Source organism: Condylostylus longicornis, unplaced genomic scaffold (genome assembly GCF_029603195.1).
Source record: "Condylostylus longicornis isolate FDR11 unplaced genomic scaffold, ASM2960319v2 ptg000051l, whole genome shotgun sequence".
Lineage (NCBI taxonomy): Eukaryota > Metazoa > Arthropoda > Insecta > Diptera > Dolichopodidae > Condylostylus > Condylostylus longicornis.
The window spans coordinates 72236-141070 of NW_026578020.1; the positions used below are offsets into that span (position 1 = coordinate 72236).

The 68835-nt window shown below is 30.4% G+C and overlaps 1 protein-coding gene across 1 annotated transcript; it reads right to left on the reverse strand.

The window, feature by feature from the left end:
* Positions 1-15563: 15563 nt before the first annotated feature.
* On the reverse strand, positions 15564-27446 carry LOC129611517 (acyl-protein thioesterase 1). Its single transcript, XM_055524700.1, has 5 exons — positions 27233-27446; positions 27110-27141; positions 26558-26945; positions 22689-22844; positions 15564-15818 (listed from the first exon to the last, which is right to left on the reverse strand). The coding sequence occupies exons 1-5, from the start codon at positions 27275-27277 to the stop codon at positions 15786-15788; spliced, it is 654 nt and encodes a 217-aa protein (XP_055380675.1). The 5' UTR covers positions 27278-27446; the 3' UTR covers positions 15564-15785.
* Positions 27447-68835: the final 41389 nt, after the last annotated feature.

Genomic DNA, 68835 nt, shown 5'->3' on the forward strand with positions numbered 1-68835 from the left:
AAATGGAATGGTTCGACGAAGAATGTGAATGTTTTATAAAAGACAAGATCAGAGACAAACTACGCCTACCAAATATTGTCGAATATTTTATATTAGAAAATTAAGCCAATATATGAAGAACAAATTGGAGAATATCAGGCCGGTTTTAGAAGCCAAATTAGTTACATTCCATAAAATGTAATCCATAAAAACTTATGTATATACATACATACTTAGTCAATTTTAGCCTGTAATTTTCAAAATGAACATAAGCTATTATTGACATAGATATGTATGTTTATTACTAAATTCACTGACAAAAACGCCAGCTGATATTTTACCCTTAGAAATATTTTTATCCATAATCAAGTTTTTATTTTCATAGTGAATAAAGCTGACCCAAACTACTTTATTGTTATTTTTGTGTACATTTTTTATGATGCTAAAGTCTGCTAACCTTTAGAGAAACTTTTTCTTCAACCAGGCATTTTATTTGAAATTCAAAGAATATAATTCTTGAATGAGAGCTAACAGATGAGAGAGCAATAAATTAGTATTGTTATTGGTAATACTACAGTATTTAATACTAATAGTATTTTAGAGGAATTAATAGAAAAAACCCAGTCAACAGAGAGAGCTTCCTTATGCAAATTGATACACATGATGAATCCAAATGGAGTCACCGCATTGAATTAATAGCTGCTTTCTCTCAACTTTTTTTTTTGCTTTCACAAGATGGCGATTTATGCAATTAAACATTACGCCTGCGTATATTTATACCAAAAACTTTTATTTTTGACTATGATCAAAAAAAATAATTGACGAGTTCGTGTCAATCAATATTTTTAATTTCAGATTTGTGTATTCTTTTGACACTATTTGTAGTTATGTTCTCTTTTCCTTCCTTTACTCTCTATTGCTAAGAGCAAAAAAAAGTGGCTGGTGATCCGTTAATATTTTTATTTTTTGGCGACGTAGATTAGCTGATTAGCCAAAGTTACAAAAGTTCATAGGGACCTTAAGCTCTTGACAAACAAGTTCATTAATACGCTAATAACGTCTTCTTTATGTTCATTAATACGCTAAGTTCATGAATACGCTAATAACGTCTTGAACATTTAGTCAACCCCTCGCCGACAGCCGTGGTCTCTGCAGACAATATTTTAATATTCCTGCTGTACTTTTCATATTGGACTTTTCGTATTTATTTATAAGACAATTGATACCAGCCACATTTTTTTACTGCAGTCCGTCTGAAATCAGACGCAGATCACGAAGCCGCCCATTTTGGATCAAAGGCGTACCCAAAGCATGCCTGCTGTGGGCATTTTTACTCCCCAAACCCACTTAGGGGATATTCTTCATGACATAAAAGGAGTGATAATCATCATAAAGAATATTCATCATGACATAAAAATAGTAACGGAAATACGTCTGGAGTTTCAAATAATCAAACTAAATTAAATATCTTGTCCAGTATTTCTACTGTCAAAATATCTCTGTTTTCGTCCAACAGACCTAATTTTTGGTTTAGCCAAGTTGAGGTACAGTTCTTTTGTCTTTTGATCCACGACCGAATCACCAGCATCATCAGAAGCATCAACATAGGTACCTATGATTAGATTCTTTCAATAGATCGTACAATAGAATTGAGAGCCTGCTGAGTTAGAGTATAAACGTATGATAAAAATTAACCATTCCAAAAGTCTTGAAGTTTCTTTTAAGAATTGGGAAAATAAAATCACAGATGGTTTGAATTCTTTATTTTGTTACAGAAATACCGCGAGAAAATACTTTGTCTCGGAAGTTCCAAAAATGTATTTTGTGGAGTTCACATTCATCCCGTACTCATCTAACTTCGCGAAAACTAATCGCAGATGTTCCTTACATTCCTTGGCAATTAATATATCATATAGTTACAGCGGTTTCGTAAATGTAGGACTCTAATACTGGAATTTGAGGATAAGCGTACTAAATCGATTTCGGAAATATAATGCAACCATTAAGATCCTTGTTGCAAAATCTTGCAAATTTGGCAAAGGATATCTGTCAAAAATCGCAAGTGCGTTGAGCCGTCTGTAATCTCCGTATGGTCGCCATTCCCCAGGAGCCTTTTTCGGGACCATATAGAGAGAAAGCTACGCATGAGGACGAAGGACGACCAATTCCAAACCGAATCGCCAAATCGAAATTATATTTCGCGATTTTGAAGTTTTGAGGATCTAGACGACGTGGGTGAGCAAAAGAATATTGGTTACGGTGCGATGAACAACATCATGTCTAACTTCTTCATTAATATCTGCAGGTGAGAAATTCGTTGTCATAAACAATTGGAGAAATTCTAGATGTGTTTCATACACGTTACGAATAAAGACATTTAACATCTATTAATGTCTTTTGGTCAATTAAGCGTTTTTGTGGTATATCTACTAGTACAACTTAAATTTGAACAAAAAATCCGCACCTAAAATAGCGTGATCGACCGCAGCGATAAAAAAATTTGATCGAATTTAAATCTACCTAAATTTAAATATACTTTTGATTTGAATCCAAAAGTAGGAATGCCCATTAGCAGCAAATTCATATTACAATCACTATTACACTATTGTTGAAGAATTTTCTAAGTACAAGGGAAATTTCTGCTCCAATATCAATCAATAACCAAGATCAGAAACAAATAGTCAACAAAAATTTGTGTGTTACTTTACCACTCAATATGAAGTGAGCCTTTTCGTTTTTTGGCGAAGAATGTGCAGCAGAAAAATCTCTAACATACGGTTTGATACATTTTTCGCGTTGTTACGAAGCCTCTTATGGTACCAACACATTTTCTGTTTCAGACGAAAACATTATTTCGAAAATTGAAAGATCTTGATCGACTGTTGGATCTATAACAAGAACGTGAAGTTGTTTGATTCTACTTTCTAATCTTTTAATCAGACTACGCAAATTATTTGTGGTTTTGCTCAAATTGTTTTCATCATAACACAGTTGAAACACATCCATATTGATTTGGTGAGTCTTTTCCCATTCAGTGGTTTCACTCACTTATTAACCATTCGCAATTGTTTCACTCGCTGGCCGGAAACTATTCCATTACGTAACATAACCGCTAGAGCAGAAGCGAATAATTTCATTAACGTTTGGATATTTAGGTTTAGAGTTTCACGAACCATAACGACAAACCAAGGAACACAATTCTTTTTTTTTTTTCGGAATTGTGGGTTCCAATAAATTACATACGTCTATCTATCATCAGTAGTCCAACGGTTTTGTAAAGCGGTTTCATCTACCTTTGTGAATTAAGGATATTCCACAAAGGAAGAGTGCCCATTGCCTTGGATCCTTTTAAACATAAAACCGGTCGTTATTGGAGATTTGAGAAACACTATCTCTGAAATCAGTTGCTTTAACATTTTTAATCGTGAGGAACTGGGCAGTTATAAATTAAGCTTGCCATACACAGGTCTCTTTCAAGTAATGCCTCGCGCTGAATAATTTTTCAAAATTTTGGTAGGAAAAGAAAAACTACATCCATAGATAGGTTAAAGTCTGCTCATGTCCGTAACAATTTCGATGAAAGTGTTGAAAGCATTAGAAATACCAGAAGCATGAATAAAAAAACCAGATTCATTTTAAAATTTCTGATATTGAACTAATTTTTAATAACTTAATTAATTTTTAATAATTTGACTAATTTTTCTTTAAAATACAAAAACAAAGTGTTTTTATAAATATACGTATACGGGTGCGAGAATGAAATTATGTACAAATTTGAGTTTCTTTAACTTTAAAGTAATTTTCAGAGTTTTTATATTGTAATTTAAATTTTTGCATTATTTAAAAAATACAACTTAATTTTAAAATTAATTTAAAAAATTAATTTATAATAATTATTAATTTAATTAAATTTAAAATCATATTATTTGTACTTTGCTATGTAAAGGAGTAAAGATAACATTGTTATAAATTATAACTGCAAACAATTTTTTCTACAGAGGAGTCTGTAAACACCGTGTATCATAATTTTATTAATTTACGATGTTAGATTTACTCACTTAATTTATTATACAAAAGTAATGTACTGTTATTACTCTCTCACTGTCGTCACCTGAAATCACTTGGATGCAAATCTGCCAAAATGCCGCAATTTTCCACATTTGCAAAATTTGAAATTTTTTTTGAAAAATAAGTATATTTCTTTTTTAAACACTAAATAAATATTACAAAACTGTCAAAGTGCTGCTAATATTAAATTACGAAATTACTCTATTTTCAAAAAAACGTTATTTGCTGTCATATTTCCAAACATATTTCTAAATTTCTTAAAAGAAAGTAAGAAAGATACTATATTAAATTGTTACCACCTTCTTTGTGTTCAAATCTTGAACTTTCAGACAAGAACATATAAGAAGCATATTGGTGTAAACTAGGTGTAATAGAAAATGCATTGACAGCACATATTTTTTAAAAACTTTCATGGCAAATCGTCTTTAACTCAGCTACAGGACGTATATTTTCTGACCTTTCTGAAATTTTATGTAGTTTCCTATTATCTATTTTATAAATCATATTTATTACTATAAATAATAAAACTCACTATGCAGAATAAAGCAAATTAATATTATTAATAGGCTGGATACATTTTTTTCTGGAAATTGGATACATTTTCTTTGGACCGAGTAGGAGCACTGTCTCTAACTCTACTTAATACAGTTGCAATAATACTTAATATGTAAAGGTAAATGTTATAAGGGTTAAATTCTCTATATATAATTATATATAAGTTTAGATTTAAGCACACACTTCTTGTTCGACTAGTATTAAATAAAGTTCATAATAAAAAAGTAACATAAAGGTCTTCTTAATTAATTATTATAAAAGTATTAAATTATCTTATAATAAAGTTATTAAGAGTAATGTCTTTATATCTAACAAGATCCAATGCTAAGAGGGAAAATACGACCTTATATGGGCTTTTAAATTGAAATCGCTATGGGTATAATCGGAAAGTAATCAAAAACGCGCATCGATACAGCATCAATGCAAAAAAAAATTGCTGATACTATACCGATGTGATGCGTTTACCTTACTGATGCACTAATTTTTTGACATTTTTGGACATTTTCTAAATCATATGTGTTTTGACATTTATTTTCAAAAAATTTTCTTTAAAAGTGCTAAAATATTATCAACCATGGAAAATCAATTAAAACAAAAAATTTTAAAGATAGTTTTGGGAATTTTAATATATGAGACATCTGAAAACATTAATATGAATTTTCTATGTAACGCTTCCACGTTGAAAGGAAAATCTGGGTCATTCTTTTTAATTTCTTTTAAAATTCTTCTCCATAAAATTCCTTTTTTCTTTTTGCCAGCTACGAAATCTGTTTCATATTTTAATCGCGTTGTTAATAATAATTTTGTTTGGGCTTCCGTCCAATTTTCGTTTTTTTTTTGTTAATTCATTACTAAAAGTTAATATTATCAAAAATAAATTAACTTTGTTAGTTATTAATTTATAATAGTAAATTACTTACTTCTCAGCATCCATTTTTAAAACTCTGCATCAACACAAAATCACAAAAAAAATTGATGCACAGCTGATTTAATAAATGACGCATACGATGCTTATTTTTGACATTTTTGGACGCTAAACTTTGAAAGTGCTACCGTATTGATGCATTTTCGCACATGATTTTTAAATGATTACGCATCGATGCTGCATCGACTACTTTCCGATTATACCCTATTTTTTGAGAAGAAATACAAAATAAATTCATGCTTACTCTAAAGCAGGTAAAATTCCGAATTTATATTTCGAATATTAATTAAACATAATAATATTCTGATTCATAATTATTTAAATTCTTAAAATGCACAAAAAGCGGAAAAACTACAAGCACCACCTTCGCCTTCAGCATTTTATGTGATATTGAATGCATTTCATTATTTTTAAGTGAAGAGCTTTCTTTTCATTATTTTTAAGTGAAGAGCTCATAGGGTAAGTTAATTCAAAATATGATAATTAATTATAGTATCAAGTTTGAAAAATAATTAATGAAAGAATAATTATTATAATATTGATATAAATAATGAAAAAAATATATACATAAATGCAATATTATTTTACCAATACAAATTCTATATACATTTCAAAATTTTACCTCAATTTTTATTTGAGAAAAATTTTAAAAACTTATTCGTATCATATATTTTTATGGCCGTTATGAGTATTTTCCGCTTTTTGAAATAAAATACTCTTAGCAAATGACTCAAAAATCCCGACTGTAAAATAACAGATGCTTTTGTAAATTTTTGTTCTCTATATAACATTCTCTGCGTTTAGAATAAAGACAGAACATAAATACACGGGCAGGAACATTTTATAAATAGTTTACTCTTGTTTACCTGCTAATAAAATATGAAAAAAACAAAATAAATTTTGCAACTAAATATAGTAAGTTTGAGTAAAATAATTATGTACAAGAACACATTGTTTGGTAGAAGCTACATTCATATTTATTTTTAATAACTTGCAAACTAATTACAATTATTTGAAACAAATCTATAAGCATATTTTAAAAAACTGAAATCAAATAATAACTCAAACTGTTGAAACACACCACATTATAATACTCTCATTACCCTTTTTGTTAGCCCACAACTAATGTCTTTATATCTAACAAGTCCCAATACTCAATTTTTTTTACGAAATATTACGAATTTTTGGCTTCATTGCTGGTTTTTTCTTTAAATGCCACTGATCGTGTCATATTTTTTACTAGTTTTCTTTTTTTTTACGTAAAAGAGTTTAATATTTTAAAAAATCTCAGGATATTATACACATTTTTTAAAAAGCTTCCCATTTAAATTCTATTGCATGAAAAAGAAAGAAAGGTAGGAGGAAAAAAAAAAGACAAAAAATTTGAAATTCATATTTTAGTATGGTTTCAAATGTTAATGAGGAAGGATGTATGATTTTTCATGCACATTTTGAATTTCCCAATTAGGTAAGTTGAGTAGTGTCGGCTAACAAAAATGTTAGTAAAAGTAATATAGGTTGACACATTTCAACATTTTGAATTATCATATTTCGGTTATTTATATGTTACTTATAGAATTGTTTCAAATAATTTCAGTTAGTTTTTGAGTTATTAAAAATAAATATGTATGTACCTACTTCCAATCAATTTTTTTTTAAATAATTATTTTAAAACTATTTCAAACATGTTCTATTGAGTGCTTCAAAAATTTTGTTGTGCTCTTCTTTCATATTTTATTAGCAGGTAAACAAGAGCAATCTATTTATAAAATGAATGTGTATGAATCGTAATGGTAAACGCAAATGGACAAAAATTTACATCAGTACCTACTATCTGTTACAATCGGAATTTTTGAGTCATTTGCTAAGATAATATATAATTGTCTTTCCCAAAACCTTTTAAATATTTTACTTAGGTAGTTTTAAAAATTTTTCTCAAATAAAAATAGAGGTAAAATTTAGAAGTGTATATAAAATTTGTATTTAAAAAATATGTGGTTGTATTTTAGATATTATTTTCTAATGCCCTCTTCAAATTTTTTCTTTACTATGTTTTCATATCAATATTTAATAATTATCTTTCACTAATTATATTATATTGACACCTCAGTTACTTCGCATATCTTGAGTTAACTTACCCTATGAGAAAAAAAAACTGTTCACTTAAAAATAATAAAATACTTTCAGTAACATATAAAATGTTGAAGATAATATAAAATCTTGAAGAAATGTTGAAGTTTCAGTAACATATAAAATGATAAAAAAAATAGGAAAATTTAGATTCGTATATTGCATATATACATACAAACACTACTTTTGTTTTGCCATAAAAGAAAAAGTATATTACATGCTAAAGATACTACATAAATATTATTTATAGAGAAGTATTTTTAATTACATTTACCTTGTTATAGATATTTAGAAATTATAAATTGTTTTATCACAAATGATTTACCTTTTTCTCACAATAGTTTTTTAAAGTTCTTAAAAACTGTCTTCCACCAAACAGACCTAAAATAAACTTCATATTGTATGAACTCACATATCAACAAAGTCTTCAAAATTGCTTCCAGTTTTGACATTTCCAACGAAAAAATTTTATTCGCTACCCGAATCATAATATCACTAAGGCGAATTCAAGAACAAAGGTTTCGCGAACCATAATAACCCCATAAATTTGTAAGTCCTCCCATACAAGACTTTGAGCCTTATTCTAGTTGTCGCGTCACTTACGTGACATTTGTCGTTGTCGTTGTCACATCATTTGAAATGTGGTATTCTAGTTGTCGAGTGACGTGACTGCGAGAAATAAACGAAAATGAAACGTTTCAAGTAAAATTGATACATTTTAAAAAGAAATTTTGGCGAGTAAAGTTCAAACTAAAAAAAAAATCGGTGTATATATTTATTTTTTTAAATACGAGGGAAATAAAAATTGTCGTCATTTGCATTATGATTTATGGATTCATCAGACTCCGAAATTGAAAAAAAGCAACAATTAAGGATCAAAAGATTTAAGATTAGGGACAGCTCTAATCCATTGGATTTGCCAAATGTAGTGTAAGATAATAATTTTTTCAAATACATTAGTTACAAACATTTTATTTTATTCACAGATTTATAAGCTATTACAGACTTTTAAACCATATATTATATGGTTTAATTTATCTATTAAATTACAAAATTTATTGTTTTTTATATTTTTATTAAATTGTTTTGTTTAAACTTACATTTTTGGTGTATCCATCTCGCTTGTCACTTGTTAAATACTTTTCGACAAAAAACGTCGTTTCATTACGACATGTGTCGCTCTACAACGACAACTGGAATATACCTGAAACACATTTTCCCGCTATTCCACGACACGTGTCACTTTAATCGCCATTTAGAATATCAAATTCAAGTCGTGACGACAATTGTCGCTCTACTTCGACAACTAGAATAAGGCTCTTTATCTATAGTTAATTTGTTGGAACTATACAGGGTATTTCACATAAAGTGACAAATAATTTCAGGCATGATTATTTGATCAATATCTAGTAAAAATTGTATAAATACTCGTTTTCGAGCTGCAGCCTGAAAAAAAAGGTAACGGACTTTTACTGCATATAAATACTTACAGCTTCGGAATCATACAACACAGAATTACCATTAGGAGCTTGTTTTACAGGCGATTGAATCTTTCTATATTTCTACTCTTACAACTAATTTAATTTGGGCCATAGCTCTCGAGATACAACTTTTATCAAAGTCAGAATTTTTGTTTTTTTTTTTTTAATTTTTTTGCAAACTCGAAATTTCCCAAAAATTTTTATTTTTTTTCGTTTTTCGATGCTCTACGATGTGACCTAAAGTTAACCTATATAACATTTTCCTCTGTCCCTCATAGTTTTCCCAGTAAAACGTGTTAAATTTGTTAAAAAAAACATGCGAAAAATGCATATTTCATACATTTCATATAAATTTCAAATTATAAATATCAAATATTGTTTGTACGAAAAATGTATGAAAAATGCATTGTAGGAAATAAAATTGCCTTTTATAAAAAAGTTGCGTTAGTACCTTTTTTTATATTGTAATTCAATATTGTTCTTTCTTGTTTTACTTAAAAATAGTGTAAAAGTATATACAATATAGAATATACACCCAGCGTAGAAAAAACTCTCACACTGTATTTTTCATTTCCACTAAAGATTGTGGCCGTCTCTCCCGGATTTTCCTACCCATTATACTCTAGCGATTCTCAATGGAATTGAGGTCTGGGCTGTTTCCAGGCCAAAGAAGGGATGAAATACCCAAATCTCTTGTATTTTTGAACCTAAAAAAAAGTAATATAAAAAATATTAAAACTTGAAACCATATCAGAAATACTTACCGTTTTAGCCCTATGGCATGACGCAGAGTCATCTTGAAAAATTACTTTTTCTGTATAATCCGAAAGCTGCTCAATTGTTGAAACTACTAATTCATGAATAGTTTTTATGTACTCCTGGGCATTTATTGTACTCTCCAAAAGAATTAAGCTTCCAACAGAATATCTTGTAATAGCCAAAATGCAATTTTCATTATATCGTTCACCAATTCTGCGACGAACTGTGAGCGATCCATCAGGTTCAATCAAATTGAATTTGGACTCATCTGAAAATATTAAGTACTTGCCTCCCAGTTCTCCTCTATCCTTTTTTTGTTATTTGCCCATTCCAACCACTGCGATTTCATTTTTTTGTTCAAAAGCGGTTTCTTAGCTGGCTTCCGGGCTACCATTCTCATATTATTCAATTGAATTTGTACTGTCCGTCTTGAAATTTTGATCCTAGTCTGATCTTCTAATATCTTCCTTACTTGCCCTACATTTAAAAAGCGATTTCTAAAGGATATTCGTTTTAAAAGTCTTTCATTCTTCTCATTTAGAAGCTTCAGCCTGCCACTACTAATTTTTCGGTACAAAGAGCCAGAAATGATAAAAGTTTTCAAAAAAATTCTCACGCTCCATTGGTTTGTTCCCAATTGTAACGCAATTTGTCTATTTGACACGTTATTGTAATATAATGCCAAGATGTTCACTTTTTGTTCCGGGGATAGCACCAATTTTTCACTAATTTTTTGTACATAACTTGAACTTGTTCTAACAATCACATAAATTTAAATAACTAATAACAAAATAACTGTTTTTTTATGTTAGGGGAAGAGAGAAAAACAAAAAACAATTTTCACTATTTGATTCGATGCGGCCACTTCAACGGCAAACTTAATTTAATACAAAATTTCGAGAAAAAAAATTAAGTGCGACGGTTTTTTTGCTGTTACATATACATATGTACATATTATATTTAAATACTTTTCCCGTATGAATACCTACTACATAGTTCAACATATTTCTGAGAAGAATGTATTCCAGAGAAATGTAATGGTAAGACCTTATTTTATATGGGTTTTTTTAAATCGAAGTGGCTATTTTTTGAGAAGACATATTAAAATAAATTCTCATTTTGTATAAAACAGGTAAAATTTCGAAAATATATTTGAAAAATCAAAAAAATATATTAATATTTTCATTCATAATCACTTTAAAATTTTTGAAATACATATAAAACAGCGGAAAAGCAACAAGCACAATCTTCGCCTTCAACGTTTTATATGCTACTGAAAGCATTTCATTGTTTTTAAGTGAACAGCTTTTTTTTCTGATAGGGTAAGTTAACTCAAGATATGGGAAGTACCTGTAGTGTCAAGTTGAAAATATAATTAATGAAAGATAATTATTAAATATTGATATGAATATATAGTAAAGTATTCATAGTAAAATTAAAAAAATATATCTAAAATACAATCAATTATTATTTTTTAAATACAAATTTTATATACCGTGACTTCAATAATGCTGTAAAAAAGATTTAAGTACGGTATCAATACGGTTGTAGTACCGTCTCAAAGCTTTCAATACCTTTACATTGTAAAAAAAACTACTAAAGCTTTTCGTACATTTTGAAATACAATTTTTACAATCCCCTCTATTATGTATATCGGTATCGGCCGATAAACGATAATTTATCGGCAAAATTTTGTGTTTGTATTACCAACATTGTTTATCGGTAAATTTTATCGGAGTCAGGAAAGCTTTTTTTCCCTGTATAGGAAACGTATTAGCTGGTATTATGAAAACGATAAATTGTCGGATTTTCCCCGATTTAAAAGCGGGTACAAATTTTTAGACGACAGATTTTTTTTTTTGCAATATCTTCATTTTATCAAGGAAACTGGTGTAATTAATTGCTTTTTTAAAATGTAAGCATTTTTTCTAAATTATTTTTTTTCAAAATGTTATTCATATATTTTATTTAGGTTTAAAATCGTAAGCAACAAAAAACAAATTGCACGGTTAGTAGAAAAAATGGAAGAGGACTTAAACCTGGCAAGGAATGATAATCTGAAATTCTGGATAAATCTAAAAAATGTGTACATATTATATAAATAATAAAATCAAATAGGTACATAAACATACATTTTGTTGTCTAAATCCAATGGATTAGTTGAATCTCTTATATGTCGTCTTTGAATAGCTCGCGTTTCTTCACTAACTAACGTTTCTTCACTTTCAAAATATAATGCGCGCGACATTTTCCCAATATATGTATATTTTTATTTTACAAATTTAACAGAAAATAATTTGCTTACAACAACTTTTTAGCACATTAAAACCAAATTCAAAATAATTTTAAAAATTTTTTGAAAATAACTTTTGAAAGAAAACAAATGTCATTGGAAAAAAAAAAGTTTTTCTCCAATTTACAAAAACAAAGATTTATATGAAAAAGCTTCTTTTAATCAGTTGAAATATTTTTATCGGTATCGGTTCATAATACAGAAGAAACCTAAAACCGATTAGAACTGCCGATAATATATCGGCCGATACCGATGTTCATAATAGAGGGGAATATTACTACATACTTTGAAGTTTGTTTAAAAATTTCAATTTAAAGTTCTTTGCAAATGTTGATTTTTAATAAACGTTACCAAGTCATTAAAAACGTTGCGTTTTTATGCTGCATTTTATGCTAATTTATTTAATTGGCTATTTATGGCAACACTTATATGACAAGTTATAAGAAAAGCGTGCTCGATTTTTTCGATACCCGATGTACTTTTATTTTACGACGCCACTACGTGTAAAACGCATTCAGGAAAAGTGTAGAATGTCAAGAGCTTTTACTAAACTTTTTGAAATGTGATACTTTGTAAAATTTACGACGTAAGCGTATTATTGAAGTCACGGATACACTTCTAAATTTTACCTTTATTTTTCAGAAAAATTTTTAAAACTTAATATATTACCTAAGTAAAAAAATATTTAAAAGGTTTTGGAAAATATAATAATATATTTTTATGACCGGATTCGAATATATTTTTTATTTTTGAAATAGTATCTTAGCAAATGACTCAAAAACTCCGATTGTAAAATAGGTGGTAGCTCCTGATATAAATTTTTTGTCCGTTTGCATTTACTAGTAAGATTCATACACAGGCAGGGCGATTTTATAAACAGATTGCTCTTGTTTACCTGCTAATAAAATGTGAAAGAAGAGCACAAAAAAATTTTTGAAGCACTCAATATCACATGTTTCAAATAGTTTTAAAATAATCATTTAAAAAAAAAAATAATTCAAAGTAGGTAAAAATTATTCAAGAAATTATTTGAAACAATTCTATAAGTAACGTATAAATAACCGAAATGAGATAACTCAAATTGTTGAAATGTGTCAACCTATATTACTTTTAGTAACATTTTTATTAGCCGACACTACTCAAATTACCTTATTAGGAAATATAAAATGTACGTGAAAAATCATACATCCTTCCTCATTAGCATTTGAAACCATACTGAAATATGAATTTGAAATTTTTATATCATTTTTTCTTTCCTGCTATCTTTCTTTCTTTTTCGTGCAATAGAATTTAAATGGATAGCTTTTTAAAAAAATGGGTATGATATCCTGAGATTTTTCGAAATATTAAACTCTTTTTTACGTAAAAAAAAGAAAAAAATCTGATGTAGTCACCACATAACCGACCGCATTGTGTATTAGTCTATGTATTAATCTACTTAAATGAAAGTGTTACAGAATATTATAAAAATGTCTGTTAAATACTTCTTTCCAATTTTTAGGACATTAGTAAGCTATTAGTTAACATACCTAGAAAAATGTAAATTTGGCTCTTAGTAAAGTTTCGCTTTCTGCTACCCTAATTCCCTGAAATGCTCGCCAGTTAGTTTCGGTAACATCCAGAACTCAAATATCAAATTTCAAGAAATTCCATCAACTCGTTCCGTAGATATGGTGAAAAATGTAAAATCGGCCCGCAGATCAGTTTTCGAGCCCTGATCTTTCCAAAAAATTTACATGTTCATTGTTTTAATACGAGGAATTCAAATATTAAATTTCAATGAAATTGCTTGATTATTTCTCTTTATATACACAAAAGTGTATGTTTGACCCGTAGTAAACGTCTAGTTGCCGATGCCTGATCTTTCCAAAAAATTTGTATGTTCATTGTTTTAATACTAGGAATTCAAATATTAAATTTCAATGAAATCGGTTGATTATTTCCCTTTATATACACAAAAATGTATATTTGGCCCGTAGTAAACGTCCAGTTGCTGATGCCTGATTTGTTCCAAAAGCTAGGAATTTTCACGGACGGTCGAGCTGAGCTTATATATAAAATTTCAAGTAAATCGGTTGAATATTTTCTTCAAAATGTAAAACAGGCCCGCTAAAAAGTGCAGTTCCCGAGGCCTGATATATACCAAAAGTTGATCAACCCGTGCCATGGTAGAAATAAACTTACATATAAAATTTCATCAAAATCGGTTCAGCCGAACTTGAGATACACGCGTGCACACACAGACCGACAGACCGACAGGTTGCTAAAAATAGTTTATTTACACTTCCCTACTATGGAGAAGTACCTTCCCACCGAAAACTCGATATGCAAAATTTGTTGCCATCACATAATTACACAATACGGTCGGTAAAAATAATAAGAAATATGATCAGTGACATTTAAAGAAAAAAAGGCGAACGAAGCCAAAATTTAATTTGTAAAAAAAATTGAGTATCGGGACTTGTTAGATGTACAGACATTAGTTCAAAATTTGAAGCAGACATATGTATCTACAAGTCTTCTTAAATCAAATTACATTGACAAAAAGCGTTACAACATTGACATCACAAAAAATCAAGGCCTAGACCTTGTTGTTGTGAATGTATATATTTTTTAAAATTGCAAATATATTTTTGACGAAATGAAATTTCTGAAAAATCATTTTTTTTTGTTGTTTCTTTTTTAGAAAAAAGGTGATTTTTGTCTCTTTTCATTTCGAGTTTTCTATACGAAAAGTTGACTTACCTAAAAATTTTTATAATACTCATAAAATGAAATTTGGAGTTTTCTAACAACATATCAAAAATTTTATATTATATTCAACTCAATTTTACCTATAATTTTGACTTAATATATTTTAGAGTTTTTTCCACATTTCGTATTTCTGTCAAAGGATCATTGTAGTTATTTTTCTGAATAATCTTTGTTGAGTCTGCACTTTACTGATAACCATGTCCAGTTTACTATATTTCCTATATTATTCACTATATTCTGGCAGCAAATTTAGTCGCTTCTTGAGGAATTCAAGCTGATTTAAACGAAACTGGAGAAGCAAAAAGATTTCACCCCAACAAACCTAAATATTTGAGGAGCCACGTCAACCAAATCTAACTTGCTCAATGATTACAAGACCTCAAACCCTTTTGAAATACATGCATGCATATAACGCGTATTCATTAAGAGGGCGAATATAACGCTTGTCTAAGACACAAAAAATTATGCATATTATATATATGTATTGATATATACACAAATATGTACAATAGAAATACAACGATAAACACTAATTCTATTTTATTTTGATTTAATTTTCAAACAGACAAACCCATAACGCAACTTTTATGTATGTAAATAGAATATAAGCACATTTACATATGTATAGTATATATTTTATATTTTAATCAATACGAATTCAGAGCATTATAATTGATGTCTTAATTCAAAACACATTTTATTATGTATGCATTACGCAGATTTCAATTCTATTTTATTTTGTTCCAATACTTGATCTTAAATTTCTTGTATATACATATTTACTTTTGAATTTAGTCCTCTTAATCTGCTTGAATAACAGCCTCTTAGCAACAACAGCCTCTTATTGATTTTGTGTCCAATTATCTATAAACATCTAAAAAAAAACTTATTAAATCAATAATACTCTTATCCATGCAGTAAACGTATACAAAATTAAAAAATTCATTTTAAAATTCATTATTTAGACTCTGTTAGGGTTTATGAAGGTGATTCATGCGCTCCTACAATTTATAATAGCTTTTTGTGAAAATTTGGTAAGAGAATGATTTTCTTTTTGTGAGTATGTAATACCGAAAACTACTTCAGTTAGAGTTAGTCTCCACAAAAACTCGAAAAAACTCGATTTTTTCAGCATTCTTATTTATTAGGTTTTTAAAAGTAATATAGAAAAGTATAGAAAACTTAATCGTTAAACTGATAATTTTATATATGTACCTATTTCAAGATAAACCTATTAAGTTATCTTAACCTATATACCTATTAATAGATAGGTATATAGGTGAAGTTATCCTATTAATAGGTATATAGGTTATAAACCTATATACCTATTAAGTTTCAAAATAAATAATACAAAGAAGTCGAAAAATTATTAAAATGTAATTGTGGTTATTAAAATTAACAGTACGAGAGAACACAGCCCAAGGATCCCCAAACATTAATGCGGTCGAGGTAAAACCATTTTGGAAATCAGTGGCCGATGAGATAAACAGCTTAGGCCCCAAATAAAGATACGACAACTTGGAAAAAAATAAGTAGAAAGTTATTTTATTTTCAATAACACACAAGCAAAAAAATGTTGATGAACCGAATTAATTCATAAAAGCTAAACAGTGAATTGGTTTTAATAGTTTCGATAAAGTTACTAAATCCAACAGAACTTCAAGTTCATTACAAAAAATCAATTTCATTCACCTCTAATGAGGAGGAAGTACCAAGTTTTGATACTGACTCTTCTACCTGGGTCACCAAAACTAAAAGGTGGGTAAAAAGCGTAAAGCAGGAACATCTCTAGTGATAACCACTAACGAAATTAATATATATGTATATTAACGATAAAGACGTTAATAACAAGAAATCAAATGTTAAGGAACGAAAACCACCCCCTGTTAACGTAGAATGATGATATGAATCATCAGAATCACAATTGTTATTATTTTTTTCCTTTTATATACATACTAGAATAAATTCGCATATGCCCATACATACAGAATATTATTTCATACAGCTGTATATATTCAATCCCACATAGAAGCAAATACGCAAAAAACATTCAAAAATACACAATATGTACACATAATTTTCATTGTCTAATATGGATAAGATCAACACTCACATGTTGCGTACACATATAATTATTTCATAAAGCAAAATTTTTATTTTGCTGAGATTGCTCGTACACATATAATTATATCATGAAGCAAGATTTTTATTCTGCTGAGTGATCGTCCTGGCTACACTCGTTCGTACACATTATATTTAAATTGTTTCATATATGCAAAATATTATTTATGCTGAGTTGTCGCCCACTCACCAAACAAACAAACACATTATTATAATGTATTACTTTTTCTGTATACTACATATTGCATTAGTGAACAACAAGAGCAAAAAAAAACAAAAATTAAGAATGACAATAGAAAGAAATTAGAAAGAGAATGAGAGCAATATTCTTAAATAATGGAATGCATAACTTGATATTGAGATTGAGTATACCAATATTTTCTTTTTGTTTAACAAAAAATTTTGAATGAATTTCTACTACTATGTTTTGCTTTCGTTTTTAAAAAAACTGTTATCAATCGCAGAATTAAATATAAATTGGTAATATCCTCTACTTATATTGAATTGAAAAGATGTTTAATAATCAAGTAAAAGTTAAAAATTTTATGTTGAATGGATGTAGTTTAAATCATCCAAACAATGAAAGTAAATGAAATGGCACATAATTTCATACAATTTTCTCAAAAATTAAAACAATTTATCAGCACGACATTTTGAAATTTCAAAACCACAAGTTTTTAAATACCAGTAAATGCATTTATTTTAATAAAATCTTAAAAACTATAATGAACATTATAAAATACTTATACCTATGTACATAAAAAGCTTAGTTTTTAAGTAACAAATTTAAGACCGAATCTTTGAATTTTCCTTAATTTTTGAATGCAAGTCGGAACTTTTTTATACACTGCTTCATATATCAGGCGATTTGTGAAAAAGCCAAATTTTATTCGTAAATTTAAAATTTCGAATAAAATTTCGCTATGTACAATCATTTAAGCATATAAGTAAATAAATTTTTACTTTTTTTTATATTCAAAGAAGCTTTGAAAGAGTTCATTTATTGATATTATTTTTTTTAGAACCGTTTATAGTTAAGTTTAATTTACGCCAAAAAGTGAATTTTTGGTTGTTAAAACCAAAAAATCAAGTTTAAATAATTGAAATAAATCTGATCATAACTACACTAAGACCTCGAGATACGACATCTTCTAATACGACCTTTCGAGTTACGACATGATATAAATTTGGATCATTTTTATTCGGCTTACGACATTGTTCCTAATACGACATTGAAAATTTAAAAAAAAATTGTTTTTTTGACAGATTTTACTGTTTTTTTAATAAAAATCTATACCGAATCTAGTTATAAAACAAAACTAAAGAAGTGATAAAATATCAACTTAATCAGATTTTTTTTATTTATTTTTGTTACAAAATTGAATTTTTTTGGTTTTGTTATTATATTTTGTTGTTTTTTTCAAACTTTGTTACCTTTTTAAAAAAAAAAAGATCAATTATTTTATAAAACAGTTTGTCTAGTTCACTTTTTGTTTCCATACATTTTTTTCCCTCCTCAAACGACAATTCGAGTTACGACATAAATTTCTGGAACCAAAAATGTCGTATCTCGAGGACTTATGGTACTTAAAATATGGTTAATTAACATACCTTGTTGTTGAATTTATAAAACAAAAAGCTGAAAGCTTAAATACAGGTTTTAATTCTCTAATTAACCCTGCATTCAGCATAATAAGGTTACAAGAAAATGCTTTATGACGCACAATGTGCAATACCTATTAAATTTTGTTCACAGTAATAAAATAGGTGAAACCGTGGAAGAGGGGGGGGGGGGGGTATTTTTTAGAAACCGCTTAGCGCGACGAATACATCAGGGCCGTGTCTGGGTATAATCGGAAAGTAATCGATGCAGCATCGATGCGTAATCATTTAAAAATTATCTACGAAAATGCATCAATACTTTAAAGTTTAATGTCCAAAAATGTCAAAAAAAACATTGTATGCGCATCATATTAAATCAGGTGTGCATCAATTTTTTGTGATTTTGTATTGATGCAAAGTTTTTTTAAATACAAGCTGAGAAGTTTCTCAAATAGAAACTGAATCATTTATTATTTTAACTTAATAAATAATAAAGTTAATTACTTCTTTATGCATGGTATTAACATTTTCAAATAAGGTAAACGCATCACATCGGTAAAGCATCAGCAACTTTTGTTTGCTGTATTGATGCACATTTTTGATTATTTTCCGATTATACCCTATACATTAAGAATAATGACATGGAATGGCAACGGTATTATAATATACAAGCTATTAAATCATTCATACAAGTTGCAATTGTGCAAAAAACAAAATTGACATTTGCCTAATTTCCGAAACTCATTTGAGGAAAGAATCCTACATAGCCATTAAAGATTATGCTATCACGCTGAGCATCCAGAAAATTGGGCCTGGGATGGATCAGCAATTATAATTAAAAGCAACTTAAACCATAACGAAGGTAGGAAAATCAAATTAGAATATACGCAAATAACCTCCATCAAAATCAAAACCAAAACAAAGAATTTAAAAGTTCTGCTATATTACTGCCCACCTAAACACAAAATTAAATTAGACGTGTATAAAAATATGATTAGTATACTAGGAAACAATTTTATCTTTAGTGTGATTCTCCTGGCAAGCCGACATGTTGAGTCACTGGCCCAGACAGATCTCCGGATCTAATGAACTTCATTATAACCAACGATATTTCTGGCCATTTTATTAGTGTTATGAATTAAGACATGACCACTCACCGATAATATTGACGATTGGTGAAACAATTATATTTAATCAAGAACCACCTAGATTGACAAACAAATCCACGGATTCGGATAATTCCAAAATTGGCCTTTCATTAATAGTTAAATAAATCACAGGTCAAAATTTAATCAACACGAAAATAACTTTGTTACGTACATTGCTTTTTGTCACATGATTTTTTATTACGGTTGGAATAGTTAATTTACTATATATACACCCATATTGTTAGTCGCGTCAATGACGTGTAAAGAAAAAAAGCTATCACGTCACGTCACCTCAAATATGCTTTTCTGCTAGTCGTATCTGTAGACACGATAAAAATATTTTTAGTAGTGTTAATAGCTGACGTAATTTCACAAAAATATTGAAAATTAAATGACGTGAAAAATATTTTTTTATTTGCATATAAAAAAAAACAAAGAAAGATTTAAATAATAGCTACCGATTTTTTTAATTCCTTGCAACTTCCCACAGTGTTTTAAAGAAGCTTTATATATATTTAAATATTAAATTAAAACATAATTTTTTAGAATTCAAAAGTATTCCAAAATTTCGAAAAAAACGTTTTAAACTTTTACTTAAAAGAATAAAATAAAATTTTTTAGTATAAAAGCAATAAAATAGTTTTTGGAATTAACTCTTCGTCGATTTTTCCATTTTATTTATAGCTAGAAAGCTAGAAAACCTAGATTGCAAATTTTGAGGTGATAAAAGTTTACTATCACATCGCATAAAGAGCACATGTGATGATTTTGACATTTGCTACCACGTCAAGACTAGTACGACCTTTTATTATCACGCCTGCGACTAACAAATTAGAAATACTAAAAGAAGGAGCATCTAACCATTGGTGCAGTGGTTATGGCACCGGTCCTTTACCCGAAGGGTCTCGGGTTCAAACCCCGGTCAGGTCACTATAAAAATTATATTCAATATTATTATAACTTAATATACAATACTAATAAAAAAAAATATTATACAAGTAATTTTCAAATATTCCTAATATTCGATATTAAAAAAAAAAAAAAAAACTAAGAAAAATAAACAGTAAATATTAATAACCTCAAATAATTAATATAAACAAAAACTACGGCAGGCTAGTCACCTACCTAGTTTAAACTTTATGACGCTATGAAACTAGTGCATGAGAAATCATACACTAGCCCTATGCTCCTTCTAGAAGTGAACAAAGGAAAAAAAAAAAAAAAAAAAAAAAAAGAAGGAGCATCTTTGTTTCTATCTCGTTTACACTCCTTAATAATCGTGAAAAAAAACACATAGTGAAGCTTCAGGTGTCTTTATTTGCTCCAAGTCTTGTCAAACTGAAATCAACACTAAATGCCAAATGTTGGTGTTTTTTTTCTTAGAAAATTACGCGCCGCTATATAAAAAGTAAACAAAGAAAGATTTTGTTATTTTATTTATAAAATAGGCATTTTGTAAATAAAAAATTGTAAAATATTTAATAATAAGTGTTAAAAAAAGAATGTTATTTTATAAAAAAAAAAAATTTTTTTTTTTTATGAAAAAAACTTATAAAAAAACTATAACAAATGAAAAAAAGAAAAAAATTTATTAAAAAAGAAAAAGGTGTATAGTTCTAAATTTGAAATCCCATTTACAAAAACAAATAGTTTTTTTTACGTCATATTATAAAAGAAATATTTATTCAATAGTGCTTTGATTAATACATAATTTCAAATGTATAATTACAGTTTTTCTAGAAAAGATGAAATGATGAAATGAATAGGTCCCGATGCCGTTGAATTCAGTAAGTAAAATAAAATATTGACATGAATTATTTATAAAATATTTTGTTTTAGAATGAATTAGTATGTGAAGCTTAATTAATAAGGAAGAACACTGCAATATACCACCTATTTCAGTGAATAATAACAATAATTTTAATTAAAGTTAAAAATTATACTGTTTTAGAATCATTAAACTTTACATATATGTATTAACATTTATTGTTATTAATATTGCTATGAGTTGTTCAGTAAAATTGTCAAACAAAACTGATAATATATTATGAAATTTGAATTTCGTTTAAATTTGATTTTTTTTACAAATATTTAAAATAAATCAATATTTTGAAATATTTTTTGAAATAATTTTTCTTTAAACAAAATTTTAACTAATCCTTCTTACAAATTGTACATATTTAATAATAACTAGCACTTTATTGCTGGAAATATATGCTAGTTTATTTAATTGGTTATTTCTGGCAACATTTATATGACATGTATAAGAAAAGCGTGCTCGATTTTTTCGATACAAAATTTACTTCTATTTTACGTATCCACTACGTATAGAACGCATTTAGGAAAAATGTACAATGTCAAGAGCTTTTACTAAACTATTTGGAATGTAATACGTTGTAATATAATAGAATATAATACGTCGTAGGCGCATTATTGAAGTTTTTTTTGCTTATAACGTCTCTTCCGAAATAGTTTTTCTCAATATTTAAAATATCGGACTTAACACGACTAAATACGAAAAAACACTGATTGTGAGAAATTGTAAACAAAAAAAAAGTCTGAAAAAAGCGCTTTCCTCATAGGCTTCAGATACATAATCACCCATATTTTGTGAATTTTATCACTTAAGGTGATGGAATATTATTGAAAACAATTTTATTTTTCAGTATAAAATTTCTAATTTTGGAATTATTCTTTCCTGAAAATTACAAAAATTTTAGACATACAACGTCAATTGACGTTAAATTCAACATCAATTGAAACATGTATTTGAATGAAGTAAAATGCGAAGAACTTTCATCAAACTTTTTTGAATGTTAGCGCACTTTGTAAAAGTTACGTTTTGAGCGCTTTTTGAAGTCAAAGATACTTACCCTTATGTCTTGCAATTCTTGTTCAGAAGATGAATGCGATAACCCACTGTATGTTTTGAACTGAGTTTGTTTCAAAACTGTTTTCATAATACTAGCTGATAATTGCCCAAACTTGTATGGCAACACGGGGTCCACATCACCGTGAGCTTGAAATATCTATAAACAAAAAAAATACAGTTCTCAACTCACTTAATTCTCTTTTGAAACAGAATTAAATCGAATTTGAAAACTGCAGCTATTGTATTATCTATCACACATCTGCAAGCGTGTGTGCATACTTAAGTTATATAATAATACATATGTATGTACATACAGCAGTTTTCATAACAAAGCTCTTATGTTCTTTTTTTAATATATTTTCAAAGTTTTTTTTAAATACTTGTGTCCTCAACGAAATATGTATCATTCTGACGATTTCTTACCGGCACTTACAGGCCTAAACTAAATTTTTCTGCACCTTATGCGGTACTTGTGATATCATCTTACGAACGTATAATTTTATTTTAGTTTCCAAAGATGTGATATTGCTCAATACAATTGTATTTATAAAGTAATGATTGCAATTCACTTGCACCATACAGGTACGCTTGCTTGTATGGTACGCCATAGTGTTTTTGGTAGAAGTCCATAGTCCATAGAATACAGTTGCGACCGCAATAACCGATTAGAATTGAAGTTTAGTTCTCCCTAATACTAATAATGATTCCATAATCTTAATTTTAAAGAAATAAGAATCAACGACTTCATAGTAGGTACTACATAATCAAAGGCCTCACCAGCGACCATTTTCACAGTACATATGTAAAGGTTGCTCGTTAACAAACTGTAGATTTACATCACTCGAATAATCACAAGTTATTTTATTGGCACTATTAGGTGCTATGCGCATTCTTTAATAAAAAAAATTGTAAACCTTACTGAATAAATATAGAAAGTATTACTTTACGTTTATCACAATTTGCGACTTATTTTGGGATCTAGGTACTCCTATTGAAAAAACACTTTTAATTATACATATATTTATATCCTAAGATTCTTGCTACTAATTACTAAAACACTGCTTCGTATTCAACATGAAACCAAAAATGACTTTAAAATTATATTATATTAGACACGCACCAACATAGAGTCTGTCATCCTCCAATAAATGCATCTCCGATTTTTTTGTGAATTTTGATTCAACTAAATGAGAAACGCACTTACATATAAAAATCCTGCAACAGTTCTCTATAAACACAATAGAAGGAAGAAAAAAGTAATGATTATCTCTACACTCTGTTAATGTTACTCTTTGTTTTCCATTATACAATTTAAGTCAAAAATTATAAAGTTTTTGAATTTATTTTAATATATACTTTTTACAATAAAAACATTTTATCTTTAATTTTTCTACACGATTCCAAAAAAAAGTTTGCTAGAGAAAAAAACCAACGAATTAGAGATATTAGTTGAAGGAACATATTTGTTTCTATATAACTCGCACTCTCCAAAAAATACTATATGGAAAAAAAAAACACAGCGAAACCAAAAACTTCAAGCCTCTTTCTTATTGTCTTTAAACAATATCGTTTTTTTCTTGGAAAAGTCGAGGATACTGGTACAAAGTAAACAAAATTTTTTTAAGAAATTAATAATAAAGATAAACAAGTACATGTTGTATTTGTAATTAGTAAAAGTTTTATCACTTTATTTAAAAATTTGTGTTTTTTGTGACTGAAAAATTACGAAATGTATATAAAACGACTATTATTATATAAAAATTATTTAAAAAAATGTCAATTACAACTAAATTATTGCAAAAATAATGTAGAATATTTTTATAATATTATTCTCATTTGAAACAATAAATGGGTGTTACCATACACATGTGTATTTTATGTAAATTTCGTGAAATGTTAGTTAAACAAACAATAAATTTCGAAGGCAATTTAATATGGAAGGTAAGATCAAGGTAACATCAAGAACTATTGTAAAATATTTAGGTGACAAAATTCAAACAGACAATGTAAGACATAACTTATACATACATATATATTTTATTATTTGAATAAAACATAAAGGTATGAAATTAAAAATTTCTGTATAAAATAAATAAACTGATATTAAAAAAAATTAGTGGCTCCCAGTCGCTAATTTTCGTAGTCACCGAAACTGCTTACACGAGCAGGCACACAAAAAATCATTAGCCGACAAATTAAACCCAAACCCAAACAGGAGGACCCAAATGACCGGCCTGACGAAAAAAAATAACAATCAAAAGAACAAAAACGAAGCAATACCGGCAAACCCTCTTCAATTTAAAAAAAAAAAAATAAAAGCAAAAGAATCTCTACGAGAAAATCTCATGACCCCAAAATTAGAGAAAAACATAATGTCATGTAGAATTTTTTCAAATGTCTTACTTTTAAAAGAACACAATTTCATTTTCGAAATTAGGATTTAGGGGGGAATACTTAGAAAACAATTTTTGATTGGAAAAGTTTTAATTAATTTTTTTTTTAATTTTTTACAAACGATCGGAGCTAAAAAAAATTCTGGAGCTAGAAACAAAGCATTGGAATATTAATAACAATAACCATTTAAATATTGAATATAAATTATAATGTAAGTTCATAACACTAGGTTTTACTCTTTAACTAAAAACTTAAAATTTTATTTAATGTAGGAATACTTGTGTTTACGTACATATTAATACACTAAGTCCTCGAGATACGACATCTTCCAATACGACACTTCAAATTCAGTTGTTAATAATACAAATTGAAGTGATATAGGTACATATCAACTTAATCAGATTTTATTTTAGTTTTTGCTACAAACTTGAATTTTTTTGGTTTTTTTAATGCCATATATGTATATCTATCAGGCCATCAAGCTGAAATTATTTTCAGAAATTTTCAATCCGATAAAGTTACAAAAACTTTTCTTAATATTATATGTTTTCGAAGTATGCCGATTGAAATATTTTTTTAATATTTTTTGTGAAATTTTTATGTATTTTTTATTCTCATTTTATTTAGTATAGTTTTAAAAGCCATCAAGATTATAATTACTTTTTTTTTGCTTTTTTTTCAATACCTTTTTTAATTCTGTTTCTCATTCAAAAATTTTACTCTGTAATTCAGTACCCTTTGGAAGAGACAAAAATGGTTGTCTGCGCTAGAAATTGCAATTTTTTTTTTAAATCCATTTTTCAGATGAAATTTAACAACCGATTTTTTTAAATTTAAATTTTAAATTTAAAAAAAAAGTATAATCGGTAGATCCAAGAATGTTAATCAATTTCCGTCACACAAATAAATTTGTGTGAAATAATAAGCTCCATGTAAATTTGGAATTTATTTTTGATTTGTTCTCTGGGCTTGATGAGAACAGATATATATGGCATTAGTTTTATTATTCATTAATTTTGACATAGTTTTGTTTGGTAAATTATATTATAAAATAGTTTGTCTAACTCATTGTTTGTTTCTATACATTTTTTTTCTCCTCAAACGACAATTCGAGTTACGACATAAATTTCTGGGACAAAAAGTGTCGAATCTCGAGGACCTAGTACCTCTATTGGGCCATGGATAGGTATGCATATTTACTTTAAAAGATTAAATGTATTTTTAGTTTTTACCGACATAGTTGAGCTTAGTTTAAAGTTCATATTAAAATGTTAAAGGATTACAAAACAAAGAATATAACATAAAATATAAACTTTCTAACTGAAAAATTACTATTTTCCATGCACATACATATGTAAGTATGTATATGCATGCATACATATACATAATGTATATATTGCGAAAGTTTAACGAAGTTCTCATGAAGATAGTAATAGCTGCAGTTTTAGAAACAATTTAAAAATATAAAAACCTGACCGGTATTTCATCATATTGCACCATGTATCCGGGAAATTGCTTATGCATCGGTAACCAGCACGATAGAGCAATTACACCACCCAGTGGCCGACTGAACGTTAGCGCCGAGTATAAAGCTAAAGCCCCGCCTTGAGAAAAGCCACCAAGTAATATACGGTTTGACGGAATACCTTCTGCAATTTCCTTGTCAATCATTTGATGTATATTGCCGGTTGCTCTTTTGATTCCTTCTTCATCTTCAGGTCCAGATATGTCTAATGTTCGTAAATCAAACCAAGAAGGCATTTGAAACCCACCGTTCAAAGAAACGGGCATTGTTGGGGCAGTAGGACAAATTACTTTCATGTGAGATGGCCTTATACTCCCAACAGCGGCACTCCAACCATGGCTAATTATAAGAAAATTGTATTCGTACATGCACAAAATTGTTTCGTTACAGTATTGAAAAATTACATTATTTTAAAAATTTCTACTTTTGAAGTAAAAAAAATAATGATTTTATAGGCACCTAAATATGAAGTTTTTTCAACTATGCTACACCATTTTACTTACCCGGTATCTCCCAAACCATGCAAGAATATAAGCTGAAAGAAAATAACATTCAAAGTGCATATGTAGATACTTCCAAATATTTATACGTTGTATATTTTACAACTTAATAATAAATTTTCTTACAGTAGAAGTATGTTTTGCGGTTGCTTCTAAAATTATTGGATTCATGTTTATAATTTATTCAGGTACTAAAAAGTTGTAAAAACAAGCTCACTAAACTATTTTCATACGTTTTTTATAAATTAAAATCAATTTTCCAATCTAATCAACTATTTCCTCCAACACCATTTTCACAAAACTAGGAACGTTACGACTAACTATACTACTGTTGTTCTACTATGTAGTGCTACTTTCGCTAAACGATTTTCACATCTAAAATTTCGGCACTGTGTAAATCGAATATCGCAAATTTGCGTATGCGTAAGTAGCAAAAGTGATACTACAGAATCCTACTTTTGCACATTTTTTAATACTTTTCATTCACTTGCCATTTTGTTTTCGAATTTTATTGAGAAAGTTTAAATTTTCGAAAAAATAAAATTAAACAATGTAAATGTTATATTTATTTTGCTTTATTAAGTAAAAAAAAAACTTGCATTCCAAATTTAGTGCATTTAAAAAAATGTTCCTAATCAATAATTACATGTCAAAATAAGATACAAAACCATCTCGGTTCACAATAATGGCAAAAATTCATGTATTTGCGTCATTTCTCTATTCTTGGCATTGTTGGGTTCCAATTTTATTTTTATGGGACTAAACCACGGCTGACAGAAATACAGTCTTGGACCCTAAGAGAGAGTAACAATTAACAGCTCTTGAACTTACACGTATTCTTATGGGATCTATAGAAGGCCCTTTTTAACACCATAAATCTCCCACAAGATCAACTTTTTTCAAATTTTTTATTAGAAAAACTTAAAATTCAATCTTTTTCTTCTTTACTAGTGCTTACAATCTTAAATGTGTTATCAAAACATTAAAAAAATCGATTTGAAAAAACCTTTTAGGTTCCGTTCATTTTTTTAAGATTTCAATTAATGCTACACTATAGCAAGAAAAAAATAGAGCAATTTTTTTGAAATATTTTGTTGATTAAATTAAAATTACTGCATATGTGAATTCTTTTTATATTAAAAGTCCATATAATTTTTTTAGATATGTATATGATTTTAGTTTTATTAGAAATTATTTTAACATTGTTGGTAAGGCTAATTCGCTAATTTATGTAAACTATCGCATCAGAACTTCAGAACTTATACAACTTATTTCTTTATAATTTTTTTATCATGTTTGTTTTTATATAGAGACGACTTGAAACGACGCGTCTTTATAACGATAATTATATTAAGTTTTATAATTGATAATTATAAAACTTAAAATCAAATAATTACAAACTTAAATTAAAGTCTAATAAAATTTTTATTAACTTTATTTAAGTCGTGCATTCTAGACTGAAAAATATGGCATTAATTTTTTTTATTCACTGTATTATCTTTTTTTATGATAATAGAGTGAAAGAAAAAAGATATGTTGTCTGACATGGCAGTACAAAGAAATGCGGAAAAAACTCGAAAATAATTTAATCAAATATCAAAATTATAGTTAAAATGCTTGAGTTGAAATTTGAATTTTTATATGTTGTTCAGAAAACTCCAAATTATTATAATGTTAGTATAAAAATTTTTAAGTTTTACTCAGCTTTTCGTGGAGAAAACTCGAAATGAAAATATGCAAAAATCATAATTTTTCTAGAAAAACAACAAAAAAAAATGATTCTTCAGAAATGTCATTTCGCCATATGCAATACATATGCAATTTTACAAACACATTCGCAAAAAAGCGGACCAAGCTAAACTCTTTTTCTGTAGCCTCACAAACTTTGGTTATAATAAGTAAAATGGTTTGTTGATCAAGAGCAATTTAAATCTTACCTGTTAAAAATATTTTGCAATCTATATATGTATTTTTTTTTAAATTAAAAATAAGCACCTCCTTAATATACAATATAATCGCAGACAGCTTTATATAAGACTTAACAATACACAATTTACTAATCCATTGATTGTATATTGAAAATTGATCATCGTACTTTTTGTTAAGAAATATATTTTATAGTAGGTATTTTCGAATAAATTAGAAATATTCATGGTGATTTGGGATATTTGAAAAATAAAAAAGGATTAAATACAAAAAATATGCAGAAATTCTTTTATTTCATTTAAATATTAACAAAATGAAATTTCTTGTTCTTACAAACTCGTTACTAATTATAGGTACCAAATTACATTATAATAAATTACAGGTAACAAAATATTTTTGAGGTAAAACCAAAATAGTCCAAGAAAACCTATAATTTTATCACCTAAATTACACAAAATTTTTAAATTTTCTTTTATTTGGGATTAAATTACATACTTAGTTAAATTGTTAAAATCTTAACAACAGTGCTTTTCTACTGCTTGTATTCATTTGTTCCTGGTGACCTCGTTCTTTGGCAAAATAAATGTAGGTATAGCATTTACGTTTCTCTTTTCTCGTAGACTTGCTTCTGCATACTTCCTATTGCATTTTATTTAAATATGATTACAACTAAAACTTTAAAATCTACACCAAATCTTACTAAATTTATTAAGTGATTTTTTTTTAAATAAATTTTAGTATTAGTTTTTTCAAATTCCACCTTTATTTCAAACTAAATATCACGAACACAAGATAAAATTTATTTATATAAATTTTAAATCTTCATTTTATTTAATAACACAAAAAGTTAATATAATTATTCACTAAATTTACGTATTTTCGTAACCGTAATATACTGTATTTCTGAAATTGCAAAAACATATACATAATACGAGCTATTATTGCTCTACTGAGAATAAAAACAAAATAAAATAAAAAAATAAAAAGTAAATATTAACATGTCTTGTACATTATAGGAGTTTATGATTTTAATGTATGACTATTTTAAAAAAGTCCAAATGTTTACTATGTCGTTCTGTCTTTTAAAATACTGTCAGAAAAAACAATAAATTTTTGCGATGCGAACTTGTTACATACATAGTACCAAACCACTTGCGAATTGCGAATTTACATAGTATGTCACCAGAAAGGAGGCAAAGATGGACTTCTATATACTTCGGATACATAGAATGTATGACTTTTAACGATTTAATAATTATTTACTTGTCTTGCTTTGAAAGATAAATCATAGGCCAAATTAAAACTTTATTTGAACTCCATACTTTTTAAAAAATTTTTGAGGAATCACAAAAATAACACTGTCACTTTCTTAACTTTGTGCACTGAATCCTCCATATTTATAACAAATAGTGTGACACACTTTATCGTATGCGATTTTTTTCTCTTCTTTCAAGAACAATTTCATTGTTTAATTTAATTAGCAGGTATGTATATCTATTTAAGTAGCTCGAATTTTTCAAGTTGTTTGTGGTTGAGTCTTTCAAGCATGTTTCAAATAACATGCAAAGAAATTTTTATTCAAAATATTCCATTTTTATTATGAAAAAAGTTAATAAGAGTTATGCAAGCAACAAAGAAATCAAATATTAATAAACTTAATTATTGTAAATTTAAATTAACTACGGTAAAAATTACCCGCGGCCGTCGAACATAAGTCCTCTGTTCAGACATCGCTTTCATCAGAAGCAGAAATGCTGAATGGCGCGGATCTGACAGACAACGACGTGATCATCTTGATCTGGAGGTGGCCCTATTGGACCTGGATAACGATGCAGAGAAAACGTTGACGAAGACATATCAATATTCACTACTCTGAAACGGCATCAACTACGCTTCTTCCCCGATGATCTAGGTATAGTCTTGGTCCAGGAACCTAGACTTGCGCGAGGGAGGATCTATGGGTAAGATAACATAAGGTCGTGCATATTAATTAAAAATAACTTAAATGCTTTTGCATTAAAAATCTTCAATGCCCATTTAGGAAAATGAAGATCTGACTGCAGTCAGTCTTGAAATTGGTGGCAGAATCTTAAGGTGGGCCTCAGTATACCTGCCCTAATATTTCCAGAAGATGTTTCCAGACAGTAATCTGAGGGACTTGATGGAGAATGTAAAGTCGCTCGGCACTGGCCTCATCATTGCCAGCGATGCCAATGCACATCATGTGATCTGGAGAGCTCAGATACCAACGCGGGAGGTGAGTCACTTTTTGGTTTTATCTTGAGTACTAATCTCAAGATAAAATCATTATATGTAATAGAAGCCCAAATCCCACTTTCTTTACTAAAAATAGGCAGGAGGTTATAGATATAACCATTGCTTTCCAGGTTACGAACTAGTAGGTATCGCAAAAAGATTCTTTTTAGGACCATCGCTTTATAGGATTTGAATTCGTTGCTCGGCCAAATTCTGCCGCCAGAAACCGCAAGCGAACTGTTTGGGCGCTGTTCCAAGATGCGTTAAGCAATCTTCTGGGGCCCGGCGTCCCCTTCCGTCCTAGAACGCCTGGGGATCTCAACAGTATGGTGTGCACACTCACTGAGGCCATAAATATTCTCCGTAAAATTGCTGAACTCAATTTAACAGCACAAAGTTCACCAGAATACCATGTGATTGGTACGCTTACAGGGATGACCTCAGGAAGTATAAGAAGCAGTTGAGGAGGTCTCAGAAGGTTTCCTTGAAGGAGTTTTGAAGCCGAGGTCTCCAGACTTGGGAAGGTTTTGGCAAGATACCCGGTCGTGCCAAGTTACTTAATGTGTGCTGGTAAATCTTGCACCAATTCCGGCAGGAGTGTAATACGCTGCGGAGGTCATCTTTCCTTGGCTTAAGATCATCTATGAGTGCCGTATAGACTTAACCTACATTCCAAAACATGGACAGATATTGGGAAAGTTTGTAGACGTATACATAAGGGATAACATTAATCCGAGGTTTATATCTCTAGCACAATATGCGTACTGTAATACTGCTACTTTCCTGGCTCTAATTCTTGATTCGAATTTGAACTCGAGTTCTAACATTATGGAGCGAATAAGCAAGGTGATTATTGCGCTTTGCTCACGTAAAAAGGCCATCGGGAAGAGAAGCTAGATTTATATCGCACAAGGGTCTGGTCTCTCCAACGGTGGGATGTCAGTGCTGTGGTAGGGGTTCTGCCGGGCCAATGTCTCATTGGATTTCTTGGAGATTTCTTGGGTCTAATACCTCGCCTAGTTCGAATGAGGGGTGAAAAAAAAGAAATCCGGCAGCACCACAGCGGGCCTAGTTGGCCTTGTGTACCGCGACAACGTTACCTAACCTATCCCAAGTAAAAGTAAAAAATTTTCTTGTTTTTTTTTTCAATAAAAATAAAATTTATTTTTTAATTCATAAAAATCAGCGAAAACATTCGAATGTATGAAGGCAAATCTGCTGCTCAGAGTTTTAAATTTCCTTCATACATGTGTACAAATACATGTACCTGACACAGTAGATACACAGTGTGATACAGTTATATACCTTTAAAATAAAGCAATTTAAAAAGGAAAAAAATATATGCACACTTCATAAAATATACTCATAGGAAATATGTGTTTTAAATTTATATAGGTTAGATTGAAATTAAAAAAAGTAAAAAAAAAATAATTTAATTATGCTATTATTTACTTTTATTACTATTATTAAATTTAAATTTTTTTTTAAATTTATTTTTATTACTTTGAAAAATTATATCACATAATTCATGATTCCTTTTTTTATTTTAACATTTAACATTTTTTTAAAATCACTTCGCTTTAATGCAGATATACCATTTTTGCTACCTTATTCTGGATGTAGAATAATATAATGTCGCCTTTAAAAATACAATTAAATACTTTTATTACTATTATTAAATTTAAATTTTTTTTTAAATTTATTTTTATTACTTTGAAAAATTATATCACATAAATCATGATTCCTTTTTTTATTTTAACATTTAACATTTTTTTAAAATCACTTCGCTTTAATGCAGATATACCATTTTTGCTATCTTATTCTGGATGTAGAATAATATAATGTCGCCTTTAAAAATACAATATAAAAAAATAGGTAGACATCTATTACGTACGTTTTCTCTCTCCCAATATTCATGTTATAAAAATTGAAAATAAGAAGGTATAGACTTATGTTTAGGTTTACGCAGCTATCCGAGGATACACGTAAGCCAGTTGGGGCTTGTGAATCAGTCCAAGTCCTTGAAAACCCGGTTTATATCCATGGCAGAAAGAAATGCGACCTTAGGCTTCCTAGTGCCAAGGTCGGGTATAGGCTAACGATTAGTCACCCTCTCCCTTTTCGCTATCACAGCAGCTTTTGCAAAGATCAGATACGCCTTGCGACACAGATCAAGCCTAGACCAAAATTGTGTGGTCATCCGACATGTCGTTCCATTTTCCAACCTGCTGTTGGCTTGGTCCATTTCCGCATTGCGTAGCCACAGCTTGCATATGCTCAGAGGAATTTCCTAGTGGTTATTTTCAGGTAGGACCTCAAAAGTCGTGCCATGCTTCGCGAAATCATCCACCCTGCAATTTCGTTAGATTCCCCTATAACTAAAATCAGTTTGATTTCGAACAATTGCGCCATCTCTTTGAGAAATTATATCCAATCCCAGACTGTTCTAGAAGTGGATGTTTGCAGTTTCAATGCCCTTATCGGTGCCTGGTTGTCCGTGAAAATGCTGATACACCCACATGATATCACATTGCTCGACAGCCATTCCAATCTCGTTTATAGCAATCACCTCCCCTGAAGATGAAAGCCTTATTTATAATAACTGCTTACAACCCAGTCCTTTCGGAAGGACTCCTCCATCAAAGTAGGAGTTTATAAAATCGTCCTAAATATTGCCCTCGTCCTCCAGGTTTGCCTTGATGGGAGTGGAGTACCAAAATCTTTCGCGAAAGAAAGCACACGGGAGACACAGGACAGCTGAACCAATGTGATGCAGCCGTCAGGCGCACACCTGATTCATGGCTCGATGTTCCACTTCTTCCCGATGGCTCTTTTCTTCTCTACAAAGAAGGTACAGTAGTTGCTTTCCTCACTCGCTCTCTTATGTCAGGTCTCCATTTTAAAGTTTAAGATTAGTCCTAAGAATCTATTCTCAGAAGAGAAAGATGACCATGTTAGGTATTTTGTATTTCCTGCTGAAAATGACCAGCTCCGTGGTGTCGGCTGTTCATTTCCACTCATAGCCAGCGGGCCACTCAGAGGCGATAGTGAGGGCTCTCGGAATCAACCCATTTAGAGCGTAGACGCAACCACCACCAAGACTATTTTCAGCCAGGGAAATTAGCCTTCATTGTTATATACGCCCACCGATCTGAGTAACTAAAAGCTGCGAAACTGATTTTTCTTTCCGAGACTACGACTCTCGAATGGTTCGGCGGCATGCTTGGCCAATGTTACTTCGGGGAACCGAAGTGGGCAGTCGGAAAATGCGTGTCCAGTAGTGTTGCTCCAAAAATTTTTCAGTAGGATTACTGCATTTGTTCCCAGGAGCTAACAGGTAGCTTAGCATGACTGCGTCGTTTGTCAAGAGCCTTGTGAGTCTCGATACCTCCGCCTACCTTAGCTGACCTATGTACATATTGAGGTTATTCTTATATACGTTTGAAATGTTTGATTTTGTGGTTAGCTTTGCTCTGTTGAATTGAGTCCTACATCGTTTTCGTTGGATCACCAACTTATCACTTTACCATTGTGATTTCCGTTTTTCTCTTAGTCGAAGAAAGAGTCAAGCCGATCTGGAAGCATTTTTCGTATTCACATGAGTGTACCACGTTCTCTGAACCTTCTGGGATAAGTAGGACCCCGGACCAAGCAGATCGCTTACCAAGCTCACGTATTTTGACCAATTAATTCTTTTGCGATTGCTGAAGATCTATGTAGGATTCTGCTGATCAGTGAATTCGAAATCTATATGCCAATGGTTAGAAAGGGAATGACTTTCCAATTGAGACGACTCCTCTCACTCTGCATTCGCTCTCCGTCAGTATGTACACGTTCACCTTTTGGAATACCCTTTTTTGCCTCGCTCGGCTTCTTCCCTTTCTGCTTCGTGTCAGTTCAGTAAACTTTGAGCCCATAGTTTATGACATAGTCTGCTATTCGAGGGTCTCCAGCGACTCTTGCTTGAGGATAATCAATGCCTGTCTGTAGTCAAGCTTATTTTCTTTTAATTTGGCAAACCTCTAACTTGATATTGGAAGGTTTGCCTAACTTATCTTTTCGAGGATGGTTTCTGTGTTCAATGTACTCTGTGCAGGTCGTGCTCGCGGCCACGTGCCACCCATCTTTTTGATCGCTTTGGTATAAAAGTCGACCAATTCTTTATTGGCACATGCTACTAGCTTCACGTATCCCTGATATCGTGGCCTCAGCATATGGCCTGGGTTTTTCTTCATGACTATGGATAAATTTGCCATGAGTCGGTGTTCGACTTTCTTCTAGTAATTTCAGCCAAGACCCTGCCATTATGTTAAGCCTGCTGTACCACAGCAAAGATTATATGTTTATTCGGGTTCTTGTTGAATTTCTTAGAGATCAATTCCCGAGTAGCCGTGTTCGGTAGTTTGCTGAGCTGCCGTGGCCGTTTGTCCTCCCAAGGCCTGTCTTCTGTGATCTTTCTTTTTTCTTTGCCTCCTCTAGCTCCACCTGTCGCTTGTCCACATTCCTTCTTGCCCACCGGTAGGTGGAATTTTCTCCTCATTCGACTTGACTTTGTCTTAGCTTTGTGTCTGCCGATTTGGCCTAGATTGCGGCTCTGCCATCATCGGCTTGATACTAGGACTTCAAGAATTTCTGAGACTCGCTTCCGGTTTCCACATTCCTTTCCGGTTTTTGCTGAGTATGGGACTCATTTATTTTCCTTGTAAAACTTGATTTCTCCATGCTGATCCTACAACTTGCGGAGAAATGATATCCATCTAAGCAGATATCCGCCGTACCTAGAGAAGATTAAGTAATTCAGATATTTCAGATATCTGAACACTCAGCCAAACTGATTATCGGTACGATCGTATAACACCTTAACCCTGCTCAAAGGTGTTGAAATGATGTTGTGTACCGGGAAGGTTATTCGTTGCGGACCTCATTTAGAGACGAGTTCTGAGAATCCGTGGTCCTACTCGGCTTCTACACAACGACAAGATAAATCACATAAAAGATAGGAAGGTACTTTTATTAAGTCTTTTCGCGATGTGAATTTTTTGTTTACAAATATTTAGTGATTGCATTAGTGTGTGCAAACGGAGAGTTAAAATACTTCCTAAATAGATACACTTTGTTTAATAACAAAATTGGAAAAAAACAAGAGAAATTAGAAAGAGTATTTAGGAAGAAAAAAAGTATATTAAGGACTTATTTTTTGAAGGAGCTATGAGGGGTGCTTTATTTTGTGAAAGTGGCTTTATTTGTTAAAGAGGTCGCGAAAATTAAAGTGCTGGGAGATTCGTTTTTTCAATTGAAATTCTGCATATTTTGAAAACTGACTCGGACTAAGGGTAGGATAAATGACTCATAATATCACGGAATCGGATATGTACAGTTTTACAATAGAAGTTTAGAAAAATTCAGAGTAGTTGATTTAATTTAATCCCATTTGTTTTAATTTTGATTTAAAATTTTGCTTCCCATTATAACATTTTCATCTTTTTGATTTTAATATGACAGTTCGTATTTTGTATTTCCCACAAAAAATATAAGTACGCTAAATTAGATATAATTAATAAATATGTAATAATAATATATTAATACAACAAAAATATACATGCAAGCATTTGAGAACCGGTATGAACTGTGAAAGAGATTATAATTATATCGAGATACTTATTTCAATTGAATATACAGGGTAATTCTCATAAAGTCTGTTGTATAAACAGGCTAAATATAACAGTAAAATGTAAAATTAAGGCCATTGATTGTTCTTTATTTTGGTTTTATAATTAATTTGATATGAGTGATACTTTTTGAGCTCGTCAAAGTCAGAATTTTTGTTTTGAAATTTTTATTACTGAACTCGAAATTTCTAGGAACTTTTTATTTTTTTTTTTCGATGATGAGATCTAAAAGTTAACTCATATAACATTTTCCTATCTCTCTCATAGTTTCGTCAATAAAATATGTTAAATATGTTTAAAAAACATGCGAAAATTGCATATATCATCCGGCTTCGAAATTTGAAGTTTGACTATTATACCTCATGCAGCACAGTTAACTTGCAGTTTTTGACATACCTGGACTAATATTGTCCGATTACTTAGACAATGTGAATTCAGGTGTTAATAATGGCACAATTAGCAAGACTATTCATGACATCGTAAATGTCTCAAAACAAATTATACCTGACAGTTTGCCTAAATTGATTTGCGATTCCAATTTCAATTTGTCTAAATTGATTTGCGATTCGCAAGTAATTTGGTGCTGTGTAAAAATATCGCATCACAAAAAATTTTAACTGGCAGGATTTTTAAAATTTATTGTTTTTGACATTTCTGAAAGTTTTTTCAAAATAAACATTTAACTATTTTAAAATAGCTGTGTTAATTAAAAAAAAAAATATAAATTGCGAAAGATTTTCAGCAGCTAGGGTAGGATTTAAATATTAACAAGTAAAAACGTTTCAGTCGGTATAAACCGATTGAATTATACCCTGCACCTTTCGTTATTGTATAGCAATTACTCAAACCTGTGAAACCATTCTATAGAAATTTCACGGATATGTCTGATTTATAACTGAACACACAACTGCCAAGTTTCATGAATCTGACTTTATTATTTTTCCAAATATTTAAAATTAGCTTTTGGAGTTGTATGGCAAGTACCTGAACCTGTCAAGCAATTCCATCAAAACTTCACAAATATATCTGACCTATATTTGGACACACGACTGCCAAAGCTCATAAATCTGACTTTATTATTTTTCCAAATATTTAAAATAAGCTTTTAGACTTGTATGGGAGCTACTCGAACCTGTCAAGCAATTCCACCAAAACTTCAGAAATATATCTGACCTATAACTCGACACACAACTGTCAAGTTTCATGTATCTGACTATATTATTTTTCCAAATATTTAAAATTAGCTTCTGGAGTTGTATGGCAGGTACCCGAACCTGTCAGGCAATTCCCCTAAAACTTCAGAAATATATTTGACCTATAATTGGACACATGACTGCCAAGTTTCATGAATCTGACTTTATTATTTTTCCGAATATAAAAAATTTGGTGTTGGAGTTGTATGGCAGCCACACGAACCGATGCAGCTATCCCATTATAATTTTTAGAGCATGTGTATAATATAATTGGACACATGTGTAAAAAATTTTATATTTATAGCTTTATTAGTTTTTGAAATATTTAAAATAAACTCTTTGAGTTGTATGGCAGCTACCCGAACCCGTTGTCCGAATTAGTCCAGTAACAATAGGGCTCGTCCTTGGCACAAAAGAAAAAACTTGTGAAAGTTTGGTGTCGATTGCATTATTCGTTTTTGAGTTATCGTGCGATCGGACGGACGGACGGACGGACGGACGGACGGACGGACAGACGGACATGTCTAAATCGATGCAGAATTTTACGCTGAGCAAGAATATATATATATGTCCATACCGCAGATAACTCCTTCAAGTAGTTGCAAACTCCATACCAAAGTTAATATACCCTTCACGAAGTGCAGGGTATAAAAAGGAGAAATTTCAAAAAAAGAGAAGCGAAACAAATATGACAAAATGCATGAAATTTACCATTATCGTACCATGGGATGGTTTTGTATCTTATTTTGACCTGTAATAATAGTTATTGATTACAAAAATTTAGTTAAATGCAGTAACTTTGAAATGTATATTTTTTGTTTTAATTTAATAAAGCAATATATATTGAAGATTTACACTGCTTAGTTTTATTTTTTGGAAAATATAAACTTTCATAAACAAAACCACAAGTGAATGAGAAGTTTAAAAAGTGCGAAAGTAGCATTCTGTAGTATCACCTTTGCTATTTACGCATACGCAAATTTGCTTGGATATAGATATAAATTTGGATATAATAGGTCTGTCTGCCATAACAAAGTTATTAAAAACTTTTAAAAACCTTTTAAAGTTTCTGCATGCAAAGCGTCTGGGATAATATTTTGTGAACAAAACTGAGAGAAAATGGTAACATTATCATTTTCTCAAAATTTAGTGTTTTAAAAACTTTTAAATCTTACAGCTGTCGAAACATACGTTTTTCTCGGTTTATGACAAGGTTTTATTTTTAAAAAAAAAATTTTTAATCAACAATAATTTTTTTCACAACATTTTGATTGAAAATAAATTAAAATAACCAAAAATGATTCACAAATTCTTTTATAAGTTTCACACTTCTATAATCCAAAATCTAAATTCTCAGTTTTTGTTACAGCCAAAAAATATTTGTTTATGTTTAATAAATACTTTAAAATTTGACGTTTATCACATATTTATAAAGTTTTTAAACTAATTCAGGTAGTTTAATTAGAAAAACAGAACGAAACTTTAAGTATGCAGCATTATTCTAATTAAGTGTACCATATATGTACGCTTCACCATCATTACGTACATATGTATATTAAAATCACAGTGATATTTGAAAATATGGCAAAAGCTTTATTGTGGGTATAATCGTGAAAGTAATCGATGCAGCATCAATGTGTAATCATGTAAAAATTATGTACGAAAATGCATCAATGCTGTAATATTTTGAAGTTTGGTGTCCAAAAATGTCAAAAATACGTGTCGTATACGCATCATATTAAATCAGCTGTGCATCAATTTTTTTTGTAATTTGGTATTGATTCAAAGTTTTTTAAATAGAAACTGAATAATTTATTATTTTATCTATTATATATAGAAGCTGAATAATTTATTATTTATTTATAACGCGTATTTATAAAGTTTTTGAAAGTTTTCTGTGTAGTTTATTTTTTTTATTTTAAATTTCGTCATTATTTGTCTTTTTAAAGTTTTTTCAAGCTTTCTCTCAGACAGACGTAGTATAGATACTTATATGTATGTATGTATTTCCATTTTTTTTATATTAATTATCAAGTTAATTTTTTGTAAATTTTAAAGTTAAATTTTTTAAATGTGTATAATATTTTTTTTATAAATGAATTTAAAGGATTGATGTCAAATAAATTGTAGCATTTAAACTGAACCGAAATGTGTTTTCATCAGTTTCAGACAACATTATATAAAATAAAGAATTAATTTTTTTATCTTTTTAAAACTTGGGATCAATTCCAGTGAGGAATCAGATACAACTTTATTTTACTACATTTTTTCACATATTCTTAACAGTGCGGATTTAAAGCAGCAAAAAATAGAAAATTTATTTCCGACACATCAATTTTTTATTTGACCATATTTTCTTCATTGGTCCTTCGAGCCGGACATAGGGAAGTATATTTTTGTATATATTTAGTGTTTAAAACCATGAAAAACACATCATTGGACATGAAAGATATACATATTTCCATCAAATCATTAAACATACAAAACATACAAAGTTTCTACGGATTGAAAAGATTTAATTTTTTGCAAATTTCATATATGTAATTACACACATATGTAGATACATTGTATTCCTACTTATTGAAATACCCGTGTACATATACATATACATATTACAATTTAATTTAATATTTTACTTTCGCTTACAATTATTTTTTCAAGAATTTTTAGAGTGGTGGTAAGATTACCAAAAAAAAAACAATCGTTTTATTTAAAAATCAAAATAGGGAAAATTCAAAAGTTATTATTTTTTCTTGGTAAAAAAAGAAATTTGTTTTTTTTGTTAATTACGATTTTATATATAACTTTACATTAAAATTTGTATTGAAAATTGGCCTTTAAAACAATATTATATTATTCATTTTGCAAACTATGCGAAGAAAGTTTTGAACTTTTTAGAGAAGCTATCAAAACGAAAATTTTTAAATCATCATCTCCGATCATATCTCATATCAAATCTCTTTTATATCATTATCTCCGGTACCAGTCATTTTGCGAAGCATCAATAATTTATGATTGCTTACTCTCCAGAACTTATCGATCACCAGCCGTTTGATATTCATTGAATTTTTGTAAATAAAGGTTGCAAAGTTTTTGGATTAATATAATATTGCGAAGTTGTAGAATTTTTATTTCAGTCTCGAAATAAGGTTTTTTCATTTGCTTCGAGTTTTGAATTCTTTTACAAATAACCCGTCTTAAATCTAACATTGCATTCTTGTATTTATAAAACATGAGGAAATTTTGACTTCAGCTGATTTGTAGTTTCGTGAGTTGAGTTTTCATTTTATTTTGCGATGGCTAAGAATATTGAAAGAGCAATTATTCAGCAGCTGTTGCATAAGGAGATAATGGAAAATTTTATAAGAAATTATGGGGGAGGAATGGGTAGTATGCGATTATAGGGATGTGGCAGTTACATCCTCTTAGCGTCTACTATCTAATGTCTAAACTCACCTACATGAGATCTCCCCTGTTACGCTGAGTAACCCCTTATATCTCTATAAGATCTGGTACCAACCAAGTTGGTGCAGATAGGATCGGCAAACTAACGAGTGAGCGGGTTAAGTACTATACCGGGTGGCTACCGGTGGGCGACTGACTTGGAGCAAACGGCTCGCGGTATAAAGTTACCCCAGGTGGTACGCCAATTAAATTGGTAGATTTATTATTTCACATGGCCGGACCTACGGATTCTGTGGGGGGCCAACTATTGCATTATCAAACTTCCCAGGCAGGAAGTTGATAAAGCAATAGTTCTTTGTCATTTAAAAGAGCTAAAAAAGAAAACAAAGCTATTATCAATACAACAAGAGACATCGCGATATTAGTCAAAAAGCTACGATTGGAAATAAAAGAACTAAGAGAAGAAAAAGAGTCACTAGCAACAGCTCTCAGGTTAAGCAATGACAAACATAAAGAAAGAAGAAATAAAAAATACTCGAGCTCTGAATATGAAAGTAGCAAACTGACAAGCTTCGAAACCAATGGTATAACCAAAAAGAAAACACCTAAAAAATTGTGAAAAAAAGGAAAACCAAAGCTCACCTGAAACAAAAAATCAAGCAAGAGTTTCCAAAAAAAGCGTTACCAATACAGATGCACGTACGCCACGAACTAAGTCACCTACTGCAAAATTAGAAAATCATGCAAGTGTCAGCAAACTGAGCGAGAGGAAGAGCAATGCCCAAGCAAATATTAGATATGCGCGAAGGCCTCCGCTTATAAATGTTGTTAGAATCGATAACTACTACAAAGTTAAACAGTAATTTTTTTTTTTTCTTTTTTTTTTTTTTATATATATTCATTTATTTCAAACCAAAGTAAAAATTGTATAATTCAATAGCTAATTATTTACTTAAAAAATAGTTGGAAATAAAGAAGTAAATTAACCATTCGTACGAAACAAGTGTTGATTAATTCCTACCATAATTTTACATGCTTATAATATATTTACAAAGATTTTATTTGGGGTTCCAAAAAGGTACATGCACTTTAAAATTAAGGAAGAAAAAAGTGACATAAAGTCAACAAAATCATAAAAAAATAGAATAATATCGAATAATAATACAGTAATAAACCTAATTAAAAAAAGTAATAAACCTAAATTAAAATTAAATTAAATTACACCAAAACACGTAGAAGATCTTCAGTTTCACTGTAATTTAAATTAGAAAGCCAGAACCTTGTTTGTTTGTCAAATCTAGATCTAGAATTGATAAATCTAGTTTCAGCTGGCAGTGTATTAAATATTTTCGGTGCAGTATAACTGAAAGATTGAGTGAAATGAATATTGCGAAATCTAGGAACATGAAAAAGTCTGGCATAGTTTGATCTTAAATTGTAGTTATTAGACTGTCTAATAATAAAATTTTCAGATTTTAAATAAAAAATTTTTAAAGTTTTATAGAGATATAAGTTTCTTATAGGTAAAATATTTAAATGTTTTAACAAATTTAAAGATGAAGTTAATATACCTTTCCTACATATAACTCTTACGGCATGTTTCTGCAATATAAGTAGTGGTTTTATTTTATTTAATATGCCGTACCCCAACAAACCAACCCATACTGAAGTTTGGAGTTAAATAATGCATAGTACACAGATGTGGCCAATTGCTCTGAGCTATACAAACGAACATGATAAAGGTTCCTTATATTTTTTTTGGAAGTGTAGTTTCAAATGATTAGTGTGGTCCCTCCAGTTTAAATTTGAGTAAATAAACAATCCCAAATATTTTAAAGTAGACACACATTCAACTTAAAACACTCATGAGAACAGTTACCGAAACAGTCATACTTTACCAAACAATTACTAACAGGAAATTTTTTACAAAAATGGGAATGGTACCATAAATCGAAATCAGTCTGTAATGAGTTCCCAATAGTGAAATTCATATACTTAGTCTTTGAACTTATAATCAATCTATTTTTGCTGAACCAATGGCGAAGACTATTAAGATCATAATTAATACCTGCAAAAACATCAAAATAGTTTTCGCACCCATATGTAAAAACAATATCATCTGCGAAACCAGTAACAACACCCTTAAAAGATTGAGAATATAAAGAATTTATGTATACAAGAAACAATATAGGGCCCAGAACGGAGCCCTGAGGCACTCCTCAGCTAATTGAAAGTTCGTCACTAAGAGCACAACCAATCTTAACCCTTTGTTTCCGTTCCGACAAGTAAGAAGCGAACCAGTTATACATAAACCCCCTAAAACCTGCATTGGACAATTTTTTTAATAGCAAATTATGATCAACCAGATCGAAAGCCTTAGTCAAATCAATAAACAGAGCAGACGTAGCTTTCCTCATATTTAAAGAGTGGTAAATTTCCTCGTAAAATTTCGATAATGCTCCCTCTGTAAATTTACCACTCAGAAAACCAAATTGATTTTCACTAAAAAAAGCATTTTTATTCAAAAAGTTCACAACTCTGGTCTTAATAGCCTTTTCGAATATCATTGAAAAAGTCGGTAAAATAGAAATAGGTCTGTAATTGTTAATGTCTAATTTATCACCTTTCTTAAATAGTGGGATAACTTCGGCAGATTTCAAACAATCAGGAAAAGATCCTGAAAAAACACACTTATTGAAGATATAAGCTAAAACAACAATAATCGACCAAGATATTTTTTTTACAATTTTATTAGTTATCCCATCTGAAGTACCAGAATCCGAATTATCTAAACCATTAATTATTTTGTGTACTTCCAAGGCAGTTATCGGTTCATAAAAGAAGCTAGTTCTTCTATAAACCTCATCACAAATAACAGAATTATCAAAAAGCCAACTAGAGTTCGGTTCACCATAAAGTAACGGCACTCCTACAAAAAATTCATTAAATTTTTGAGCCAAAAATGACTGATCACATATAACATCACCATCAATTTCAATTTTTATTTCACTATGGGAACGGTCCCTATTTAGAAGATTGTTAACTAACTGCCACTCTTTCTTAGAATCACCTTTAGTACTATTAAATTTACCCAAAAAGAAATTATCTTTTGACTTCTCAACAGAAGTTCTTATGCTTTTACTAAGTTTCTTTACATAGTTTCTCAATCTCGAATTATCAGGACACTTTTTTAATATTTTCGTAAATTTATTTCTTCTTCTAATATCTCTAACCATACCAGAATTTACCCAAGGCTTTAGAGTTTTAAATTTATTATTCCTATAAGAATAAATGGAAGAACAGCATGAAATATGTCCACCTAAAATATTAATAAATTTACTAAAAGTTAAATTCGAATCAGGTTCATCATACACAGTATCCCATGCCTCATACAAAAGCATTTCATTTAATTTAGCAAAATCTATACTTTTAACATTGTTATTTAAAAATGGATTATTGACAGTATTCTGGATACCTAAAAAAGAAAAAAAAATTGAAAAAATGGTCAGACACATTCAAATCAAGAACTTCACAATGTAAATCAAAATTAAAATTTTTCTGAAACAGCGTAAATAGGTGATCAATACACGTTGAAGATGTATTGCACACTCTCGAAGGCTCATTAATGCAAGACTCGAAGCCATTTGCAGATAATAAAAAAGAGTAATCATCTACATCACTAGAATTACGAAGCAAATCTATATTAACATCACCAAGGATAACGCAGTTTTTATTTTTTACCGATTCAATAAAATGACCAAATTTATTAATAAACTCGTTAACTTTGAAAAACTGCAGTCTATATAAGCAAACAAAACATAAATAAATTATTTCATATCCATTAATTACACAAACAATAACACAAATATCAGCCGTGTTCAAGCTAATATACTTAAGATTAATAATTTTCAAATCATCTCGCAAGAAAACACCTACACCACCAGCAGCATAATTATTGTTACAATTTTCATAGAAATTATAATCACGTATACTAAAATTATCTATTTCACTATCATATAACCAGATTTCACTAACAAACAACATTTCAGGTAATTTTTTAAAAGCTAACAGGTTTGCAACAAAAAGATCAAAATTTTTACGAAGACTTCTAATGTTTTGGTGTAAAACAGAAAAATTATTGTCATTATCAAAAATACAATTGTAAGTAGAACTAGTGGATGACAAATTAATAGGCCACTTCATCTGATCATTAGAATAATTCATTGTTATTATTATACAAAATCAAGAATTTTTAAATAACAAAATAAAATAAAATCACTTTCAAATAATTAACTTTAGATTAATGTCTTTATATCTAACAAGTCCCAATGCTCAGAGAGAAACTTGACAGCACACCTTATTTTATATGGCCTTTTTTAAATCGAAGTGGCTATTTTTTGAGAAGAAATATTAAAATAAATTCACACTTATTATAAAGCAGGTAAAATTTAGAACATATATTTGAAAAATCAAAAAAATACATTAATATTTCCATTGATAATTATTTTAAAATTTAAAAAAAAGCGGAAAAACAACAAACACAACCTTCGCCTTCAACGTTTTATTTGTTACTGAAAGCATTTCATTATTTTTAAGTGAACAGCTTTTTTTTCTCATAGGGTAAGTTAACGCAAGATATGGGAAGTACCTGTGGTGTCAAGTTGAAAATATAATTAATGAAAGATAATTCTTAAATATTGATATAAATACATAGTAAAGAAAAAATTTGAAGAGGGAATTAGAAAATAATATCTAAAATACAATCAAATATTATTTGTTAAATACAAATTTTATATAAACTTCAAAATTTTACCTCTATTTTTATTTGAAAAAATATTAAAAACTTACTATCATTTATATCAATTACCTAAGAAAAAAAAATATTTAAAATGTTTGGAAAAAACAATCATATATTTTTATGACCGGATTTGAATATTTTTCTATTTTTGAAATAAATGATATTTTACCAAATGACTCGAAAATTCCGACTGTAAAATACCAGGTATTTTAAAATTTTTGTTCAGGTATTTTAAAATTCTTTCCGTTTAGAATTAAGATAGGTCATACATACACATGCAGGGACATTTTATAAATAGATTGCTCTTGTTTACCTGCTACTCGTAATAAAATATGAAAAAAGAGCACAGCAAAATTTTTGAAGCACTTAATATAACATGTTTGAAATAGTTTTAAAATAATTATTTAAAAAAAAAATTTATTGGAAGTAGGTACATACATATTTATTTTTAATAATTTAAAAACTAACTGAAATTATTTGAAACAATTTTATAAGTAACGTATGAATAATCGAAATGAGATAATTCAAATTGTTGAAACGTGTCAACCTATATTACTTTTAATAACATTTTTGTTAGCCGACACTACTCAACTTACCTTATTGGGAAATACAAAATGTGCATAAAAAATCATACATCCTTCCTCATTAACATTTGAAACCATACTGAAATATGAATTTGAAATTTTTTTTCATTTTTTCTTTCCTCCTACCTTTCTTTCTTTTTCGTGCAATAGAATTTAAATGGGAAACTTTTTAAAAAATGTGTATAATATCCTGAGATTTTTTAAAATATTAATCTCTTTTTTACGTAAAAAAAAAGAAAAAAATAATAAAAAATATGACACGATCAGTGGCATTTAAAGAAAAAACCAACAACGAGGCCAAAAATTCGTAACATTTCGTAAAAAAAATTGAGTATTGGGACTTGTTAGATATAAAGACATTATTTAGATCATCAGAACAAGTAATTTTAATTGCTCTATTACCTTCCTTTTTTTCAAATAAATAAATCCATCTCTAAACCATAAAAATCTATAATTTTTCTCTTTTTTTAATATTTTACATTTAAATAACAAAGCTTTCATAAAATTGGTCATTGAATTATTAATATAAATATTCGTATTGCGGAATTCATCACCAAAAATATGTGCACTTAATTTCTTTTTTTCTTTAATGGCAGCCATAATTTTATTTTTCAAAACAAAAGAAGAGAATTTCACACAGACGATGTTGTGATCATATGCTTGAGAGCGCTTTTTCGAAGAAACCGTTTCAGAATGTTTTTTTTATTTCAGTTACAAAACAATTCTCAATTTCGTAGTCAGCTATAGGTAAACTGAAAGCATTAGAAAATAGAGAAATTACCTTTTCTCTTGCATTATTATTGCTTACATGAGGAATACTGATAACATCAATATTATTCTTCATAGTGTTTTGCTGCAACCTTCTATATTTTTTTTCAAGAATGCAAACTCTACTATTTAAGTTAGCATTTTCTTCTTTCAAAGATTTAATTTGGGATATTGCATCTACATTAATTTTTTGCAATTTATGGATCTCCTCCCATAATAATTGAATTTCAAGAATAACATCATTAGACTGGCTATTTTTGTTAATAACCTCGGTATTATTTAAACTTTTATTACAGCTAACAGAAGAATTATCAATAATTGCTGAATTCGATAAAAGCGTAGGTGTAGTAGTAGTAGTAGTAGTAGTAGTAGTAGTATAACCTCGAATCAGTGTATTATCTTTGTTAGCAGTAAATCTCCTAGCATTGACACAAGAATTGCATTTGTACTTATTTTTCGAAATTTGATTTCTTCCTCTCCAAGTTTAGCGCATTGTGTATGGTAAAAGAAATTGCAATAAGAACAAATTATTTCTATTCTTTCCACCTTTAAACCACAAATGCCACATGTCATGATGTATAGAAACTATCTTTTAATATATTTATATTAAATGATATAATTATTATTAAATTTTTTCTTTTAAGAATTAAATCAAAACTAATCCAATTTTCCTTTTAATTTTAAGATCAAAAAATTCCTATTTAAAGTAATTGCAAAATAAAAAATTTTGTACCATGTAACAACTTATACGTGTGAACTCCAACACGAATAAGAGTAATTGAAAACATAATAACTAAATACAAGATCTTAACCCTTAATAATAATATTTGGAATATTAACACCGAAAAAATTAAGAATTATCGAGCTATAGCTAAAATACTTGACAACGAGAAAACTGAATGATTCACCTATGAAGATAAAAATAACAAAAACATAAAGATTATGACCAGAGGATTACGCTGGTCTTGTGATAATAATGACATCATAGATAATATTAAAAGTGAAGGTTATAACATTCTAGATGCCGTTAGCATCCTGGAAAGTGAGAGAATAAGAAATGATAAAGGTAAAAGGATAGTTCACAAAAGGCAGCTAGCACGTTTTATAAAAATGAAAACATTGACAAAATCTACAAGATGCAGCAAATAGAGTGATCACCACCCCAAGAGCAATTGGGGTGGTGATCACCCATCAAACTATCAGGGTTTTCTGATTACAAAAGAATTGCAGAAGAAAAGAAATATGACTGTCAAAAACCAACCTCGCCTTGTTTTAAGAAGTATATGTAGTTCCTATACAAAGTACGGTTAACAACCAAAGTGCAATAATAGTAAATTAAATAACATAAAAAAATTTTTAGATAGAATTATTAAAAAACTGAACGAGCAAAAAACTGCCGAAAAACACATTTTTGATAGAATTGACAAGATTGAGAACAATCTAAATCAGGGAATAAATAGAAAATGATAAATATAATTAAAATTCTAAATTGGAATGCAGATGGGTTATTAAACCACATCTTAGAGCTAGAAACATTTTTACATAAAGAAAATATTGATATTGCATTAATTAAATGCATATCAGATGACTATATTCATGTTAATGAAAACTTAGACTTATCTTCCGACCATTCTCCGATTATTCTAACTGTAAGGGATTCAATAATTTTGAAAAATGAGGAGGTGGGACTGGCAAATAAATCAAATAACTTGTGTAACTTCCGGTTTCAAAATAAAGCTACCAACATTGCATTGAGAACAAAACTTTTATTCCTACGGCTGAAAATACATCTAATCAAATCGGCTCCTATGTAGCAAGTGAATCCCCGAAAAACTACATTCTTTTGGCTATCAGATTAGTAGAGGAAGTGAGTCCGTTCGGCAATAATAGTGGTGTTTTAATTAACCAGTATTTCCAGGCGTCTTTTTCGACTCCATATGTGGTGTAGTTCTTGAATTTATGGAAAAAAGCATGGCATCAGAACAATACTAAAACGACATTTAAGGTCAAATCTCTCAATTATGACGTTAAATTACAAGTCGATGGTTTCAAATTACTGTAGCTGACTAAAATTCTACCAAGCGTTACCAAAACAAAGAGTTGGTCTTATTGGAGATTTACAGACGACAGATCTGCAATATAGGCTAGGATCCATCGATACCGCGTTAGGTGTTGACATACACCAGAATATGGTCCTGGATAGTTTCCGGAGGGGATCGTTGCTCTAGCTTTTGCATAAAAAACTATTTGGATAGATTCTTTCGGGAGAAATTCACAAATTTTCAACGTCAATTCGAAGATCAAAAGTTTTCTTATGCAGGTGAACTTAGAAGGAGCATGGAACGACAACTAAAAGCGTTCTGGGAGGTGAAAAATTTCACTGTAATGTAAAATTTAACGAAGAAGAAGTTCAGAGCGATAAATTATATGACGGGACTTCTGTGCGTTTGCCAAGTGGGCGATAGTCCAGTTGCCTTTTGTTGGGATGACAGAAGAAAAATCATCTCGATATATCACAAGATAAAGCTATAGTACGCCTGCACCAACTTGATAATCGATTTTGATCCAATCCAGAATTGAGGATCGAATATGTAAAGTGCTTACAAGAATATTTAAATCTAGGTCACATGCACGCAATACAATGAGAGGAACTAATCGACACCAAATCGCTCACTGTGTAGTATTTTCAATTAAGTTACTTTCCATACCATGCAGTTGTGAAACAATCGAGTGGACCCAAAAGTTTGAGTGGTATTTGATGCCTCACGAAAGATATTACCTCACGATATTTGATGCCTCGCGAAAGATCTTACCCCGCGGTAAGTCAATAAAGTTTCACTTCAAGCGCAAGCACAAGTGTTAGCCTCAATACCACCTTAATCCAATTGCCCAACTCCTTGGAAGATGAATCAAGTGTTAAGCCTTTAGGCATTTGCTGGAGACCAATCAGGGATACGTGTCATTATGCCATTAACTTAATTTAGTCTACATTTCTGCTAAAAAGCGCAACATTTTTTTACAGCGTTCGGATTATTTCAAAACTTCTCAACTGCGATTTATATTCGTACAACTGGTATTACCAAAGACATACGGATTCCCTGCCCACAAAAAATAACTTAATTTTAGGAAATTTTAGATTTAATATTAGAGATGAAACTGGCCGAGATGTAAACGAGTATAAAGCTAAAATTCACTCATCTGAATGGCTTTACGTTTATAGTGAATGAAGTTACTAGATCAATAAATAAAACATGTATTGACCTTATTTTATTTAGAAACTTGAACTCTAATTACAATATATTTATATTCAATCACGATTTATGGGACCACTTAGCAATACTGCTAGAAACAAAATATATTAACACATACAATATGAAAATAAACAAACACAATACAATGACAATATTAAGTTATTACAAGTAAAAACGTTTCAGTCGGTATAAACCGATTGAATTATACCCTGTACCTGTCGTTGTTGTATAGCAATTACTCGAACCTGTGACACCATTCTATAGAAACTTCACGGATATGTCTGACCTATAATTGGACGCACGACTGTCAAGTCTTATGAATCTGACTTTATTATTTTTCCAAATATATAAAATAAGCTTTTAGACTTGTATGGTAGCTACTCGAACCTGTCAATCAATTCAACCAAAACTTCAGAAATATACCTGACCTATAACTCGACACACAACTGCCTAGTTTCATGAAGCTGACTTTATTATTTTTCCAAATATTTAAAATTAGCTTCTGGAGTTGTATGGCAGGTACCCAAACCTGTCGAGCAATTCCACTAAAACTTCAGAAATACATTTGACCTATAATTGGACACATGACTGCCAAGTTTCATGAATCTGACTTTATTACTTTTCCAAATATTTAAAATTAGCTTCTGGAGTTGTATGGCAGGTACCCGAACCTGTCAAGCAATTCCACTAAAACTTCAGAAATACATTTGACCTATAATTGGACACAGGACTGCCAAGTTTCATGAATCTGAATTAGCTTCTGGAGTTGTATGGCAGGTGCCCGAACCTGTCAAGCAGTTCCACTAAAACTTCAGAAATACATTTGACCTATAATTGGACACAGGACTGCCAAGTTTCATGAATCTGAATTAGCTTCTGGAGTTGTATGGCAGGTGCCCGAACCTGTCAAGCAGTTCCACTAAAACTTCAGAAATACATTTGACCTATAATTGGACACAGAACTGCCAAGTTTCATGAATCGGACTTTATTATTTTGCCGAATATAAAAAATTTGCTTTTGGAGTTGTATGGCAGCTACTCGAACCTGTGCAGCTATCCCATTAAAATTTTTAGAGCATATGTAGAATATAATTGGACACAAGTGCACAAAATTTTATTTTTGTACCTTTATTAGTTTTTGAAATATTTAAAATGAACTCTTTGAGTTGTATGGCAGCTACCTGAACCCGTCGTCCGAATTAGTCCAATAACAATAGTATTCGTCCTTGGCACAAAAGAAATAACTTGTGAAAGTTTTTTGTCGATTGCATTATTTGTTTTTGAGTTATCGTGCGATCGGACGGACGAACGGACGAATGGACATGTCTAAACCAACGCAGAATTTTACGCTGAGCAAGAATATATATATATGTCCATACCGCAGATAACTCCTTCAAGTAGTTACAAACTCCATACCAAAGTTAATATACCCTTCACGAAGTGCAGGGTATAAATATAATTCAACATAAAAAAATCGTTGAATGACATTGACAGTAAATTATCAAATCTTAATAGGGTTAACCCCGAAAAATTAATAACAAAATTGACATCTGTGATTAAAAAAGTAATAAATGAAAGTACAATAATCAGAAAAATTAAAAATAAAACATTCAAATATCCTGCACCATGGATTGACAACGAATGTATAGAGTTAATTGAAAGAAAAAATTATTGGCATGATAAGCATAGAAAAAATGTTAACTCTATTACCATAAAAAATAAATATCGTTAATAGTAAAAAGAAAAAAAAGAGAGAATAAAACAATGGCAAGAGGCAGCAGGTAATAACAAAAAGAGTTGGGACGTTATAAATAAAATATTACAGAAAACTAGATACAAAATAATTTTTTTGACGAAGATATGAATAATGACGATATAAAACAAAAAAATGACAACTTCAAACATTTTTATAGCAATGTAGAAAAAAATATGTTTTGAAATTTGATACATACTATGAAGTTATTTGATTATGAAAAAAAAAAAAACCAATCACAGGTATAAATTCAATACAATTAGTAAAGTAGATGTAATAGTTAATATAAATTGAAAAATACAAATGCAAGTGGAGCTGATGAAAATTAGTAAAAAATTGTCATGACGAGCTAGCAAATATCATCGCAGAATTAATTAATGTATCAATTATACAGCATAAAGTTCCAGATATGTTAAAAATTAGCAAAGTCTTTTTGATCTACAAACGAAACGGAGATCTAGACAATATCGAAAATTTTAGATATGCTGACGACTTGGCAATTGTATACTCTGCCGTAGATTATAAAAATTTAGAATTCAAATTTACCCAGGGCAATAAAATGACAGCAAAATGAATGGAGAGTCTTAAATTGACATTAAATATTAAAAAAACAAAATATACATACAAAGGAAATATATCAAGTTACATACAAAGGAAATATAATTGACAAAGTTGATTCATATAATTACTTAGGAATCATTGTAGACTCCAATCTATCATGGGAAAATCAAGTCAACAATCAGTTAAAAAAAGCGAATAAATTGCTGCATTATTTAAAATTGTTGGATAACCAGATAAACACAAACGGACGGTATATTACTCCATGTATCACAGTGCAGTTAACTACGGCATACAAATCAGGGGGAACGTACATAATAAGTATATAGACCAACTACAAATAGCACAAAATAAAGCAATAACAAACTTATGTGGCTGTGAACGCAAAGCATCGATTAACTCATAAAAAACATGACATACTTCCTTTAAAACTGACAATTTAGCAACTGCTAACAAATCATATACACAATATAATAAATAGTAATGTAAACACGAATGTGAAGTTCAAATTTGTACACGAAAGCCGCAATTATAATAATCGTTAGCAAATAACATACAACTAGAAACGTAAACGACTATAAGATTTAACGGAGAGGTAATGATATATAACAAATTAACTAAACTTTATAACGAGTTACATGAAAATATGCGTCAAATGAATCCAAAGCAATTCACAATGTCAACAAAATATTTTAATCTTAAAAAAATTTAGAAATCTATTGATATACATATTTATGTACTTATATAAAATTTTCCTTAACATTACTATGTATGTATAAACAACATTTTAAAATAATTCTTCTTTACTAAAATAATCTAATTTTTTGTAAATTGTAATTTAGTTCTATTTATAATATATTTTCATTTTATTTTTAGTATCATGTATGATTTTCCTTTATCAATCTTTTGCACTTTCCAGCTTAACTTAAATTATATTTTTTTCCGCTAATTATTAAAAAAAAAAAACAAATTTTATAAAAAAATGTATTATAAACAGACTCTGTACTAGCTTAAAGCTCCTTTTGAGTACAATATTTCAAATAAAATAAAAACAAATAAAAATAAAATGCTGATAGATCGGTTAATTCATCGAATTTATTAACGTCAAAAACAAAGGTAACACCCATTAGGACACTTTATTTACCACGTTTATAAGTTTGCAAAGCACAGTTGACGATAAAACTTATTAAATATGTAATAAATGCTCCTAATATTCATCAATAGGCAAAAATTTATGCTTGGACGGATTCTAATATTGTGTTGGTTTATGGTCTACGTTTGTCATCAACAGAGTGGCCCATATTTACGAGCTTACGAGAAAGAACATTTGGCATCACGTGTCAATGAAGAAGATTCCGATTCCATTCAAACTTAAGAATTTCGAATTTTGGTATCATAGACTGACTTGGCTGCTGAAATCAAATTCTTATAAGTCAAACAAAGTCGAAATGGAAACGAATGTTAAAAAGCGTAAAATTCGGGTACAACACGTTGCCGAGGTGAAAGTTATTTTCGAAACAATTTATTCCTTTTTCCCTAAGTTATTAAGCTATTTTAAGTTATTAAGAAAAATATGCATAACGGTTAAAAAAAAAAGAATACAACAGAGTCTGATAAGCAGCCAGAATAGAAAAGGAACCAGAATAGAGCGCTGCGACTCTTCAGATGTTGCTGGAAGTATCGACGAATCCTCGTTGCCTAGGGACACAAATTGTCGACGGCCTGACAGATAGCTATCAATCACGCGCTATGAACAAGTCGAAAAGTTAAAATGAATCCCGCGAAACTCTATATTGATAACATTTTGGCTAAATTGAATCATAGTATTGGTTTGATGAACGAAGATCTGCATGCTGTTAGTTTCTGGGCTAGTGAGAATAGGTTATCGTTCAACGCTTCGAAAACCCAGGCTTTAATTGCCTACAATTGGCATGTTAATACTTCCAAGTTGCCCAAATAAATTCTAGATGGTACGGTTTTCAACGAAGGTTAGAAATTTGGAAGTAATTTTCAACAGGAAGCCCGATTGGTATGACCATATAAACTTTATGTCAACCAAGGTATACATGAACTTACGAACCGTTTGGAAATTATCTTCAGTGAACTTTCTCATATTGCCTCATTCTTCTGCTACGATGTTGCATTTTCCTCAATGAGTGTTTGTTAACTTATCAAGCTTAACGGAATCTTTACTACATTAGCCACATACAGAAAGAAATTTGGCAGAATCTTTGACAAAAAGGCTATTATCTTGAGTGCAGTTTTACCAACTTTTTAAATTTTATTTTAATAAATGCTACAAAATAAAAAACAAAAAAAAAGATTAAAAAAAAAAAAAAATTTTTGCAATGGGAAATTTATGGTTGTTGCCCGGCTTTTCTTACATGTAAAATTAGAAGGGGTAGATAGATCAATTAGAAAGGGTAGAACAGATCTGAAGTTCTTTGTCGGGGTCACCTCCCTCTGGAATATCCTTCCTTCACCATTGAGAAGAGAAACTGATAGTAAACCGCGTGACAAGTTATGCAAGCAGTATATTTTCAATAAAAATTTCTACAATCATAGTTTAGCATGCTATTTTTATGTTCACATGTACATATATACATATTACTGTTTTTTCTTTTGAGTAATACTGCTCTAGTGTTTCCATTTAGTTCTTAAGTTTCTTATGTATATAATTAATTTAGTTATTTAAGTGTTCACTATAATTCTTTGTGCTTTCATATTCGGTAATGCATGTAATTTACAGATATTACGTCTGTTTTATACGCCGTATTTCTTGGTAAATAAATAAAATAAAACACAAAAAGAATAAATACATTTAGGGAGTTTAATACAAGCTTCTCAACACTGAGAAACCCCCAAACCATCTACAACTCCTGACACCCAGAACAGAACAGTCGCACAGAATATGTATACAGGAGACAGGAGTCACACAGAATACACTGGAGGGAGTACAATTGATGCAGTTTTCGGCAGGCACTGACAGAACTCGTCAGCGATTTTGTTTCCCCGGAACCCGATTGAAGCGCCATCAACGTCGTCTGGTTTTTTATCAGCACGTAGATAGTACGACTTTTATGTCCTCTCCCTAAGTTAAATCTCAGCCACATCTCTGTTGGATGAATTTCAGCTGAAAACACTGAACAATATGGGCTCAGAATCAGGTTTATATGACGTCAGGTTGCACTCTGTATAAGCTCAGGCCTACTCCGTAGCCGTTTAGGACCTATCTCTGTAAGAAACATTAGAACCAGTCCCAAAAGCCTGGCCACCCTGAGACAGACGTCCGAGATAATTATTTCGAGAACGGGATCGCTTTCCAAGAGAGCCCTCTGAGTGCCGTTGGCCAGTTTTCTCCCCGCGAAATCATCAGCAGAAAGAAATCGGTAAGTTGTCTGTCGAGTTTCACTCACAATATAGAAGCAACAAATACTTTTAGAGCAACCTTGGAAACCGTCCGCTCCCAAGTCACTCCCAAAAAAGCTACCGACTGAAGCCTCCTCAATTTGGCCTTCATATCCGTTTGCTCCACCTACCCAAAATTATGCTTTTGAAGAAATATGAAATTACATATATTGTTGTTGTTGTTGTTTTTGATGATAAGAGGTATTTGATGTGTATAGAGAAATAAAAATTTTTTTATTGTTTTTTTTATTGGTTTTCTTAAACACGATTTTTTTACCGACCGTCCGTGACTTCAATAATGCTTTAAAAAAGATTTAAGTACGGTATTAATACGGTATTAGTACCGTCTCAAAGCTTTCAATACCTTTACATTGTAAAAAAAACTACTAAAGCTTTTGATACATTTTGGAAAACAATTTTTACCATATCAATGCAACTTTAACATTTGTTTGAAAATTTTAATTTAAAGTTCTGTGCAAATGTTAATTTTAAAAAAATGAATGTGTTCCCAAATATTGTTGTATTGATTTTAATAGTAGCAATCAATAATTTTTTCCTATCCACGGTCCATTTCTTATTACTGCAAAAATTAAATGTTAAATAAATATTACATTTAATGAATTAAGGTATAACTTACTGCTCTTTTTCCATATAAACATATACGTGAATGTTTTCAAAAAACTTTTTTGTTTATGAATTTGAAATATGACAAATGACACTAAATTTTGTATAACTAACAAACGTTACCACACCACTGGAAAAATAGCATTCTTATGCCTTATTTTGGAAAAAACTTGATAGCTAGCACTTTATTGCTGAAAATATATGCTAGTTTAGTTTATCGCTTATTTCTGGCAACATTTATATGACAAGGTATAAGAAAAGCGTGCTCGATTTTTTCGATACCCGATTTACTTTTATTTTACGTCTCCATTACGTATAAAACGCATTTTGGAAAAGTGTACAATGTCAAGAGCTTTTAGTAAACTTTTTGGAATTTGATACTTTGTACAATTTTACGTCTTAAGCGCATTATTGAAGTCACGGCGTATTGTGTAAACAATAGGTAGGTATGTGATGGCAACAAATTTTACATATCGAGTTTTCAGTGGGAATGTACTTCTCCATAGTAGGGAAGTGTAAATAAACTATTTTTAGCAACCTGTCGGTCTGTCGTTCCGTCGGTCTGTGTGCGCACGCGCGTATCTCAAGTTCGGCTGAACCGATTTTGATGAAATTTTATATGTAAGTTTGTTTCCACCATGGCACGGATCGATCAACTTTTGGTATATATCAGGCCTCGGGAACTGCACTTTTTAGCGGGCCTGTTTTACATTTTTGAACATTTTGAAGAAAATATTCTACCGATTTACTTGAAATTTTATATATAAGCTCAGCTCGACCGCCCGCAAAAATTCGTATGTTTTGGAAGAAATCAGGCATCAGCAACTGGCCGTTTACTACGGGCCAAATATACATTTTTGTGTATATAAAGAGAAATAATCAACCGATTTCATTGAAATTTAATATATGAATTCCCCGTATTAAAACAATGAACATGTAAATTTTTTGGAAAGATCAGGCATCGGCAACTAGATGTTTACTACGGGCCAAACATACACTTTTGTGTATATAAAGAGAAATAATCAACCGATTTCATTGAAATTTCATATATGAATTCCTCATATTAAAGCAATGAACATATAACTTTTTTGGAAAGATCAGGGCTCGAGAACTGATTTGCGGGCCGATTTTACATTTTTCACCATATCCACAGAACAAATTGCTGGAATTTCTTGAAATTTGATATTTGAGTTCTGGTTGTTACCGAAACTAACTGGCGAGCATTTCAGGGAATTCGGGTAGCACAAAGCGAAACTCTACTAAGAGCCAAATTTACATTTTTCTAAGTATGTTAACTATAAGCTTACTAATGTCCTAAAAATTGGAAAGAAGTATTTAACAGACATTTTTATAATATTCTGTAACACTTTCATTTAACTAGACAATACACAATGCGGTCGGGTATGTGCTGATCACATCAGATTTTTTCTTTTGTGATAGATAAGAAATTTTACCAAAATACATTTAAACTGATATATTTTGCTTTATACGAGTACTTGTTAAAATTTAACATCATCCAAAATTTCTCAATAGTTCCATGGGGTAATATAATTTTGTAATAAGCATAAGGTAAGTATAGAATTAAGTTTGGTTCAATTTCACTCTTAGGAATCTAGGCTATCGGGAAAATTTTTATTTTTTTACGTACAAATGTAATTGTTATGATGCATATTTATTTTTTTAAAATAGTTAATAACTATTATAAACACTTAAAATAAAGCTTTTTGATTGGTACATAGATAATATTTGAAATAAAAATTATTAAACTTGATATGATATAAAATTCATTTGAATAAAGTACAATCTAAGAGTTTTTGACTTTTTTTTTCAATACAAGTTCACGTTTCAAGCGAAGAAGACATAATTATCTTTATAATGTTTTGGATTGAAAAATTTCACGTGGAACTGTATTTGCGATAAAAGGTGGAAATCTATGAAAATTACAAATTTCAAGACATTTTGGCAACATTTAAAAATTTAGGTTTTTGGTGGGGATATAATTGTGTCGGGTGAAATATGTACATTATTCCTTGAATTAACCCAATGCTCGTAAAAAACCAAAATCTTTTGCAAGTAATTGTCCATTTGCAGATGAAAACGATTGAGAAATGATTAAACGCAATATTTCAAATATATTTCACGATAAATTAAACAAGAAAAATTTATCGCCAGAATTTAGGAGCGTGAATGATTTTGAAGAGGAAGAAAATCAAAATAAAAAATCTATATTTAGACAAAGACTTGAAGAATGTATGTTGTATATTTCCTCTATGGATATTATGTATAATGAAAAGAACAATAAAGCGAGGAGAGTTATTATTAAAACTAAGAAAAGCTCTTGAAAAATTAAATGAGGAAATTATGAATTTTATGGAAGGTTTTCAACAAGAAACTGAAATATTATCAAAATTATTGTAAATGTGTAAAATAATAAATCAAATTGAGCACCTACATGCAAAAGAAATAAAAACAAACAAGTAAAGTCAAATGAGTCAGCGAGAATATAAAATTAAATGAGTCAGCTTGCGGAAGTATCGATTTGAATATAGTTCTATCTAATAAAGAAACTATAAAAGTAAATCTATTGGTACAGTTCCTCGGCTACATGCTTGATAAAACAACAACAACAAAAAAAATAACTAGTAATATATCTTTTGATCTACATAATTATTTGGAATGTGACCCAGTTCCGCAATTTGTATCAATAGCGAAAGAAATCCAAGCTTTTAAGAACGATTTGGTTACAAAAGAAGTTACTATCGGTGGAGAATAATGCAAAGTGCATAAGTCTTCTACAGACATTTCAAATTGGAATATGGTGAAGATTCAAGAAAAAAATGATTGTCAAGAGTATGTCGAAACTTCTGCTAAAAGACTTACCAGCAGTGGTGAATTAGAGACACATATCGCTTTTAATAATGATTATCAATCTTCAGCAGATTGAACAATATTAGATCCACGCAAGGTAAAGCAAACCTATCATATAGAAATATCTTAAAATATTTAAATTTTCTAATAATATTTATTGTATTTTTGAATATACTTTGCATTTATTTCCAAGTATATTTATTATGAAGTTTTATTAAATTAAATCTGTTTTATTTGTCCAGTAATTGTGGCTTGATGAAAAACCTAGCCATTTTACAAAAGTCTTATCATCTTTAGTTTTTACAACTTTTTCTACTAAATAAATGTCATTATATTTAGATTTAAGCAACTCATATTCATGGAAAGCACCTTCAGTTGGTTGACCTTTGTAGTCTTCTAATAAGTATGTTACAGGGTTTATTATTTTTCAAAAACATGTTTAAACTTGCTTATCCGAACTGAGTCACCAATTTTGAGTTTACTTCGATGTGACATCTTAATATGATTGTATGGCCTTGACAACAACTAATTAGCATTATTTTTAATCATTTCTACTGGCCGTCTTTGTATGGTTCGATGCTTTATATGATATTATTGGCTAACTAACTTATCAGTAATATCCATCCATTTATAATTTCCGTTGAAGCTGAATTCTTTCCACATCTTTTATATCACTTGGCTTCCTTGAAAATTAGTTCTATAGCTTCAGTGACAGCATCGGAAGTTTTATTTTTTATTGGTATAGCCCAAGCATATTTTGAGAAAGTATCTATCACAGTCAAGGGGAATTTATATCCTCTACATTCCTTTGCATAAGCTCCCATTTCGACTAAATCTGCTTTCCATAAATCGTTATAGCCCTTTATAATAACTCAGATTTATGCAATTCTTCAATAACAGCTCTCTTACTCATATTTCTGGTTAATAATTAAAAATCTTTTCCTAAGTATTTTAAAAAAACATATGTGTTGAGGTAATCAATTAAATTAACAACCTTATCTTAACTCATCTTAAATATAAATAATTAAAACAAATTTTTTTTATTTTAGATTTTTATTTTTTTTTCAATTCTTTCATACAATTGCATTAGCTTTACAATTCTAATCGTAATATTTTCAGCTGATATGCATGGACAAGTTTTAGGTAAAGAATCGGAGTACTGTGAATTATATAATGAAATCCACAGTGCTCTGTAGCTACCTGAGAGGAGTTTTTGAATTGCAGTAAAAGTTTGAAATGATCCTTCAATTCATTATAATGCTCCTCCAATGTCTTCATTTAAAAAAAATATTTAATATATATCCTTTTTGTGGTACATCCATTTTGAAGACGGTGCTGTTCAATGTATACTGATTTATATTACTTTTCTCCTGTATAATTTCATTGATTTTTCTAGCAAAATATGCTTTCACGTTTTTTAAGTCGTTTCGTGTTACATTTAGATTATTTATAATATTTTTTATTTTAGTATTATGTTCTTGATTCCTTTTATATTCAAAAGTTTTTATTTTCTGACTCAACCACTCCATAAACTCTTGATATTTCACTCCATAGTTGTTGCAATACATCTTCTCTCTGGATAATAATCACTCTATTGAGAGCTTCATTCAAAGTTTCTATTCCATCATTAACATATTTTTTTGTATCAGTAACATTCTTATTTATTGGGAATCTCATGTTTATTAATTGTTTGTTTTGAATATCATAATCTCCATCCGAGTTTAGTTGTAATCCAATTAACCTAATTGTTTGAAAATTTTTATTGGCTTAGTTAAAAGCATATGGATGATTTCGTCTATGTCCGACCTTATTATTTTCCTTCTGATATTGTAGCTTTGATATCTCATATCCTTTTAATTGATTGATTTTATCCATTTTCAATACCTATGATATACTATCAAATGAATAGCATATATTACACTGAATAAAAATTTGTCGCAATTTAGCTTCTTATATAGTATAAAATTGCTTAAATCACAATTTTTTTCAAATTATACACAACAGCACGAACCGCAATATGATTAAAACAACATTTACTTTTATTATGAATTTACTAATACAACATCATAGTTGTGAAATTAATAAGTAATGTGCTATACTAATAATTTTAACTTAATGGAAATTTCTTCATGCAACTGCAGAACAGATGGATGACGTAATCAAAGGAACGAGTTAAAGGCAGAAAAATTATTTAAAAAATTTTTCTCCTCGAACTTTGAATTAACCCAATGCTCGTTGAATTAACCCAATTATTTCACCTTGAAAATTAATCAAATTACCGTTCTGACCCTTTGTCGTTAATATATGTTCCTTGTATAATAATTAATACTGCATTCAATGCGTATAATGTTAATTTTATTGATATCCACAGGTAAATCTGATATATCTTATTGTGACGCACACTTACATTTAACACCTCTTTTGCACTTTTAGCATCGTTGACACCTTTAGCTATACCAGTAGCACCTACTGTAAGAGTTCCAACAGCCAAAAGACCCGCAAATATCAGAATTATGCGTGGAGTTTTTATCGATTTCTTATTTTTACCAATATTTTCAGCTGCTTTAAGTGCAAATTTCACTGAATCTTTTTCTTTTTCCGGTTTGTAACCTTTAATAACAATTTTAGCTTCATGAATTAATTTTTTAAAGGTTGTTTCTTCTTCTTTTTTATCCCATTTCTACAACCCATTCTAGTTTTAACTTTTGCCTTTATTTGTAACCAACCAGGCGTTAAATTGTTTATCAAAACGTGAATCTTTTATTTTAAATATTTGCCTGACTTTTTCTGCTAGTATATTATCAGCAACATGACGAACATCAATAGTGTTACTTCGAGAGTATGCAATATCATGCTCTTTGTAGGCTTCGTCTAATTGATTAATACCTTTATCGCCACGATCTAACCGCTTTTTTAATTTCGTTCCAGGACCACAATAGTTGTATCCAGGTAAATGTGCTTCAAATGGTAAATTATTTATCAAAGAATTTAAAAATCCTCCTTCCCTCTCAACAGTGTGTTTATTACCGACCACCATTTTATTATTGAACTTTTATTAAATTTATTCCTTCTTCGAAAGTGAATCAATTGCAAATGATTGCAAAAGTATAAATTAAATAATCTTATATTAAGTTAAAGTGGTAGTAGTTATGAATTTTATTAAAGTGCATGACACAATAAAAGTAAAATATTTGCTTTAATAATTCAATATTTATATTTAATGATGTTTCTTGCGACAAGCAAGATACCATAAGGAATTTTTTTTGCATGGAACGTCATCTTAATGTAGATAGATTTTATTTATATCAATCTTATACTCGGATACCTGAGCATTTAATAAGGAACAACTCAATATTTATAATTGGATTTAAACAAGAATTCAATGTTAATATGGACATGTCTTTTCATCAACTTAAAAAATTATGCTCATGCTACTGGAAAGACTACTATGGATTTTTGGTAATTGCTAAGGATAGTGTTTTGGATGTTGGCCGCTATAGAAGAAAATTTGATGAATGTATCAAGTTATAGACATTTCGATAAAACAGATCAGATCAACAACCACAACAGATCAGATCAACAACCACAACAGATCAGATCAACAACTGCAACAGATTAGATCAACAACTGCAATAGGCCAGATCAGATGGGTTGCAGGTCAATATCAGTTCAATTACAAATCAATAATAACGATTGAATAATCATGAATGAAAAAGTATTGAAAGATTAAAATAAATTTAGAAAAGACTTAAAAAGAAAATACGAATCATTAAAAAGCGGTCAAATCATGCATGATGAAATTTTGGAAAATACATTCAAACCAATTGTTAAGCCTATTGAAGACTTAACTAATGTTCTGAAATCTACCAATCTTTCTCCATATTTATAAAACTGGAAGTAAAACTGGAAGATACTTATAAGCTTTATATGACGTCATTCGTCAAAAATAAAATAAAAACACCAAAGAAGAGAAAATCCGAGTTTGAAAGTTTTTTAACATCAACTCCTAACACTATCACATTAACAAATTAAAAAAGTGACAAGTCAGGACCGTTATTGCCACCTCTACATAATTACAGGAAATAGATAAAAGCTAGAGCCCTTATTTTGATCATTATTTGGAAATCATTAAATAAGGTACTGAAGATCTTTAAGGCTACTGAAGGTTTATATGATCTAATATTTAAACTGAAACCTGAAAACTATACTGAAAAAGATTTGAACCGATATCAAAAAATATTGAAAAAACCGACACCCATCGGAGAAATTTTAATTCATTAGATCAAATCAAGGGTAATAAAGGATTTAAATATGAAAATGTTATTGAAAAGCTCTGCATTCATTAATATAATACAAGAGAGAAAAATCTATGATGTATCAAAGATATCATCTACGATATCTTTGATACATCATAGATGATATCTTTGATCCCAAATATCATCTATGATGTATTCAAAGCAACCGGTTCAATATACCTATTGGGATAATCCTAATGAGCTGGCTAATAGATTGAGACTTTTAATTTCTTCGCAAATAGCAGGTAATAATAATCACAATAATGAAATTAATTCCATAATAGAAGAACTAAGGGAAGCTAATATAACTGAATAATATTTGAATTACGTTGTCACTAACATAATGACTATAGATAAGTTCGGACATAGCCGAAATCATCGATATGCTTTTAACTAAGCTAATAAAAATTTTCAAACAATTAGGTTACAACTAAACTCGGATGGAAATTATGATATTCAAAATAAACTAGTCAGAAAGTAAAAGTTTTGAAAATAAAATAAATCAAAAACATAATACAAAAATAAAAAATATTATAAATAGTCTTGATTCAACATGAAACGACTTAAGAAACGTGGAAACATATTTTACTAGAAAAATCAATGAAATCACAAAGGAGAAAAAGTAAAACAAATCATTAATAAATCAGTAAACAGCAGCGGCTTCAAAATAAATACATCACAAAAAAATATGAAGACATTTTAGTCTTCATTTTTCTTTGTGATTTGGATAAATGAAAGATCATTTCAAAATTTTGTTTTTGCAATTCAAAGACTGCTCCCAGGTAGTTGCAGAGCACTGTGGATTCTATTATATAATTCACAAGACTCCGATATTTTACCTGAAACTTGTCCTTGCATATCAGCTGAAAATATTACGATCAGAATTGTAAAGCTAATGCAATTGTATGAAAGAATTGAAAAGAAATAAAAATCTGAAATAAAAAAAATTTGTTTTAATTACTTATATTTAAGATTAGGTAAGATAAGGTTATTTATTTAACTGAGCACCTCAACACACCTGATTTTTGAAAAAACTTCGTAAAACATTTTTTAGTTATTAATCAGAAATATAAGTAAGAGAGCTGTTATTGAAGAATTGCAAAAACCTGCAAGAAGAAATTTTCAAAGACATAGAGCTATTATAAAGGGCTATGACAATTTATGGAAAGCTAATTTAGTCGGGAGCTTATGGAAAGGAAATTAGGGGATATAAATTCCACCTGACTGTGATAGATACTTTAAATATGCTTGGGCTATACTTATAAAAAACAAAACTTCTGATGCTGTTACTGAAGTTATGGAACCAATTTTCAAAAAGAAAGTGATATCTAAAAAATCTCCAGACTGATGGTGGAAAAGAAATTTTTCACAAAATTTTTAAAAAGTTAATGAGTAAATATCAAATCAATCATTATTATATGTCTCTAACTCACCACCGTTTGAAAGTCTTTAAGCAGAAGTTACAATATACTCTTGACAATAAATTTTTAAAGTTTTTTCTTGAAAGTTGGAATCATATGAACATCATATTTTAATACCTTCATCTTCACCATATTCTAATCTGAAATGTCTATAGAAGATTTGTGCACTTTGTATTATTCCACCCATAGCCACTTCTTTTGCAATCAAATCGTTTTTAAAAGCTTGGATTGCTTCCGCTATTGATACAAATTGCGGAACTGAGTCAGCTTTCAAATAATTATGTGGATCAAAAGATATATTAGTTGTTGTTTTTTCTGTTGTTGCTATTTTACTGTTGCTATTATTGGTCCAGATTCAACTACATGAGGAATTGTACCGATAGATTTGCTTTTATAGTTTCATTATTAGTAGAACTATATTGAAATCGGTACTTCCCTAAGCTGACTCAGCTAATTTTATATTCGGTATAGGTGCTGCCCTAGTGATAACCAAAAAAAAATACGAAATTAAACAAACGCCTGCATGTATCTTGTTTTATTATTTTAACGATGTTAACATTTCCTCTACGAGATTCCACCTTGACGCGGTGACGCTCAAAGCTCCTGCGGCGCCTGGTAGGTTCAACTATGCCGAAGAGGTCATGAAAGAGGTCGGGCAACTAAGAGAATCTCGGTGGGCGTGAAGTCCAGTACCATCCAGTGGTGTTATACAACCCGTGCCCAGTTGGTTAGTTGGTAGTCGGGGGGTATACTGGCTGCTGCGAACGAAGTCTCTCTGATACCGGGTCACTTCAGAGAGTATTTTGACCTTGCTGCATCATGCGGGACTCTGGAGCAGTGAACCACCTCTGCACTGGTGCCAAAAATGGATAAGAAAGAAGACAAACAATAACAACAAATAAACGTCAACCAAGCGGGATAACACCGCCAAAACGACGTTTGACAGCATATTCAGACGCAGTTCTGCGGATGGAATATAGACCAACCTCTGTGACGGAACCCGTAGAACTGGTCGAGATGATCGGGGTATTTCCCTCACCTCACCACGTGTTAATTCACCAGCTGAGGGTGATAAAAAAATTATTCCTACATTGCTCAAAAGATTCAATCTTCATTCCTACAAAAGAGCGCGTAAACCAACATCTTTGCCGCCTCTAAAAAAGCCAAAATTATCTTTATCCCGAAGTTGGACGAAGGGATATGGTTCCGAAGTAGTTGAGGCCAATAAGCATCCATCCTTTCTTTTGAAGACAATGGAGAAGGTGATCGATCGGTACCTCAGAACGATAGAACTAGAAGATGCTCCACTCAGCGCCTGCCAGCATGCATTCGAAGCGAGAAAATCAACGGACACTGCTTTGTATTAACGGGCTGGGTACTAAGTGGCCGGTGTCATTGCTGGATTGCTGGAGTACAAAGAAATAGCGATATGTACTTTTCTAGATATCGAGAGCGGTTTTTATAATATCTCGCACACTGCGATTGCGCAGGCCTCGCGAGACAGGGGCGTAGATCATGGACGTGTATCATGCTCACATCAAGGAAAGCTGAGACAGCCGTGCGATAAAAGACCATGGTCGTTCTTCCAACCAAGGGATGGCCACAGGAAGAAGTACTATCACCCATGATGTGGACATTAGTCGTGGACGAACTTCTTACGAGGCTGCTTGGACGAGACATTGTGTGCCAAGCTTATATGGACGACATTGTCATTATAGCCAGAGGGAAGTTCGAAGAAGTTCTGTGTAATATCATACAGAGGGTCCAAATAACGCAGGAATGGTGTTCTGCGGTGGGGCTCAGGTTGGACTCGGTCAAAACCACGGTAGTGACTTCCACTAGAAAGGGAAGTCTGGGACGCCTGCGTGGAATAATATTGTATGGAGAAACAATCCAACTGAAGAAGGACGTCAAATATTAGGGCTTAACGTTTGACAAAGCGCTTCGGTGGAACAAGCGCGAAGAGGTAGTGCTAGCAAGGGCTACCCGGCCCATGATATGCAGGGCCGCCGCGGTAAGCCTTGGGGATGTAGCCCTTTTATCATGAGGTAGATATATACCATAATGGTGGTGCCACTTCTAACAAACGGGGCGGTGGCATGGGGAAAAAAATCACACTCGAAAGTGCAAAGAGAAACTTGGAACATTACGGATGCTATGAGAACCTGCCCAACGGCAACACTGGTGATCATTCTCGCCTTGTCACCACTACATCTGGTCATCACCACTACATCTTAAGGTTGGGTGGAAGATCTGGAGACATTGGCGCTAACATTCGGTCAAAAGACCGAGATATCCTCTCCAGGACGGTTCTACTATTATACCTGCCGACGGATGGAGACAAAAAGACTTACAGGAGAGGGTCGGTTAGCTACCCGATGGAAAGCTGCATCATCAGGTGATACACCGAAGGGTCGGAGATGTCATCCGGTACGGGTTCTGGGATATTTGGGCCAAGTACCAAATACTTTGAACCCGTGGGAATATATCTAATTATGTTTCAGGCGGAAATAAAAGCTATGAAAAGGTGGTCCAATTCAACCTGGATATAGCGATTATATCTGACAATCAGGCTTCCATAAGACCTCTGAATTCTTCCGCCGTTTCCTCCCGAATGCTTCGGAACTGTCTCGGCAACCTCGACCGATTTAGTCAAAACAATCCGGTCAAGTTGTGCTGGATGCCGGGGCACCTTGACGTAGAAGGAAATGAGGAAGCAGATATACTGGCGAAGCGGGAAGGGGCAGTTAGTTTTGTTGGGCCGGAGCCCTTCTGTTGCATTGGAGCAGGTAAGATCCATGAGGTGCTAAGAACCGAAGTAGAGGAAGAAAGGCTGAAGCTATGGACTATAGGGCAATCATAAGAATGCCGCGGAATCATGCGAGAATTCTCACGGGGCACTGCAGGCTCAGGAAACACCTAAGCAAGCTGGGCATGGTCACCGACGGGTCT

Excerpts from the sequence above, each read along its gene's own strand:
- LOC129611517 (XM_055524700.1), bottom strand. The coding sequence starts at position 27,277 with ATGAATCCAATAATTTTAGAAGCAACCGCAAAACATACTTCTACT. Across the intron at positions 27,142-27,232 it reads CCGCAAAACATACTTCTACT|CTTATATTCTTGCATGGTTT; the intron begins GTAAGAAAATTT and ends ATTTTCTTTCAG. Across the intron at positions 15,819-22,688 it reads AAGAATTGCAAGACATAAGG|ATGTTTATAGATAATTGGAC; the intron begins GTAAGTATCTTT and ends GTTTTTTTTTAG.